The following is a 72,089-nucleotide window of genomic DNA, read 5'->3' on the forward strand; positions in this document are numbered from 1 at the left end:
TGTGTTCCACTAGGAATAAAGCATCAGTCATAGCTCAGCAGTTATCTTTTTTTTGAGCCACCTCTTGCTATCCAGTCAGCAGGTATTCTGCCAGCATGTCAGTGCAAAAGTATCTCTGAACTATTGAGAGCACGTAATGTCTTATGCACAGCTGATATCTGAAGACAGGAAAGACAGCTGAGGGGGCTGGCAAATCTAATGGAGATGGGTATAAAGCTCAGCATAAATGGACAAAACTGCTAAAATGGGCAAAAGAAGGGATTCAAGAATACCATATACAAATCCTCAGAAGATCACTATTATCTCTGCTTTTCTCAGAATAAACTGCTTTGTTATTTCTATTAAAACAAAAGAAACCAAAACACAGCCAAGGAACCATGACAATAAAATGACTCCTTATTGCAATGAATTCTGAACATGAACAGGAATGGAAAATAAGCTCTGGATCTAAAAGCAAATGCATCTCTTTTTAGACTGTATAGATTGAACACAGCCAGCTAAGTCATCAGACTATAGAATTTTTCAGAGGAGCTTGGAGGAGATACACAGCTATATGATATTGCAGTTAGTGTGATAGCATCTGAGGAGTCCATCTCAGCACCCTGCTGCGCTCAGCACAATGTACACACATGGAGAAAACAAATATTTTCCACTTCCCCTGTGATTTTGTTTTCACCCATCTTCTTTTATGTCTCCTCCACCTATACATAAGGATAATTCCAGGGGAGGAAGAAGAAACCCTCATTCACAACAAACATTTTAAAAAATCCACTACTGTTAAGTCAGTTTCTTGTAATGGCTATTCTGTTGACAAATGTGTTAGCTTTTTAGTGGCATAAGAATAAGATAACTGTGTGATGGACCCCAGAGTAGTCCCAGCAGTATTCTGTCAACTTGCTGTCAATTTTCACTCCTTCTCATGCTACCACTGTCAAGCTGTAAAACCGGATTCTATGTTACTGATGCAGTGAGATCAAGTTGCATTGATATTGCAGAGGTTTGTAAGTAATTAGAGAACACTTGGCTACTGGGCTCCTGACTGGTACTGTCTGGGGCAGTAAATTTATCTCAGAACAGAACTAAAAACAAAATCAGTTTGTCTAGTTGTTTGGTTGCCTGGCTTGAAAGAAAAAGGAAAAGGTAAAAAGAGAAAAGAGAAAAAGAGGGGGGAAAGGAAAAGGTAAGGAAAACGTAAACAGAAAAGGGAAAAAGAAAAGGGAAACGGAAAAGGAAAGGGAAAGAGAAAGGAAAAGGGAAAGAGAGAAAGGGAAAGTAGGAAAGAGATAGAGAAAGGGAAAGAGGGGAAAAGAAAAGGAAAGGGAAAGAGGGGAAAAGAAAGGGAAAAGGAAAGAGGAAAAAAGAAAGGGAAAGGGAAAGGGGGGAAAGGAAAGGGAAGGAGAAAAGGGTAAAGGAAACAAGTTTGGTTTAGTCCAGAAAATAAAAAAGGAAATGTTAAAAGTTTTATAAATAATAGCCATTAAAACCACCCCAGGAGTTCATACTACACATTTTTGGCTTTTTTTAATATAGTAAGATATAATGCAATCTCTCAGTCAAGAAAATATTTTGAGACATCTTTTTCAAAACTTTTTTTTTGCAAGTATGGGAGAATTTATCCAAACACCAAAAAGATTATAAATCAAACGTCACCCCTCCCCCCCATATGTCATGAGATCTCTTAGAAACAAATGATTTTCAGAAAATAGTATAATTTCAATCCTTGTTTATGTTTTCTGGGAGTTTGGGAAACCTTTTTACTAGTAAACTAGAAGATTCCTTGTTTTTTACCATTAGAGTCCCACTTTGTACAGCACAGGGAGTCAGTCTTCGTAAGACCAGGGACCAGAATTACAGCCAGCACCAAGTATCTCTCAGGCTTGTAGTGTGGTTGTGAGAAATACGTTCTTGGGAAACTTTCACTGCTGTATTGGTTCACAAATATCTATTAGCTTCCCTTTGTCCTCTCTGTTTTGAGGGTACCAGTAATTTGGCAGGAACCTATACCAGCAAGAGATTTCTAATCCAAAAGGTTATGAAAATCAACTGTAGGGGACCAGCCTCCTCCTAGTCTCCTCCAACTGCTGCTGCAATGTACATTGTGAGTGACAAACAGCGCCTTTTCCCCAAAACTGGAGCTCTAGGCAGAACCTCCACCCCCTCAGCCGTGGGATAAATGCATGTGCAGCATAGATTTGGGCTGGGACACAGCCTTACCGTTACCTGATAGACAGGAAACATTTTATCCAGTTTGTGTCACTTCACCCTTAGACGGAAAGAGAAAAAATGGCAGACTAGTTTCAGGTAGTGAAAAAATCAGAGCCACAAAACCTTATTCAAAGTACTTCCCTGAAAAACTTCGTAGAAATAAGAATGCTCCACACTCAATAGCAAATAGCTACAGCTTGTTCATAGCTGAGGAAATGCAGCAGAGAACTGTTTGTGATAAAGCAAAATATCCCTTTTTTTCACCTTGTGCGACACCTTCCTTTTGTGCTCTGGATGTTCTTAATGAAAAATGGGCACTCAAAAGATACATATAAGGTTTTTACAGTCGAGCATGAGCAAAGAAGCTATTCATAGAGGCAAATGCACCGCAGCTCATTTGAAATACTGCTCCTGCTGATAGCAGAGCAGCATTCAGAACAGGGAGTTTGTGTTTTGGACAAAACATTTTTTACAGTTACTATGTGATATGCCAAGAAGAGAATACAAAGAAAAACAATGAGTGGAAGACAAGGACAGAGCTGATGTGGTTTCATCAGAATTACTGTAATTACAAAAGTTTTCAGCAGTACCATGCGCACGGGTGCACAGTTCTTTATTGAGTTCCTGAAATATACCATCTGCACCCCCGAGAATGCTGACAGCAAGTTCAGTACTGACAGGAAAGTGTGGAGACCTGATGCCATTGCTAGCCAGGCTGTGATGCTCCCCAGCCGCCATGGTTTCTTCCCCTGCACTTAAGCACTGTGTTCCAACTCCATAAGTGGAGTCAAACCACCCAAAGTCACTTGCAGAAATTGGTCCATAGCAAAGTAATTAGATCCCAGCAACAGTTTTGCTGGATCCAGAAGACTTAAAGCTGAGTAGGTGTTTTTCAGCTCTCTGGATCTGGACCCAGTTCTCATAGTCAGGCTTAAATATGCTGCAAAACATTTCCAGAGAACACTTCTCTATTTTTTAAAACTGTGTTTAGCCAAAGAAACATAATTAAGAAAGCATGTTTGGACTTCACTTAGTTCTTTACTGGATTTCAAGGAAAAGCAAGCAAAAAAATTTTCCCAAGTCATCCAGAGCAATAGAGCCAAGGGAGACCATGTTATGACATTCTTGTATTCTGATACCGTCCATAAACCTCCCAAATGGGACAACTCTGTTTACTAAAATGTTGTTCTTTCTTGCTTAAAGAAGCATTTGTTTAAGAGTAATGGAAAGTATTTCACTGGCATGACTTGATTTGTTGGCTGGTTCTATTTAAATAAGGAACAGCTTTTGTGTCATAAGTGTGTTGAATTGTCACAGCAGCTAACAGAGGAGTCATCCTTGTCATCAACACACTTGATTCTGACTTTGGTAAGTCATAAAATAAGCTAATAACATGTCAACTGACTAATGTATCATGGGATAAAGTTGGGGGTTTTTAAATAGTTTTGTTGGGTTTTTTTTCTCTGTCCAAGCACTAAAGATTGTATTTGCGGTTTCCGTTAATGTAGCCACTTATATCACAAAATACCACTGAAATCAATAGGACTATTTATGGAGTCATTTGCTATTCAAAGGGCTTGGTTCTCTGATTATTTATTTTGTTTTTTTCACCAGTGTTACTCTGCTTAGTTGAACAGGGTTACTTCTATTTTAGCTGATGCAAAAGAAACTGCAGTCAAAGGTGACAGATTCTGGCACAAAATCACTTTGCATATAGTTGCTTCAAAATAAAGGAAAATAATACCTTTGGATAAGTGCAAATCACAGTTTAATAAAAAGCCCAATCTAGGTTTTGTATGTTCAGTTGGATATTCCAAACAAAAATGAATGCTCAAAGGTAGCATTATTTTTGAAGCTCAAACACTCCCTATGTGCTTGACAAGCAGCATCTGTCTAGAATTAAATCTTGCCTCACTGATGTCATTAGGAGACCTTAAACAGAGATCAGATTTCATCCTGTGGAAGCAGGTTTACAAAGGCTTTTGTTAACAAAGTTCTTTGTTTCCTAATGCAGAGGTGCCCAACTCATGGGTCATCCCAGCACATTTCAGTCATTTAATTGAGTTCACAGTCCACTTCCAGCTACTTCCTGTCCCAAGTGCCTCAAAGATGTGGATGGAGACCAAGCTACAGATGAGATGGATAATCCTAATAGTTGCAACCTTGTATTTCACAGCCATCTTGACAATTTGGTCCTCTGCCCAAAACACGGGTGTCCTGGTTGTCTGATAGGTACAAAGCTCCTCTCCTGGCAGGGTGGAGTTCAAAAGGTTCCTTTTTTGACAAAGGCAGGGAAGCCTGTATATGAGCTATTGCAGGAAACAAAAAGGCTTATAAGGAGCACCAGACTTATTGTGCCTGCTTTGTACAGGCTCTGTGTAAATGTGTGCATACTTTCAGATTTTATGCACATGTGAAGATCAGCTGTCCTGGCTATGCATGGTGGGTGGCATGCTGTGGCAGGAAGAATGGGCTCCACAGTCGTAATTGGTAAGCTTCTGATGAGCTGACTGAGCACAGTACACACCATGTAGCACTTTTCACATTGCCAAGTTAACAGCTATCACCAGAGGTAGAATTTAAACTGCTGGAATAAACAAAGTCAAGGGGAAGTATCTTGCTGAAATGTCACCTCCCACAGAGCTTGTAGAAAGCCATTACTATTGTAAAGATGCATATATGGGATTTCAAAATGTATATTATGCCTTAAAAGATATACTTCAAGAATGCAAAACATACAGCAAGGGCAAACAATTATCTTTCCCAGAGTTTAAACAAGATTGCCATTTTTTATACATTGGAAGCTTCCCAGTAGCTTTCAGATGGTTTATTATTATACAAAATAATCCGTCTAACTCAACTAAAATAGTTCACCAGAGGGAAAAAAGGAAAAAAAAAGAAGTAATTTGTGGTTAAAACTTTATGAAGGTTTAACTTGTCTGCCTTACTTTGTCTGAAAGATAGGGCTATAATCTCAGACAGCTACCAGGAGAATTAACTGCCTCACAAATTGGAAGCACTTTACCTATGTGCTATGTACTATTGTCAGAGGTAGGGCTGCTCAAGCATTAACCCTGTGCCAAAGCAAACCCAGGACTGCGGGTCTCAAGAACAAGTATCTTCCTCCTTTATTCTGTCCCTTCTTTCAGGACCTTAAACATAAAGATACATCCAGCTACCATGTTTCTCTTAGGGACTGTGTTTCCTGAGAGAGCACAGGACCCCTCAAGCTAAACCAGCTGGTTCTGCCAGGCTTTGGAAAGGCAGAGTGAAGGGCAGGAACAGAAACCAGGCAGCCCATGCAAAGTCAGTCCTGTTTGTTCCCAGTCCTGAGCAGGCTGTGCTGTGAAAGGGAGAGCTGTGCTGCATCAAGGGATCTGCAGGGCTTGAATGGATCATGGACCATGAGTGTTGGAGTTTCATCTCTGGCCCTTTTCCCTGTCATTCAGGGCCAGGGCAGAAGGCTATGGCCCTGAAGCTCACTGACAGCAGGTATCTCTTGGTGCTAATGGGACCTTATCTGGGGGGCAGCCCCAACCACAGAACAGGGATGAAGATGTTGAAGGCTCTGAACCCAGCTAATACTGTCTGATTTACTGTTTTGGGGCACTGAACAAAGACTAAGTAGCTAGGGAAAAGGTACATTGCTACCCCCAAAGAGAAAACAGACTGGAGACCACATGTTTCACAGAGGGTTTACAGGCTGATACAAAAAATGCATTTCCAAAAATAACAGCTGTAGGAATTAATGGGCTGCCCTGTCCTCTCCAGGATTTTTGCTCTTGCTCTGGCAGATCCAGCAGCAAGGTGCCTTGGTCCATAAGAAGAGTTAGCTTTACCTGAGGAAAAACTAGAAAGGTGGTAGGAATGAGTGAAGAAAGGTATGGTTGCAAAAGCACAGGTTTCTGGTCAGAGAGCTCCCAGCCCTGCTCTCAGCCCAAAGCAGACCCACAGACACGGTCTAAGCCTGGGGCAGCTCTGGCACGGCAGCCCCATGGCACAGAGGGGCTGGCTGCTGTATGGGAGCAGGACAAACTAAGCCATCATGCAACTCACTGCAGAGCATTTGCAGACAACCATGGGCATGCCAGGAGTCATTTTTCTCTTGCCTGTTGCTAGCATGGGTAATCCAAACTGGGGTACTGTTGCATGCAATCACTAGCAACAAAATAAATAGCTGGAATATGGGAAATGAAGCAATTTGAAGAAGACTAGGAGCCTGCAATAGGGAAGTGTTACCTTGGTATCAAGCACTATTCTGTTTGAAATCCTTGACACACACAGAAGAATTGTATCCTTTTTTTAATTCTCCTCTCCCCCACCCTTCCTTCTCCCTCTTGTTGAGATGACCCTGATGTATGCTGTGTATGTGATATGTGCATGTGAAAATGCTGTTACCACGACTGTGAAATCCCAAAGTAGGGTGTATTGCCCTGGCATCATTCTCCTCCTTGCACTGGGGGCTAGGGGGAGGCAGCCGAAGTGCCGCTAACAAATTAGAGAAGCTAATAAGTCCCAAAAGGGACAAAAGCGGAGCAGAAAGGGTTAAAGCAGCCCGCAGCCCTGCACCGAGTAGGGGAGATGATGCCTAATACCCAGGCAGGGAGGAAGGAAAGGGAAGCCGGCAGGACCCGGGGGTGATAACAGGGGTACCAGGGCTGTACCCTGAGAGACCCACCTAGGTTTCTGCCCTCCTGCTTGTTTGCCTTTTGATTGTTCGTTATCCCCAGCCCAAAGGAAAGAGAAGAGAAAAAAAAAAAAAAGGAAAGGAAAGGAAAGGAAAGGAAAGGAAAGGAAAGGAAAGGAAAGGAAAGGAAAGGAAAGGAAAGGAAAGGAAAGGAAAGGAAAGGAAAGGAAAGGAAAGGAAAGGAAAGGAAAGGAAAAAAATAAAAATAAAGGGGCAGACAAGTAAATGATTATTTTCCTTCGTGCTTGACTTGAGGGCTAGAGACTAACCTATTTAGCCCTTCCGTTGGCTTGAATTAATGTCAGGAGGAAGAAACGCACCCGGGAAAATTAGACAGGAGAAGGATTGCCTTTTGCTAAAAATGTATTTTTGTTATTCTAATTTATTTGTGCTTATTTTTCCCACGTCGGACTCCGATTGTAAGGAAATATACCAAGTGTGAAATAAACATTTCGACTAAGTAAATAACTGTTATTACTTCTACCCGTCCACAAATATGGTATAAAAATAATAATCGATCACATTACTTTTCATTTCCCTGCTTGCACTTACTGGAGCACATGGTGCACAGAAAGTGGCCGCTGGCGCTGCCGAGGCGAAGCACGCTCGGAGGGGAGGATGGCTCTGTCCGGGGGGGCGGTCCGGCTCGATGAAGGAGATACAAGGCCACTTCCCCGCTGAAGAGTTCGGGTGGCTCTCTGAGAAGTGGACCAACGAAGGGGCCGATTGAAAAAGAGCAGGGTCGGTGAGATGATCCCCAGACTGATGGCGAGGTCTAAATTACTCCCAGGGGCGCGAGAGCGGTCTCCGGCCTTCAGGACCCCGCTTACCCCCAAGGGCAGGGTTCAGGCGGCATTCGGCAGGGCAGAGGCACAAGTGGGGTCGGGGGAGGAGATGGGGACCCCAGGGCCAGCTGAGGCGGCCCCAGAGGGAGCGGGGCTCCTCCATCCTTAGGCAGGCCGGCTCCCGCCGTTCCCGACACGTGGAGGGGTGCTGGGCGGGAGAAGTTCCCCGAAGCCCCGCGCTGCTGCCGGGGCTGGAGGCTCCCCCCGGCAGCTCCGCGGAGCTATTCGGCTCAGCACGACCTGCTGGGGCTACGAGGCCCTGGGAGGCCGCCCGTCCTCGCCAAAAGCCGGGTACCTAAGGCAGCACACAGCCGGGGGTGTGCCGAGGTACCCCCTTACAGACACCTCCTGCGGTGGCACCGGTGAGTTGTAGTCTCCTCCCCCTCGAAGGAGCTGAGGGCAAGAGTCTGCTTTATGTAACAGCCCTGGTAAAACTCAAACGTAAAACATACTGGCAGGCTCCTAACCACCCTCCAGAGAGGGAAGCTGACACTACGGCTGGGATGTGACATCCAGTGGACACCTTTCAGCTCACAAGAGACCATCACTCCTGTTTTCCTGCCCTCCGAAGATGCAGCACGAAGCTGTGGGTAATCTGTGGAATCAGGCAGCCAAACAGCCAAACCTACCCACTGCTGCGGGAAGCGGGGAGACACAGGGAAAGTCCAAAAAAAAAACAAAAACCAAAACCAGAAACACACACACACACAAAAAAAAAAAAAAAAAAAAAAAAAAAAAAACAAACCCACACACACAAACAAAGGAAGAAAAACAGGAAAATTACAGATCTCAATTTTTCCTTAGTTTTTCTGCCAAGGCTTCCAAGCAGGAGGGAAAAGAAGCCTTTGGCTTTTTGCTAAAGGAATCTCTGTGTATTCCCGACCGGAAAGAGGTTCCTATGCTGCCAAGCACCTCTCTTTCGGGTATGTTCACATTAGGTATGACGATCATAATAATAACAACAACCCTGAGACTTATGAGACAAGAGCACGTTTGACAGTGATTGAGAAATTCAAATACAGCTGCATCGGCTTTGTCTCTGGTTCAGTCACATTTATTTCCCCAAGCTAGGCAGACAGCCTGAGTGAAGCATGACAATGAGTTTTGTAAATAGCACATGGAAGGGTTTGCTGGGTTGTTGGATTTATTGTGGGGTGGGGTGGTTTTTTTTCTTCCTCCCCTCCCTCTTTGATTTTACTCTCGATCCAAATAACCTTCCTCAGTGAATGTTTCAAACAAGAGAATGTGAGCGGGGGGGGGGGGGGGGGGACGAGGGGTGCTTATAATTGCAGGTTCCCTTTGGAGCTGGAATTAAAACGCTGACGGAGTGTGTTGCAGAGGAAAGGTGCGGAGGCAGCCTCCGCTCTGACAGCAGGACGGCTGTGTTGTTACTGCCAGAGAGCTTATTTACAGCCAAGCACTTGAGAGCAAACGCCACTTCACAAGCGGGAAAGTTGTGGGCCCTAATCTCTATGCCCGAGGCGACAGGGTGCCCCTGGTAGAAGAGGGACCCCGGCGGGAAAGACACAGGACCAGGGCCCTGCTTTCTTCCCTGGGACGAAGCGTTCCGACACCGCAGCTGCGCAAGGAACGCGCCCGAGCGCGGTGCTGTCTCTGAGAAATTCCACATTCTCACCTTTCCTATTGAGATCTGCGAGTCCCAACGCGGGGTGGAGGGGGTTTGGGGGGAGGGGGAGTGGACAGTTGGAGATGGCTTAAGAAAGTCTTGGCCAGTAGAGCAAAGAGGTAAATATTAAGGAAGCGTGTTTCGGCCTGTTACTCTTTTCAGGTTCAAGTGTCCTGCCCTTGAACAGACCCGTACTGCAGTGAAGGAGCAGAGGATGGGGTAAAATGAGCCATTTCTTTTCTGTGCACCAGAATTCTCTGCCTTATTCAGGTCAGGTCGACACTCCCTCTTCCACTGTCTCAGGAAAGGGAATAAACAAATTTTTCTTTTTTTTTTTTTTTAAGAAAATAAAAATCACACACAACCACAGAGAGGGGAAAAAAAAAAAGAAAAAGAAAGAAAAAACAAAAAACAAAGCAAACAAAAAAAACCCCAACCACATGCACCAAAAAAAATAAAGAAAAAAAAAAAAAAAGCTTGCTCTGCACAGACTGCAGCTCTTCAAAACTTTCCCTGCTTATCACATCCACCTTCCCGGTGGGAGAGTCGGGAGAACTTGTTTGTTTGTTTTGGGTGGTCTGGAAACTCTCAGCTTGCCGTTAGTCCCTGCCCTGGGAGCCTGTCTCCTCCCGCGGCTTCCCCGGTCTGCGGCTATTCTAAGAGCGGGACCCGCTGCGCTGAGCTCTTCACCTGGGGCACAAATCACCCCGAGTTCCCGCAGAGACTATTGCGCCTTCCTAAGTTGGGCCTAACATAGCGGAAACTATTTTTCTTGGTCTCTTCTTAGTCTCCGCGGCTCCAGCGAAAAATAAAAGGCTTCAGCCTTTTCCTGTGACTGCCATTGCAGCCACCTCTCGTAAGGGAGGGCAGGAGCCGGACGCTGGAATCCTTAACTTTTCCTGCGAGGGCAAGGCGGGAGGAGCGGGAGGAAAGCGCTTTCGCTTCGGGAAGCCCCTCACGATGCCGGCGAAGCCCTTCCCCAGTCTCCGTGAGGCAAGGAACGAGACTGTAATAATAGAATACAAACGTGTTTTCTTTTTCATTAAGTCGATAGACCAGACAAGGTCTGCCCGGGGGAAAAGAGGACTTGAGCTGTTAATGAGAGCTGACACGAAGATTTAAATAGTAAGGTCTCTCTTCGCCAGCGGTGTCTCAACAGTACTGCTTTTTCGTTTTCCTTTCGTTATTTTTCCTCTTCCTCTTCAACGCTCCGGGCAGTGCCCATACCAGCCGTGGACAATGCTGAGGGAGGGCACCGGCCCGGGAGCCGCCTGCGAGAGGGGAGAGAGGGACCGTCACTCCTGCCTTTCTGCTTTGCTTTCATTGAGAGGTTGTTTTTTTTTTTTTGTGGGGTGTGAGTGAGACGAAAGATTTTAGATTTTTTTTCTCTCAGTGCGCAAACACGCGAAAACGGCACCTCAAAGAGGGAGCACGCGCTTTGTACCTATACCAGCACCGCAGAGAAAACTCTGGGGCGTTTGGAGGAGGGGACGGTTATACAAAGGTGCCTGATCCTTGGAAAAGCAACGGGAAACCGCCTGTCGCGGGTCGAGGGTGTAATGTGCGTTCCCGCCCCGGACAGACGGGGTAGCGCTTTTCCCACCTTGTCCGGCCCGGCCCGGCCCGGCCCTGCCGCCTCCCGCCGCTACTCGGGGCACCGGCGCTGCCGGCGCTGGCTGCTTTCGGCCGCTAGATGTCGCCGGCGCCGTTCGCATGGGGCTTTCTACCCGCTGCAAGAGCCGCCGCCGCTTCCCTCCGCTCCCCTTTGCTCCTGCAGCTCTGCTCTGAGCCCTGCCAGCCCCGGGAAGCGGCCAGGCACCGCTTGGCTTGGCACGGCACAGCCCTGCCCGTGAGAGGCCTCGAGGGCCCCTCGCACTCCCCTGAGCAGCGGACAGAGCCTTTAGGGTCCCAGGGGTGGCAAGGATTTCTGCGGCCACTGCTAGGGCTCCCTCGATTGGCGACACAGGGGGGGGAGGGGGAGGGGGTGGCGAGGGACTCCGAGCTGAGGGACTATTTGGTGTGAATTACATGGCAAAAATGGTATTTGCGGAAGACACGGGAGACGTCGAGCTGGGAACCTCAGTAGCGGGTCCCCGCCGGTTGTGCGGAGTTCGTGGTTCGGCCAGTTTGCAGAGGCCGGGGCACATCAGAGTCCTCGGGCTGCTCCGAAGTGATCAGGGTCCCACAGGCAGCGGCTGTCGGGTGCCCCGGTCTCCCCCTCCCAGGGCCCCGGAGCCGCCTGCGACAGAGGCAACGCACGAAACTGGCGGGTGGCCCTGGGAAAGGCTCCAGAGATGAGCATTTCTGTTGTGTGAAGTGTCCGTATTAGCAACCCGAACACGTAGGGGAAGGCTGACATCTGCGGTTTGATACGAGGCACCCGAAAAATGACAGACCTCCTGGTTCAGAGGGGAGCGCCCGCTGCAGCTCCCGAGGGGAGGGTCCTCTGGCGCCCGGCTGCTCCTGCAAGAGCGGCTTCCCAGGGAAGGAGCCCTCTGCCCCTGAGCCTTCCCCAAGTCTAAAGGCAGTGATACGACACGGTCCCTCTACTTGGGACGTTCACCATCAGTTCCCAGAAGTGAGAAGACAGAGGGAGAACTTATGTGTAAACTTTGAGCCTGATTCCAGTGGGAGCATAAATAATAATAGTTTCTAGGCTTTTGTCCCTGGTTTCCAAAATAACATGTAAAGTCGAGGGTGCACAACGGGTCGTTTTCCTCAGCCTTTGTGTCAACGCACCTCTGCTTTTGACTCATCACCGCACAGTTTAGTCCACCCTGGATTTTTCCAAGATCATCCAGATCTCTGGCCTGGGCTCGAAAGAAGCCAGAACTACTTTATTTGTAACGAGCCTCAGGGACTGGCGAAACCCGCCTGGTAGACCTTGGGGAGCTGGCTGTGAAGGCGCAGTCGGATCGTCAGTGTGCAGGGGCCACCCCCTCTGTGAGCACACACACACAAAACAGGGGCAGAAATATAGACAGCCGTCGAGAAAGGAAGATAAATAAGCAATAAAGACAGGGGAAAAAAAAAAACACAATGGTCTGAACTAAACAAAAACAAACAAACAAAAAAGGCAGCTGGCAAAAGAGGAGTCCTTAAACTTTCCTCTGGCTTTCCTCATATTTTCTGTAGCTTGAACTAGAGTGTTAAAGTCGCACGACGGAAGGCATATGCCATCTCCGCGGATCTGCGTTTGTATGACCAAAGTATTCAGGGGCACTCTTTCTACTGCGATGGGTTTCCCAGCAAGGATTCAGAAAGGAACAACACGCCTAAATGGGACATTGAAGTACCAATCTATGGGGCAAAGGATGTATTGTGAGAACAGATGAGGGTATGCTTGGCACCGCTGATATTTATTGACATTATCCAAAAAGAAATAAGTTAAAGAAATGTTAGGTACTCCGTGACACAATTGTTGCACAAACCGCCTTCAGTCAAGTTGCAGTTTGTTTTCAGGGCTCTTTTGCAAGCATCCTCTACCCATTTGGTTTGGAGGAAGAGATCTTATGGGCTGTTCTGCATTTTCAGGGACTATCAAGTCAAATCTGAGAGAAAAGAGTCTGTTTAGAAAAGAAAAAGTGCTGCTTCGTGGAGTCCCATGTGCTTTTTAAAACGTCGTATCTCAGAGAAAAGGCCTGTGGTACCAGCTTCCTAGATCGTGTCAAATTATAACAAACTGAATAGCAAGAAGCAATTACAAAGGAAATATTGTGATCAGTGTTGTGGGTAAAATCAGAGCCGGGCTTATAAAGGAATATTAACTCTGATATTATTATTATTATTATTATTATTATTATTAATCAACAGAGATTAGGTTTGTATTAAGCCTAAAGACCTTTTCCTGTAGATGGCGTCTTTTGGGTACTGAGTAATCAGTAATACTACAGTCGTACCCAGGAGACTTTATTAAGCCTTGGATGTTAAAATAATTGGTAATTTTTTTTTTAGTTATGCACTTATTGAAAGTGAAAAAGCCTTGATTTATAGTAAGCAAAAGTGTGTTTCTCCTACACTTGGATGCAAATAAAAACTGTTTGAATAAATAAGTTGTTTCTGAACATTTTGTTGTCAGTGTTAAAAGTCCCCGTCATTTTTATTCAAACACTAACATGATTACAGCCAATTATATATTCACCAATGTTCTTTATTTTAGAGTAATTGTACTTTTCACTAATAAAACAGACATAATGGATCGCTACTGTTCTGAATTTTAAAGCCATTTTCTGTTATTCGATTGAAATATACATCGTCTATGATACTTTTTTTATTTCTATATTTTGAAATCCTATTTTCTTGAAAATTGCAGCTCTATTCCCGTTTTGTTGTTCGTGAAGTAACGAAACCTTCTGTAACATTTATAAATAGATCCTCGTCCTTTTTGAAATGTGGAAAATCAGAATTTCAGCCCCAACACACCGATAACTTTAGACTCAAAATCTGAAAGTCCAGAGGAGCCCCTGAATGAGAACACTTGGCTCGACACGGTGTCCTCCTTCGAGATGAGAAACAGAACATAAGCAATGACAACAAAACCTCGACCTGCATAGAAGGTTTGACTGCTTTATTGTGATGATTTGGTGAGCTTCTTGGGGCTCAAACACAAAATCACAAGCAGTTCAGTGGCTAATATTTACCACACGAGAATAGGTAAAGACGGGGGCAAATACAATGTCAATTACATCCCTCCAAAAGGTTAGAGTGATTATCACTATTTCTTTTGGGTGGCAGCTGATGGGACGAAGCCCAGAAGTGATTTGGCTATCTTTGGCACAGACAACTGAGTCGCAGAGTGGCACGTAAGTGCATGGAAACACAGCACACGCACGGAAAACATCGCGCCGCGTTATTACACCTCTCCTTGGGTGGTTGAGCTCTTAGAGGGTTGGGGTTTTGTTGTTTTTCAAAGCCGAAAACATGACTTTAATTTAGCAATTGTATCAACTATCAACGTGATGAGGTATGATCCGCGTTGTCGCCAAACACAAATCAAAAAATGATACAAAGCCTTTACAAGTTAATTTCATGTGACAAAACACGTGCCCACCACAACAGATAAACTTAAACTACCGTTTACAAACCCTGCGACTGCGTGAAAAGGTACCTCTTAGGTACATTTAGCACAGTCGAACGCGGATGTTATTTTCCGCTATTCTGTAAGGTAAAAACGAGAGGAGTCGCGGGACTCCCGGGGGCTCACCGGGAGAGCCCTTCTGTCAAGCCTTGGCGGGACCCCATCCTGACTCTCGGTGAGAACACGCTTCTTGCCTATTACCCCAAGAAATCAATCTTGGAAGGAAAGAAAGAAAAAAAAAAAAAAGAGAAGGAAAAAGAAAACAAAGAAAAAAAAGAAAAAGAAAAAAAAAAGGAAAAAGTGATCTACTACTATGGTTTTATTTATAACTTACAATGACTTGTGAGCCTTTTCTTTACCCTTTCATTGACGTTTTGAAATGAGTGTGAAAATAAAGTGTAATGCCATCCTGTGCTAGCATTCTGCTAGTAGGCAAATAGAAATTATTTACTTGATGTAGTTTCCAGAGCTCCGGCAAGATTTGATTATTTAGGTGGAGTTTATAATCTCCATTATAATAAATACTGTTTTCTAAAAACTCCCTAGGAAACGTAACCTCTGAGTGTGTGTGTTTGTGTGCAAGCCTATGCGAGCGCCCCATCTAAAAGACGCAGAGAAAACACACAAAGGAGAAGCATCCAGGGAGAACTCTTTCTTTCACCGTTTTTCCTCTCCACATTGTCAGTGCGCGGAAAGTGTGCAGCCGCTTCTCTTTCTTGGTCAAATTATTGTCGAGGCAAAACTACAAACCCCAGGCTTTAGCAAGGCACCGTCCGTGCTCCGTGGGAGGGACACAAATGGGGTTTAACTTGTTGCCAGTCATTTTTTTTATGTTTGTTTGTTTGTGCTGGTGCTTTAAAAGAGAAACAAATTCCCGAAACAAAGGGGGGGGGGGGGGGAGGAAAAGGAGGGGGGAGCTGGAGAGAGGGAGGGAGGGAGGGAGGGAGGGAGGAAGGGAGGAGGAAAACAAGCTCTGTATAAAAGACGTATCATATTAAAATAATGCAAGAGCACACCCACTGATATCAAGGGTACGATATCCGCTCTTCCCCAAGAAACTTATTTAGAAGAGGTAGCGGTTATAATAATCCAACAAGCCCTTTACTATCACTCCCTCCTCCCTACGGTAAAGAAAGAAAGAAAGAAAACATGGAGACCACCCTGCCCTGTATAAAAAGTGCTCAGAACAACCTACATAAAGAGGCAACGCCCGCCAACCCTGCTTATGCGAGGGGACCAAGGAGCGCCCAAGGTCTGATCTGCTTCCCGGGCAGCGTCCTGGGAGCTAGAGTAAATCCCTTACCCCGGCACCACAAGTGCGGGTCCCACCGCTGCCTTGTGCTGACGGGCCGTGCCCCGGCACCGAGTCCCTGAACCTCCTCCTCCCTCCTGAGCCCCAAGCACCCAGAAAGCCCAAACGGGCTTTGCCCAGCGTCTGGCCGAGAGCCTGCTGCAGAAGGGTGTAGAGCTGTTCATGGCTTTTGTGCTATACCGGGCATTTTGCTATGGTTACAAGGGGGCCCCTGGGCGGGATGGTTGGGGGGGGGGGGGGGGAACCGTAAGAGAGTGATGTTCCGATTTTGCAGGCCCTAAAAATTGGATCCTCAGTTAATCTTGGAGAGCCCGAGATCCCGGGAAGTCAAGGGGTGCGGTGCAGTGCGGTACAGTGAGGAAGAGGAGCGGCAGGGTGGAGCAGAGCGAGCAGCGCCCGGCGGGCAGGTATGTAGGATGTGGGGGCAGCCCCGGCGCCCCCTTCTGCGGAGCGCTGGGGTGAAACAGCACCGGCAAGGAGAGTACACCGGTCCCTGTGCCGAAGAAGGCAAAATAGAAGGGATGGGAGGTGGGAGCTTTTTCTCTCGAGTTACCGAAAAACTGCAAACCAGATACATGTGTCATTTGCCAAAGATTACGTTTGTAAGAGGCTAAAGAGCTACAACACCATGAAAATATTCCAGCCACAGTTTTTAGGAGTCAAAGAGCAGCTACAAGTCTTCTTCAAGCACTATTTGGGTTTGTGGGGTTTGTTTTGGTTTTTTCTTCTCCAGGTCTTTTTCTTGCCCTGTATTTTATTCCCCTAATCTTTAATTCAGTGTGATAACTCCGGAAAAAAGCACTGTGTTGCCCAAGAATATTTTAACAGTAAACACAAAGAATATAAAATTACGTATTTAAACCTCGAGAACAGTCCAAGGTTTTTAACTTGTCCATTTTCTCCCTGCATTTCATTATTTCCGTCTGCATAACTCTGTGGATAATTCTTAAGGGATATTTAATTTTCGGTTTGATTCCTGAATCAGGGAAAGCTTTTATTACACAGGGGCACCTATTACCTAGGCAGGTGTGATGGCTCTCTTATGCAGACTGACATATAAAATAATAGTGACATTTAGGATGTAAGAAACCACACGTCTTAACATTAAAGTTGGCAGCGAGTGTAAAAATATTCTGTTCTGAAAAATTCTGGCAGTGGCAGCTGAACACGCCAAGTCTGGTGCCTGCTCGATACAGGCTCTCTGTGGATGGTATTCCACAGCTACAGGAATAAATAAATAAAATCTCCAGCTTTTAACTAAGGCGATTTAATTCAGACCTCTCCACCCAGCGTAGCCGCCGTGGGAGATGTATACTCCAGTGTTTACTCGGATCCCTTTCTGCCACTATTCTATCTTGCCTTTCCCTTACGGCACCAGCGAAGCTTTCTGGTCCCCGCAGCCATGTTTCCCGGTTCCACGTTCTCTGCCCAACCTCCGCCCGTCCAAGAAACTTCTGAAAGTTCATCGGAAGGGGAACTCTCTACACCTCGATGGTTAATGCCACTGTTTTAACGCTACCTCTCCCCGAGCTGCGCAGGCTTCTCCAAGGTACACAGTGCCCCGCTGGTTGTTCTTTATGGTACAGTGCAGCTTCTCAAAAGATCATCGGACGGAGAAATTTAGCTCTTGTTGAAACATTTAAACAACTGAGCAATTAGTTCTGAATGGGGGTGGGAGGAGGGAAGACTAGAGAGCTTAAAGGCGGGGGGGGGGGGGGGGAGTGGGGAGGTGGTGGTGGTGGTGGTGGTGGTGGGATACAACACAACTAGCCCGAAAACAACAGGGGTGGGGATACATGGGAGGGGGACATAAAATGTTTGTATTTAAAGGGTGCTTTCAAGGTCTTCGGCACAATATGTGCTGATCTCCTTAAAGGGGCACAGAGTGCCAATAACCATTAGTCATCCAGCAGAGACTTTTCATTACAGATCTATCTTTAGAGGGAGTTCCCCGAAGTCTCCGGAGGGAACATAGCTGCGGATTTCAAACCCGGTCCGGTTCCAGTCGCACAATGCCTGCTGCAAGAGAAAGGGGAGATAACTCACCAGAGTTTCAGGAATGCGCAGGTAGCCCAAAGGTCTCAGCGGTGCTCCTTTCCTCTGCGGAATATTATCTTGCATCGAGGCAGTTCCCAGTCTATATTTGACGTTACCATTTATGCTATCTCGAACACGAGACTCTCCCATAGACATTTTTTCCAGGGTTTTCAAGAAAATTTCTCGATGCCACAATGTTATGATGGAAGGATGCTGAAATGACAGGCCTCGTAGACGCTTGTCTTAATCATCGGCTTCTTAATTTAGTTTTAGTGCTGTGGTTTGTATGTGTGTGCGTGTGTGTCTGCGCGTGTGTGCGCACAAGAGAAGTCTCTGACAACCTGCAGCTTCCTAATGACTGACGAGGCAGGGCTGCTGCAGCAAAGTAACACTTCCCTGGTGTGAAGACCTCTTACTGGGAAGTTTAGTTCACTACTGTTCTCGCAATCCTAATCGTATAACCTGTAACCAAAGCCCAAGGAAGAAAGATACAGCATGCTAAATAGACTAACTTCTAATCACCAAACGTTAGCACCACTACCAGCTGTTGCTGATTAATTGGAAGTTGGCTATAGATGGACATCTAAACTTAGATCCACAAATGCGACTAGAAGGGTGGACCGCTGAATGCTTCTTCCTCTCCCTCTTTGCCTCCATTCATCCACCCACCTTCAGTCCCATTCACCCCTCTTCAGAATGTTTGACTACCTCCTTCTCTTTGTTCGCGCACCGCTGAGTCCCCATTCGCCGTGCCTTGGCAGCAGGGTATCAGTGTCTGCTGGATAGCCCTTACCTTAATTCCCCAGGTAACCTGGACTGACTAAGGTAGGCTTAGAGTCAACGGGGAATAGACTTATACATGCATACATGCAGGCGTTTACTCTACGAATGTGATATTACTGACTGCTAAACCGAAGTGTCCCGACTAGTTTAATGGAAGCATGATGCCATCGAAGCGTGGTTATTAAATACCCTTTCTTCATGGCTGAAAAAAAACTCATTCATTTCTTAAGCTGTCAGTAAATTTTAACCCCTTGAAAGAACCTGAGAGTACAGAGCCGCTACACCCCTGGGAAGGGGAATTGAAGGCTGGAGCTGGAGGAAGATGGGGGGCATGCTGTGTCCATTGAGCTTACAGGAGAAAGAGTCTGATTTTCCACTGACTTTTAATTTAAAATAATAATAATTAAAAAAATACGAGGGAGAAAAATGTGCGGTTGAAATTCTATCTCTATGAGTTATACCCCAGAACTGCACGAAGATCCCTGTCTGACCACTTCATTCAAGACATTTCAGCCCAGCTACTCACCCCCACCATGACCCCGGAGCTGGACGCTCTCTGCCCATCCCCTCCGCTCAGGGCGGCGGGTCCCCAGGCAGGCGCGAGCGCAGGTGAGCAGCTGCCTGTGAGCAGCGCCGGGTCCCCTCTGCCTACCCACTAGTGTTCCGCAGGGCTAGGGCCGTGCGCTCCCTTTCCACTCACACGCTGCTCCTTCAGACATCCCACGAACCCTTCCCTGTAGGGGAGGGCTGCCGTGAGGGGCCTTCTGACAGCAACCACAGCTGGGGGCCCAACCGGGCTCCACGATGCACAAAGCCACCACCGGAAGGGACGGGAGCGGGTGTCGTGGCCAGGGCAGAGCTCAAGGAAGAGCTGGTATTAGGGCCGGACTCCTGCCTTTCCAAGTAAAAAGTAAACCTCCAGTTTTACACAAGGAAAATTCTCTGCGGGAGAGGGGAAAAAAAAAAAAGTAAAAAAAAAAGGAAGAGCGACTCTAAAGTCCATCAGAACTAATAATTGAATTGGCTTCCCTCACATATCCTTCTCTGTCCTGTAAACAGAGAATTAATCTTCATAGGCTTAGAGATATACACTACATATTGGACACAACATTTCCTTCTTTGGTAGAACTGTATATCCACGGCATTAAAAAAGAAAAAAATCCTAAGTTTGTGCACAGTATTCTGCATCCGTGACAAATGACTGCATGTTAAATCTAGATCCTCAAACATTCTAAAAACTTGCTTCTTTCAGTGCTAGCCCTTTGCTCAGAAATGCGAAAGGATAAAAGGTTCATTTTCTTCCCTGCTGCATTTTCATCCCTCATCACAGAGCAAAGTAAACTCCGCTTTGACCTAAGAAACACCTCAACGCATTAAAATTTCAACAGACAATGTCAGTGTTACATTAAACGAGAACTCCTCCATCTCACTGCAGAGCTGGGATTTGAATAAAACGCTCAATGTTAACAAACAATACACACGTTTGGCACTTTGTGTATTAAATGGATCAAAGAGATTTGATAAGGCACAATACACCATTTGTACAGACCTGATTGAGTTAATATAATATCAGCAAATTTTACAGCGAAATGAATCTGTTTCTTTTCTTTGTGTTTAAAACCAGCACAGATTACAAATTTTAATGATCTGAAAATGTTTGGTATACAAAATCATGCTTATTTCAGTATTAGCAAAAACACAAGAAATTTTTCAACACAAACACCCAGCTGTGTCTATTTTAAAAGCAGTTCAATGACAGCTTGCACTTATGAGCATGCAATCAGCTAATTTTGCTTTTTTTTTTCTTCTGTGTTAATCAACACTTTCCTTCCTGCATATCAGAGTACAAATAGTATAGTTACTCCACATCAGTAAATGTTTACGTAACCTGTCCTTTCTCAAGAATCCGGTTACACCGAATCATTACATGCTAGACCGAGTAGGAAAATGCATTGGGCCCAGCCACCCTAATGGGGATCCTAGTGCACCATAATGACACATATTAGTTAATGATCATCATAATCATAATAATATGCAGGAATCTTACCTTTCCTCTTACCCTTTGCCATGATCGACTCAAATCCTCCACACTGCACTCTTTTTTGAGAATTCTCATGCATTGACTTCAGTGTTAAGCAATAAAATAATTACAAATTGACGTGATTTTTTTTTTTAACTGCATTTCTAAAAAAAAAAAAGGAGATAAAAAAAGTAAAAAATCAGCGCGGTTGATCATTGACTTTTATCTCTTTTTTTTTTTTTTTTTTCAGTAGCAACCTGTCATGAAATTAGATAAATAAATACAATTGTGGTAAGGTCATTCGAGGTTAATCCAATGTACAGAGTTCATGCCATTCCCAATTGCAATTGTTTATTACCGGCCCATTGTAATTGTTCTCCTTATTTACTCTTTCTTACACACTCTCTCTCTCCCTCACACACATGCATCCACACACACAAAACGCACATCCACACACAACTGCTTTTGCTGCAGAGAGCTCTAACCTGAATTTTCCCGGGACAGATTGTTTCAGCTGGGGTTGAGGTGCACCTATTATTTCTACGGATTATCTTTTCCTACAGCACGAAAGTTAACTTTCGGGCACTGAGCGCGGCTCTGTACGTTCTGCTTCGGTTCCAGCGCGATCAGCACGCTCTCCATCCAGTACGTTTCCCCTTCTACCTCCCGAGAGAGAAAGCTCCGCGGTTTATTTCGCTTTGTTTCAGGGCTGATTTTTTTTTCCTTCTCACGCTCACAGTGAGGCCCGAAGGGGTGAGGCCGGCGAACCTCAGCCCCTGGGCCCAAGGACTCCGCAGCCCCGAGCCCGACTCTCTGTGAGGGAAGCAGGCAGAAAGCAGCGGTGCCAGCCCGGTTCTTTTGCCCTTCCAGCAGCCGAGTAGCGGACACCAGACACCCCCCGTCCCCCAGCGACACGACACCAGACACCCCCCATCCCCCAGCGATACTACACCAAACCCCCATGTCCGGACACCGCTGGCCGGGCCTGGGGGAGCGGAAAAAAAACCGTAATATATATATCCTGGGTTATTAGTAGTAGTATTTATTTTTTACACCTGACACACGGCCTGCGGTTTCCTGGCTGGAGTGAACCGGCAGCGCCAAGGCGGACACGGGATGACCCGCCGCCGCGCCGGCTGTGGACGGGGAGTCGGGGGCTAAGCGCGAAGCCCCAAGTCCAGCTCCGCCACTGGCCTGGTGCTGCGCCCGCCAGCCGGGGATACGGGGAGAGCGCGGAGAGGAGGAGAGCGGAGAGGGCTCTCCCGCTGCCCTGCCTTCCCACCTCACATGACGTGCTGCGGGACGCCGTCTTCCCCGGCAGGCCGCGGCCTCCGTCCCGGCCGGGCCACAGCCGGATCCCCGGCCAATGTCGGCTGCAGGGCGGCCGCACCGCCCGCGGACCCTCCAGCTGATTATTATTTTTTTCTTTTCTTTTTTTTTTTTTCTCTTGGTAAAACAACAAATAACAGGGGTCTAGAAAAAAATAAATTTGCTGAGTGACTTCGGGGGGATCCGCAAAGTAGTACCTCCGCCCCCGGTGCGCCGCAGCCTCCTCTCCCACTCGGCCTCCCAGTCCTCCTCCTCCGCCGCCAGAGGAGGGGACAGAGAGCGACGGGGCAGCTTTAGTCCACCGGAGAAACTAGGAAGTACGAAAACCCGGTTGGGGCCGCAGTCTTGGGACAGGCGCTGTTTGTTTGGCGTGAGGGGATTTGTGTTGGGCGGCGGGAGGTTGGAGGGGGCAGAAGGTGGGGTGGGTGCCCACAAATCGCCTTGGTGATGCGCCCCTGCGCCGGTATCCCTGCGCCGCGGGAGCCGCGGCGGCGGCGGCGGCGGCGGCTGCGGCGGGGGCCGGGCCTGCGGCAGGCGGAGGGCGGGGCGGCGATCCGCCATTGGCCGGCGGGCGGGCCGACGCGCGGGCACGCCGCCGGCCCTGATTGGGCGGCCGGTGGGAAAGGTTAAACCAAAAAATGTTTTACAGCGGCGGTGCGTGTCGGCAGCTCTGAAATTAATTGCGGCCCCGGCGGTCCGTACCGCCCGGCTCCGCTCGCTCCTCGCCGACCCGCGGCTGCGGCTGCTCCGTCCTCCCCCCTGCTCCGCCGTGCCGGGGGAACCGGCACCATGAAGTAGCTTTTTTTTTTTTCTTGTGTATGTTTGTGCGGTTTTTTTTTTGTTGGTTTTTTTTTTGTTTGTTTTTTTTTTTGTTGGGTTTCCAGAGGGTTGTGTTTTTTTTTTTCCTTTTTCTCCTTTTTTTTTTTTTTTTTTGTTTTCCTCCGCTCTGACTCGGTTTAATTTTATCTGATTGGTGACTATTATTGTTACTATTATTTTTTTCCCTCTCCGGCGGTTCCTGTCCTTGCTACATGACTTGCCAGCGCTTGAGACTGCGGTCCAACTGCGCTACCGCCGCCGCCGGTGGTACCGCTGCCACCGCTGCTGCTGCCGCCGCCACCTCGGCCACCGCCGCTCCGCGGGCTGCTCCCTCGGCCGCTGCAACTTTCCCCCTCAGACTAGTGTGTGATGTTGGACATGGGAGATAGGAAGGAAGTGAAAATGCTGCCGAAATCCTCCTTTAGCATAAACAGCCTGGTGCCCGAAGCCGTCCAGAGCGACAACAACCACAGCAGCCACAGCCACCACAACAGCCACCATCCCCATCACCACCACCACCACCATCACCACCACCACCACCCGCCGCCGCCGCAACAGCCTCAGCGAGCAGCCGCGGCCGAGGAAGAGGACGAGGAGAAGGGCCAGCTCCTCCTGCCGCCCCCCGCTGCCGCCGCCGCCGGCGCCCTGGAGGTGGCTAAGGCGGACATGCTGGCGGGCAAAGGCGACGCGGGCGCGGCGGCGGCAGCCGAGCTGGAGGAGAAGGAGAAGGCAGCGGAGGAGAAGAAGGGGGCAGCGGAGGGGGCCAAGGACGGGGAGAGCGGGAAGGAGGGGGAGAAGAAGAACGGCAAGTACGAGAAGCCGCCGTTCAGCTACAACGCTCTCATCATGATGGCCATCCGGCAGAGCCCCGAGAAGCGCCTCACGCTCAACGGCATCTATGAGTTCATCATGAAGAACTTCCCCTACTACCGGGAGAACAAGCAGGGCTGGCAGAACTCCATCCGCCACAACCTCTCCCTTAATAAGTGCTTTGTCAAGGTGCCCCGGCACTACGACGACCCGGGCAAAGGGAACTACTGGATGCTGGACCCCTCCAGTGACGACGTCTTCATTGGGGGCACCACCGGAAAGCTCCGCCGACGCTCCACCACCTCGCGGGCCAAGCTGGCCTTCAAGCGGGGTGCCAGACTCACCTCCACCGGACTGACATTCATGGACAGGGCAGGATCCTTGTACTGGCCTATGTCCCCTTTCCTCTCCCTTCATCATCCCCGGGCCAGCAGCACTTTGAGTTACAACGGGACCACCTCCGCCTACCCCAGCCACCCTATGCCCTACAGCTCAGTGTTGACTCAAAACTCCTTGGGGAACAACCACTCCTTTTCCACGTCCAATGGGTTAAGTGTTGATAGACTAGTCAATGGAGAGATACCTTATGCCACTCATCACCTCACAGCAGCAGCTCTGGCCGCCTCAGTGCCATGTGGTTTGTCAGTTCCCTGCTCCGGCACCTATTCCCTAAACCCCTGCTCTGTAAACCTCCTAGCAGGACAGACGAGTTACTTTTTCCCCCATGTTCCTCACCCTTCAATGACTTCTCAAAGCAGCACTTCAATGACGGCCAGGGCAGCCTCCTCCTCCACGTCGCCACAGGCGCCCTCCACTCTCCCCTGTGAGTCCTTAAGACCTTCTTTGCCAAGTTTTACAACAGGACTTTCCGGAGGACTTTCTGATTATTTCACACATCAAAATCAGGGGTCTTCTTCAAACCCTTTAATACATTAACATCCATGGGATCAGACTGTAAGTGAACATTTTACACACATTTGCATTGTAAATGATAATTAAAAAGAAGAAAAGAAAAAAAAAAGCAAAACAAAAAAGTCCAGGTATTTTTTATTAAGTCCCCCATTTTCTGTACGTTTGTTCAGTCTTTAGGGTTGTTTATTATTCCACCAAGGTGAGGAGTGTCAGCAAGGTGCAATGTGGGGAGATTACATTGTAGACTATGAAGTTTGGAAGACAAAATTATAGTAGAATGTGTATCTAAATAGTGACTGCTTTTGCAATTTTTTTATTCAAATACGATAAGTCTATCAGTAAAAGCCGCCAGATTCTCCATGTTTGCAGTATTATAAGTTATCATGGATATGTCGGTGGGTGCAGACCTTGAGAGGAAAAAAAAGAAAAAAAAAAAAACCCAACCAAAACCACAAACCACCATTTAATTAAAGAAAACTATAGAAAACTTAAAACGCAATTTGTATTTAAGCAGAATTAATCCTGAAAGATGCCTGAGAACTACATTTTGGCCATTTCTTATTTTAGCCTTTTCTTTACTGAACTGCTTTTTTGGGGTTTCTTTTTTTTTTTTTGTTTGTTCGTTTGTTTGTTTACTTTTAGACCAAAGATTGGGTTTTACAAAATGCACTCAGTGTACGAAGTAATTTAAAAAACAGCAACATTATTTCAGTTTGCAGCACTGCCCGTTCAAATGAATCAGAAGGGGACAAAATTAATGATTGCCTTCAGTTTGTGTTGTGTATATTTTGATGTATGTGGTCACTAACAGGTCACCTTTATTTTTTTTCTAAATGTAGTGAAATGTTAATACCTATTGTACTTATAGGTAAACCTTGCAAATATGTAACCTGTGTTGCGCAAATGCCGCATAAATTTGAGTGATTGTTAACGTCGTCTTAAAATTTCTTGATTGTGATACTGTGGTCATATGCCCGTGTTTGTCACTTACAAAAATGTTTACTATGAACACACAGAAATAAAAAAATAGGCTAAATTCATATATACTTGATAGGGTTTTTGTCTCTTTTATTAACTAAAATTAAAATGCCAGAGGCTTTAAAGTTACAGGGAGATCAGAGCACTGCGTATTACAGCAGTCCACCATTTTTTACATGCTCCTTTCTCCCCCCCCCCCCGCTTTTTTCCTCCCTTTCCCCATCATACTGTCTTTAACAGCAGTATATTCAAATATAAGGGATCAGGGTATTTAGCTAAACACTACGGCCTCCGTTTTGGGGCAGAACTCTTATCAAGTCCTCTTAAAAATTGTTAGTGCGAGGTAGGATGTCTTACTAAAACCTCTGCTTTAGTTTGAAGATGCTCAAAATCGTGTACGTATATATGTAACTATATATACATACATTTAAAAATTAATTTGTGCACGCCATAGAAAAAAGGTATTTTTGCATGATTGCATGATTACATAGATACGTGTTGTTCTTGCAATCTCTGAAATGCATTCAAAGAATTATTTTGCTGAAAGATATCAATTTCGACTCTATGATAACTGGAGATCTATTAAAGAGGACCGTGTATGTGTGTATATATATACATATACATATTAGCTCTCATAGAATCAGTTGATCAAATTTAGAAAGCTATGGTACGTCTGTGTATAAAATACAGTCCTTATTTTAAAGGAACACTCTTCCGGAAGTATCTATCCTATATGTATGCATAGACTTTTAATGCTGCAAACACTTTGGCTTTGATGTTGCGAAAGCAGGGGTAGTTTTTGAGCTGGAAGCCTTCTCTCCTGTCCCACTCACCCTCCGGACGGGGAAGGAGGTAGGGGAGGTGGGGGGAGTGAAGCTGCGGTACATTGCGGGGAGGCAGCGGGGGGGGGGGGGGGGGGGGGGGATGGATATGTCACGTGACTCTGGGCTTGCATACCGATGTTTAAACGCTGTGGGAGGGGGGTGGGGGGGGGGTGGGGGGGGAGGACCCAAATCAATCCCAAACCTATGTTTAACTTAATGTAAAGTTTTGAAAAGGAGCTCTTTTTCGCTATCAGGTTGCCGGCGGCAATGCTCACCGTAGCCCACTACCCCACTCTCCGCTGCCTGGAGAACTGACCCATTAGATTTAAGGGGGCTACACTAGCACTAATTTTAAGAAGCATTTAATCCGAAAAAAAAGAATTGGTTTCTTGATGAGTTTACGGAAGCCTATAAAAGCCGCAACTCTTGAAAATAATTAGAAAAGTTTTGCAAAAGGTTTAGGAACTAATTGGATCCCGCGGTGAGTCCGCAGAGGACAAGTTGTTCATTTGTTACGTTTGTGTAGTCTGAACGGGGCTCCGCAGATGTGCAATAAACCGGGCACCGCTCACAATAGGCCCGATGAAAAATAATCTCTCAGTCGGAGATGTTATCACAAACACTTTAAAAAGCTGATCTTAGACAGACAAGAGGAAGTAAAAGAGGCGGGGGGGGGGGGGGGGGGGGCTAGAAATGCTGGGGTGTGAATTAAAAAGCAATAGCAAATTTGAATTCTTGCAAGCAGAATATTTGTCATGCTGAAAGAATGAGGGGAGGGAGGCGAAATCTTCTGAAAATAAGTAATATATAAACAGATGCAAGCAGATCTGCAGGAAGGACAGGGGAGTGAAAGGTTATGGATGAGAGATGGGACACCCAGCTCTGCTCTGTGTGGGGGAGAAGGAGAGAAATCTCTGATATTCTTGGCTTTCACTCTCACTTCTGCAATTCAAAATTAATCATCACTATGAGAAAAAAGGTTGCTTTGTTTGGGCATAAAGAGATGATACCACCACTTGGAAGCGCCTACTGTCCCCCATATTCTTCACTCCATTGTCATTAAAAGAAGTTACAGGGAAAAAAAAAAGAATCCCAAAACACCTTTACAACAAACCTATCAGAATTAATGAAATTAAATAGGTGTGATTTAAACTCTCTAAGCCTCGAGACCCCATTCTGTATATTTGTGCCTAAGCAAATTGAAAGAATGGCATCTGCTGCATCTGACAAAGGAAATGATTTATTATTTACCACTCTCAATTGGCTGCATACCGTAGGAAATCCATTAGCGCATACTGAAAGTATTAGTTGGCAATGCAAAAAAATCCACTGTCAGTGTACTAAAAGGAGGAAAAAGAGAAGTCAGTTTGGAGGAAAGCACAATCTCACCATGTCAGAGATTGGGGTTGGCTAACAAGCATTAATTAGATAAGAGTGATGCATTATAATTCCTAAAAATTATATAAAAAATTCCTGATGTACGTCTCTCCAGACTTCGTTTAAGCAATGCTCGGCACGCTCTCAATGCTCTCCTCCTTTAGGTTCACTGTAGTAAAGTGCTGCCTAAGCAGTTCAGGTGCTACAGACTTTTCCCTCTTTCTCTTTCACTGGGGGAAGGGCTGGGTGTTGGGCTGAGAATTTATTCACGTTTCCATATACATACTACCAGCAATGAGACTGGCTTTGTAAAGGAAAAAAAAAACACTAAAAAAAAAAAAAAACCACCAAAAAAAAAAAAAAAAAGAAAACAAAATCCAAACCCAACAAAAAAAAAACAAACATGTAAACTCCCATGGATTGTAGCAGGACTGCCAAGGCCCCAAATATGCCTTTACCTTTGCCTGCTTCCCAGACAGAGAAGCCCTTCTGTTCGCTGAGGACGTCTTTTAGGCTAATCTTTGTGCAGGCTCTTTCTGTACTGAATGTGAGGTGTTGGAGTTTGGTGGGGTTTGTGTGTATGTGTCATTCTTTATCTTCTTTTTCTTTCTTTCTTTTTTTTTTTTTAATCAGACAATAATTCTGATATCTAATACTTTTTTTCTTTGTGGTTTGCATGGCAAATCCTCAGGCTAAGCTTTTAGGATTTATTTATTTATTTATTTATTTAAGCATGCACATTCCTAGAATGTTGAGGTGTCTTATCCTCATTTCTTTAGCATTTCCTAATTTAGAGTGTTTATGGGGGACAGGTGGTCTTTATGGAATTAAGGAGCTATTGTTATATTCCTAGTTGATGTTTGAGGTGATTAAATTTGCTCGCATAGATCGCAGGAGAAGAAATCTGCTCATCAAGAAACCTCCAATTACGATTTTAAGATTGCTTCTGCAAACGTGTTTGAGGGATAAAAAACTGTAACTCGAATCCACAGTGCGATATTGGACCAATCAGCTTTTGACATATTTAAAATATTTTTCTTTTGTTTCTATAAAATAGTATCGGTTACGTAGAATGTATTCTTACAAAAAAGTGTAAGAGAAAGTGAATAATAATATATTTTGCCTTAAATGGCACAAAACTACAGTTTGGGGGAATGATAATTTTTAAACAGGCACTTACAAAAAAAAAAAATTAACTGGGACGTCATTTTGCTCTTTATAACTTCTGATGGTGACTGTTAAGATTTATGTCAGAAATTATGATTCAAGTGCACACCCCCACTTGTATTAATGTGAGGTCTCAATCCCTACGAATTCACTGTTCACTCAAGCAAAGCTCCCACTACACTTCGGTTACGTTTTGACTGAACCACATCAGAGTTTTGCTTAAGAAAGGACATTAAGCTTGACTAACTGTTTTATTAGTGACTATATTCTTTAATTGTTCGCATTTTTGCTTAGGATGGGGGAAAAGGGCAATTAAAAAAAAGAAAAAAAGAAGTCTGCCTGTAGATAGTCACTGCTCTGTACTTCGTGGTGTAAGCGTGAATAATACACCCGCACAAGCACGAAAGTATATGCGCATACGTATTACGTGACTACAAATTCAACTAATGGCAATAAGTATGTATACAGACAGATAGACGCGCACACAACCCTGCAGAGGTGTCTGTCCATGCGCTAGTGTCTATAGCAGGTTCTCTGCAGTTTTGTGCACTGAGTTCCTGTTTTGAAATCTCTCCCCAACCCCCCACCCCACCCCCCCGGCCCCGTGGTGAAGATGCCTGGGGAAACGGATGGAAAAGTGGTGGAAATCTGGGTTAGAAAGAGGTGAAGGTGAAGATCATTAGAGGTTTTAGGGCTGGCTGTGGCTGTTTTGCTGGGTTTGTGTGACTGTGCCCAGAGGGCGGAGTTCCTGCACATTCCTACCTCACCGGAGAACCTGCCCTCAACTCCACTGCAGCTACTCCAGAGAGATGGGACCCTCCAGAAGAAACCTGCCCAGCAATCCCATCAAGCCTTCCCGCCAGAAGGGTAGGTGCACTTCAAGGAAACCTTCTCTATCTCTTCTCCTAGCAGGCAGATCCATGTGATATGAGCAGAGACGACAGACTTCTGTCTGAACGCACTGTTTCCCCCCGTGCCCCCCGATAAGCAGATCGCCCATGCAATCGAAGCACAGTTTCAAAGCACCAGTTACACAAAAACTGCGTGTGCCTAATGTTAGGATTCTTTTTTTTGTTTGTTTTTTTTTTTTAAACTCCTTGTATTTATGTTTTTGGGGGGTCTCTTCCTCAAAGTGTTTCCTCCCCCGGCCTCCCCCTCCCCCTCGGGCTCTTTCGTTTCAGTCGGTAAGTTGGAAGTTTCTTTGCCGGTTTAAGCGGTTCTCATGGTTCATCTGTAGATTTTTTAGTCTGTTTTGTTAACGTGCTCTTTGCTTGCTTGCCACAAACGCCAGAGAAAGTCACACGGGTGCAATGTTGTGTTTGCCTTTTTTTTTAAGATGCCAGGAGAAACTGCCTGTACCTGCAAGAAAGGCGCACGATGACACCTGGGGATGGGAGTCCTCCGCCGGAGCAGGGTGAGTGCGGATTTTACTCCTCTTTTACACCCAGGAGTCAAATAGCTATACTCGTGATCCGTGTCCTCTGGTAACAGGGCGGAAGAAAGCGCTGTACCCGCAGGTCCCTGAGGGTGCCCTGCCTTTTAGGTCACTGTTTGGCGTAGAAATATTATGTGGCTTAGTGCTAAATTCCACGCCATCCCGCTTTCCTGGATAAAATTTGCTCCTTGTTCCATCTCTGTATGAAAGACGGTTTTAGTATGGCGAGTATTGGCGGATTCCTTAATGAGTTATTTCTCAAAAATCTGAGCCTGTCGCTTGAGAAAAAGCTGCGGGCTTCTCTAATCTTTTGGGGGTTGTGTAAAGAGTGCTTATATTCCTAAAGTCTCAGGAAAGCGGCTAAAAGCCAAAAATTCTGCAAGACTAAGTAGAGAGAGCTTGTAAAGAGCCGTACGTCTAAAACTGATCTGGGTTTTGTTCTGAGTGCTTCAGCAGAGCAAATGCGCCTTTATAACAGACCACGGGCAAAGCTCCCTTCCACCGGCAAGCTCCAGGCACTCTCTTTTTCTCCCCACTCCCCAGATTCCGTGACTACGTCCTGTGCGTGTTGAGATTTACGTGCTTAAACCGAAATCTCGGGATAGGGGCGGAGGTTTATAGCACTGGTTTGTTCAGAGTGACTATGCTGCAGGGGGGAGGGAGCAGGGGGGCGGGGGATTGGGCAGGACCCCGGGACGGGGCCTGCCGTGGACCGGCCCGCTCATGTCCTGTTGTCCCGACGTGGAGAAGGGAATGCGTGAAGGATCGTGTCCCACAGGCCGATGTCCTGAACTCCCTCGCTCCTGCCATGTGTAACCTCAGGAAAACACTTCAATTTTTAATACACCGAGCATTAAGTTTTCCGTGGTGCTGGGAGCTTAGGCACCTCAGCACAGGGTGCCGCGGTACCGAGCGGCTGTCCCCATTGCGCCGCAGGGAACGGCGCGGGTGCGAGGGAAGCGCGAGTTCACACGCGCACAGCACACGCCGGCATCAATCCCTGACAGCCCCGCCGCCGTGCTGCTGCCCGCCCGGCCCACACAGGGCCGGGGATGCCCCGTGGGTGGGTCCCGCTGGGGGTGGTCCACCCGCCCTGCGCTGCCGGGACCGGTGCCCACACCTGCGTGAAAGGACCGGGGCTGCAGGACCCGCGCGAAGCCGCCGTGCCCGGCCACGCGTGTCCGCGGGGCGAGGCGAGGGCCGGGCGGGCGGAGGGAGCGGCGGTGGTTCTCGCGCCGCGGGCTGGGGGCGCTCTTGCCTAGCGGGAGAGCGGGGCCATGACCGATCCGCGGGGTCCTGCAGCCGGACGAAAGTCGGCGCTTCCCGGGGCCTCGTCAGCGCCCCGGCAAGCCCTGCCGGCCTAACACCGAGGCCTGTATTTGGAGGGCTCGGGGCAGTGCCTCTGCCCTTTCCTTCAGAAAGGAGTGTTCCTCTCCGTGCCGTCTTCGCATCCTGGTAGCCGCCAAGAGACGCGCGCTGCCTCAGGGGAGAGCGTTGGAAGTCCTCTTCCTGGGAATTAGTGCAGGGTGCTCCTGTCCAGGAGTGGTATAGAAAACCCATCCTCCTTTACTCCCTACTCCGCTGGGGCAAATCAACCCAGCGAAAATCTGAAAAAACAAAACCAAAGGATATAAATCAAACCGCCAAAATAAGCAGGTAACCAAAGCAACTACCAGCAGCTTTCCACCCCCACCCATCCCCCCTCCCATCCTCCCCCCAGCTTCTTAATACCGTGTAACAGAATACAGTATCAGGCCAGCGAATTAGACTTACACAGAGAGGATTTACTATTCTCAATCGGGGAAATGAATGCAAAGTCCGTTTCAAATAATTATCTCTAGGGAGTCCTCCGAGTGTATTTGGGGTTATCCGTGATTTGAGAGGAAAGAATAAAAGAGAGGCAGTCTGAGAAAAGCCTGCCATTGTCACCTTATCCTAAGGTGAGTAAAGCATCCTTGTAAAGTTAGCTGTAAAGAACTGCTTAACCTGAGACGAGAGGTGAAAGCTCTCCTCGCCCGGAGCAGCCTGGCCGGGGAGCCTGAATTCCGAGCTACAAAGGCGGCACGAAGCCCGGGCTCTCCTGGGTTTATATATATTTTTCCCGCCCGTGGGGAATTCAGACCTCTTCACAATTGATTTCACAGAGACATCTTTTTCAAGGTGGTAGACCCACGTGAAAGGAGCCCTTCCCCTTCGGGGCGCTTCGGAGGCCAAGGGACTGGGTCTGAAGCGCCCGGGTGCAGGGGAGACCTCGCCCAGCTCCGAGCTACCTTGAAGGCCCTCTCGGTTAGGTCTTCGTCCTGCTCCGTTCGTTAGCGGAAGGAAAAGATCTTGTAGCCCCCTCTCTGCCCTCCCCGCCCCCTTCCCTTATTTCTACCCAGAAATGATGTGATCGCAAGTATTTAATATTAGATAGTCTGTTAAATTGATCATATCCAAGAGGAGATAGGTATCTGCCAAAAAATCTGGCTAAAATCTGGCTACAGAGTAAAAAAAAACCCAGTAGTTCTTTCTCAGCCTTGAAAAAGGTTTTAAAAAAAAAGGAGAAAGAAAAAATATTTGCATTCTCATAAAAATAACTAAAACCTCATTGTGAAGCACTGCATGTCCCCAAAGGCTGTAACTTTTGCGAATTAAATACGGGTAATATTCACCGGTTACCAGACTGTTCTTTTGAAGCAAAATCTGGGTGATGCTACGCTAGAACTTGCGTTTCCCCCCCTTTTATGCTCCTTGCACACCCAAACACACTCGCAACCCTACACCAGCGTATTTCCAAATGAGGATGACAGCTCGGACGAGACTTTTCACAAGACCCTGAACGAAACAAAGCTGGGACAGATTACTATGAAGTCTATGAAGGGATGTGTTTAAGCGCATGATATAACTACTTACATATTTATCATGCCCAGGCTCATAGGTAACTTAAAAACATGCTAGTGATAAGTAAATTTCCTTTAGGGTTTCTGAACTACACTTCCGATAGCGGGTGCATCTTGAGGCGAGAATCACAGTGGAACAAAACGGCAAGGGTATTTTTATTAGCATGTAGTGCACACACACACTCATATGGGTCTTTGAGAAAACGGATGAGAATTATGCAAATAAAAATCGCATTGTTGTTTTATCAATGAACTTTTCCCGCTATATCTCTACAGCTATACACACACAAGTGTCTACACACGTGTGTATGTATGCACGTATATATCTGCCTTATCTTTTCTGAATGTGAAAGTGTCCTCTAGCATTCATCAGCAAAGGCAGCACTACAACTCCTTTCCTTGCTTGCTTGTTTATTCTGTTCTAGCAAAGTTGTTTGTTTTTCTGGGAAGCGTGAGTTGCTTTTAGTTATGTCATCACTATGATTTGCATTTAGGTGGAAGGGTAGGACTTATTAGCTCTATTTTTATTATTAAATCAGTAAAGGTAAAAGTGCTAATAATTAAATACGGATCTCTGATTGCAGGTTGGAACAGCAAAATCGATTGTCTCTTCATCAATAAGACAAGTGTTGAGTAGCTTGCTATTGATTAGTATGTTTATTTATGCAGAGTTTCAGGTATTTGCTTACATATTTCGGGTTCTTTGTCTGCTAATTATTAAACCAGATTGATTTGAACGAAAGAACTTAGGCTGGGAAACACACTTGACAGATCCATTCTTAGCTAACCTGATAGTGGATTATTGCAATCCAATAAGTTTAACAAATTACTTATACGTGCTTGCCTTTGCAGCAATTAAGAAACCGTTTCAGATTAAAACCCTTGATGCATTTGGGGTCGCTTCTTTTAAATAAAGGGGCATTCTGTTTAGATCTCTTCCAAATGAAAAATGATTTTCTGGATCTGCAAAGGCTGAACTGGAGTCGATGTGTGCTTCGTCTTCTGGGCCCTTGGCTTCCTCTGTAAGTGTAAAACACCTTCCCAGCAGTAGCAAGGCCCCTGGGGGTTCCTCATAGATGGAATTTAAGAATCAGGGGTAATCTAAGTACAGAAAGCAGGAATCGATATATTAAAAAAAACAAACAACAACAACAGAAAAGAAGGATCGGCATTCAAATACCAAAGTACTCCAAGGCACAAGTTGCTTTTTTGGTTAGTGACTTAATCGGTTCAAAACAAATCACCCCAGCCCTTCTGCTAAGCGGTTTGGTTAGAAGATTTCCCCTCCCAGGACCGCTGAACATTTTGATGCATTTTTTAACACGCTTTTTTTTTTATATGTACATATATTTTCTCTCTCCCTCTTCGACCCGGCATTTTCTTCTGTGGACGTTTCCGGGAGGGCTCGGCTTCATCAATATTTTGTCTCCCCCGCCTCGCCTCTGCTGGCGTAGGCACCTCGGCGGCGGAGGGCGAGCTCAGGACGGGATAGCTGGCGTAGGGCGGTGTGATACCCGTGTGCAGGGGAGAAGGCCGCCGGTCCCGCAGTCCCCCGGCCCCCCCAGTCCCCGCCGGGGCGCAGGTCCCGCCACCCCCTGCCCGGAGAGTGGCGCCGCGGGAGCCCGAACTACAGGCTGGGAAGCGAGACTGGGACCCGGCGGGAGGTGCTGAGCAAGTGTCAAGCCCTTCTTCGTTCTTAATTTCTTCCCGCCTTTTGTTTTGTCGGGGAGGGTGAGGTGGGATTCCCCCTCTTTTACCTCCAGCAACTGCTGCTTTACAACCTGTAGAGATAAGGTGGCCTCACATCAGATGATCACCGAGATAAGTAATCTCTTCCCTCGGCCCTTGGTATAGTTGCCCCTATGCGCTTGAATCTCAGAGCGCTAAGTCTTTCCCGTGAACGAACGAGAAAACACTCGACAGGTCGTGAATAATCGTTTTAATGAGTGTGTAAAAGCGTGCGACGGGGTGCACGGAGCTGTCGGGTTAAACAAACAACTTGTACCCTGACGAAATCCGATTGTTAAAGTGCAAAGTGGTGTCAGTCCAATTTCCATCCTAGTTCTAAAAACCATAGATCTAAGTCGCGGGAGTCCAATTTTCCCCATTAAGAAAAATAACAATATTTTCTAAACGTAAGTGCGATCGTCCCTAACGTTAGTCTTTGATGAAAGACAGACCAGTTGCATATCCCAGAGGTACCGAAGTTCTGTCTATTATTTTTTTATCATTTTTAAATACATGAGTTTAAAAGTGTGTGGTTGACATTTTCCTAGATATTATCAGATCAGTGCTGTAAATATTTTTCTTTTATGTGTCTCCCCCCCCCTTATGTTTTTTCTTTTTTTTTTCTTTTCTTTTTTTTTTTCTTCACAGATCACTGGAGGCAAACGTCGAATTAATTGCATCTCAGGACTGAGGTTGGTAACTTTGCATTGAACTAAGGTTATCTCTGTCATAGTGCCCAGGTGTTTACAAGACATTTCAGGCGTTTCTAGAAAAGGTAGATCCAGAAAACACATATGATGGTATTAAAAGGGGGTTACAGTATCATATTGTCCAAATCCAACTTTTCTTACTCCTGTGCAGGAAGGCAACTCTCTGTAGGTCTGTATCAATTTATTTAAAGACTACAGATTCAGGAGGATCATTCTGGAGTTTGTGTTTGTTTGGTTAGTTTTTTTTTTGCCCCCCCCCCCTTTTTTAATTTTCATTTCAGAAAGCCTGCCATCCAACTAGCCAGGACTGTTTCCTTTACAACCAGAGCACCATTTTCAAAATGCAAATTCAACCTCCACTCTCTTAAGTCCACTAATTATTTTTTAAAGTTAGTAATGGCGCATATTACTAATGTTTATTGTTGCTAAAGACTTACTGACTGACCACAGGTCTGGTTCTCTCTCGTGAAAAGTCATTTTCAGATGCGTCCTCCCTTTCTTTGAGAACACCGGTTTGAGCAAAGCTAAGCAACCCCAGCTGGAAACTAAAGCTTTTAAAAATTTTTCACTCTTGAAAAATAGTGTGGCAATGGAAAGTAAACGGCATACCAAAATGTATTGCTTGGCTGTAGACATAAAGGGATCCCAATGCAGTCTCCAATGATGCAAGTGGGAAATTTGCTTTTGGTACTGGTGGAAGTCGAATCTGACCATTCGTGAGCTGGGTAAGTGTAGCCGGATGGTTTTGGTATCAAGCCAATCCCCAGCGTTTTAGCATTTTAGTATTTGGATTTAAGACAAAGTTCGGTTTTTGTTTTTTTTTTTCCACGAAAACAATTTTGTGTTGTGCTGTAGAAACGATGTAGACATTGAGAATTAATAACTGTGTTTCTCGTCCCTGAGCGCAGCAGGACTGCCTTTGAGTACTTTCCTGTGAAATCGGTGGTAGAAGGAAAAGAGGGAGACAAAGAAAAGAGAGGAAGAAAGCAGGGAAAAAGGGAAAAAAGGTAACTCAGCCCTGCTGGAGTTGGTAGTGTATCTATAACTAATGAGCCACCCGATCATATAACAGTATTTAACAAGCATCTGACAAACGTTCCGGGCATTTTCAAACATGGCTTTGTTCAGACTATATGCCTTGAAACACATCTTTGCTCGGATCAGTCTGAACGCTGAAGACTGTCAAAACCTAAATGTTGTTCCCACTGTTTTCCTGAACTCCCTGAGGGGGAAAAAAAAGGGTCTAGGCTCAGGCCCACGGAGGGAAGATAGAGGAGAATGAAAGACAAAGCGCAAGAACATGTGCCTCCCAAGCACAACAGGACAGGAGGCTGCATCCTGGGAGCTAGGAAACAGTTCTCATCCCAATAAAAGGCTAATGTCCTCCTCCTGAAACCGCAATTTCCTCTGCAACAAAAACCTGCGGAAAATGGGCACAGTGGAGGGTAAAGCCCTGTCAGTTTCTTGATGTAGTTCTGCTAATAAATAAACTTCTAAATGTTTAGAACACTCTATCTGTCACATTCACGAGATAGGTACTGTAAATTCCTGCTGCAAATATACAAACAGAGACGCAAGAGGTTGCCTCTGTTTTTGTATCTCTCTCTCACAAGAAATGAACTATCAAAACATTAATTATATTTGAAAGGGAGCAGATTATTTGTTTGAGAAAGAATTACATTCTTGATTTTAAATTCCACGCAGATCTCTCCTCCTGTCTGCTGAGAGGGTTGAACTGTAAATATGTCTCAAATGATGTACCCCTAAAATGTAGGTAGGTGTGTCACATTAGAGAGATGGGAGATAATCTGTAGGTGCTTTTAGACGCCTCTGTGGGATGGGTCGTTAGGGAATGTCGAAATCAACACGAAATTGCAAACCTAACATATGAAGAACATACACCCTTATTCCCTGACAATGGGAATACAAACACACGTAGACATGCAGAGTTGAACCTAGTTAGTTATTAAACATTGTGACTCACGGGAGTCACGGGAGTTTGGGCCTGCATTTCTTTTTGTGTGTGTGTGTTTTGGGTGTTGGTTTTTTTTTTGTTTGTTTGTGTTTGTTTTTTTTTGTTTGTTTGTTTGTGTGTGTGTATGGGGCTTTTTTTTTCTTTGTTTTTGTTTTATTTTTTTTTGGGCCACATGCACACCTTGTAGTAGCCGGTACTGCAAAAACTACCAACAGTGAAAGTCACAAGTCAGCACCTAAAGATTATATCTCATTTCCTGCTTTCAAAAAGATTAATAAGAGGGTTAAACAGATGCCCTCATACCTCTACCTTTTTTCTCAGAAAAATGGGGATCTACTGGGGCTTGGTTAGGAGCTCCTGCAAAGCTGTCTGCATTTCCCACCCTCCACCAAGCAGTCGTTTAATATTTCCTAACTTACCTTCAGACACAGTTCCCTATCTCAGTAGCACCGCTCTCCAGCATTGCAAGTATTTTGGCAGGGACTGATATGAACACCCCGGTCAGAAAGGGTGCCTGTGTCAGTCGTGTCATACTTGGGGAAATTCGCTGCTAAATAGGTACCCTTGGCTCGGGCACCGGGGAAGCTGCGTTAGCGGCCGGTCCTGCAGAGGCTTTCCTATATTTCTGCATTTCTAGAGCCCTGGAAAAAGCAAGCCTTGGGGCCTGAAGGGCGGTCGCAGGGAGCAAGGGGCGGGGGGGGGGGGGGGTGGGGGTGGGGGGGGGGGAGAGAGGGAGGCGGGCTTTGCTGCCTGCGGCTGTGCCTGGGATGTGTCCTCTCCCTGATGAGGTATCTGTGGAGGAAGAAGGTGACGTGACGAGAAACGCCTGACATCCAAAGTGGGGAACTGTCCAGGAGAAGGATCCGTAATGAATGAGGTCTGAGCGGTCATGATGCAAAAGCAGAACAGGACAGAGTGCTGGCATCAAATGCCAGGTTTTGTTAGTAGAACCAAAAAAGAAAAAAAGGCGGGGGGTAGGGAGTGGGGTAGGGGGTGCGGTGGGGAGCAGTGGGGGTCTAGAGGAAGAGATCGGAGAAGTTAGTGGCTGTCTGGAGTGTAAACACGAGTCCATCATTCTCTTCTGGAGAAGGGGAGGCTGCGTTTGCTAGACGCGTTAGAGCCCAGGCGAGGGGCAGAGGCGTCACCGGACAGCTCCGAACCGCCGGCGAGAAATCCTCATCCTAAGCGACTCGAGAGACAGTACTTTACAGAGTAATCGGTCCCGAAATGTCCCAGGCAGTCATCCGAGGTTAAACCAGGCACCTCGGTAACTGCCGCACAATCACAGGGAACAAGATTTGCCCCGGGGTAGGGGATCGGATGGGGGGAGGGAGGTCAAAGTGAGAGAAGGGGGATGACGTAAACCAAACCCCACTAAAATTGCAAACACTATTTAATCCCTTGGGTACCTTAGTGCAGATCTCAGGCTTCTTCCCTTGGTTTGTCGGGGAAGGCTGCGGTGGCCGAGCCTGTAACTTCTTGCATTGTTTCTGACCGTGCACTGTATTGCCATAATGCCAATAAACGCTTTAAACGCTTCTCAGGAGCGAAAGGCAGAAGCTCCGGGCTCTCGGGCCCGGACGAAACGCGGCCTGGCTCTGCCCGGAGCTACGGGTGGCTCCTCACCTCCGGGAGCTCTTGGCGCTCTTGGAAAACGCGGATGGCTGGGTGGAGGACACTTGCATGGGGCTCTGTGTTTGCTTTCATGGGGGAAATGGGCAGTTTGGCTTACAAAGGGTCCCAGAGGCAAAAGATCTCTTTGTTTCAAAGGGATCAGGATTTCGGGACCCTAAGTTTAGCGGCTGGATACATCCCTGGCTGAAGTTCGATCGACTTAGTGGCTGCCTAAGAGGAGAAGCAGCTCTTCCTGTCGTGTAGCCTGCCCCTATCGCTCTTTCTTCCAATAAATGCCAGCAGATGGATGCGATTAAACCTCGACGGTCCTCACGACCGGACACCGATACAGGGTGTGAGAGGACCGGCCTGTGGTCTAGTGCTCACCCCCAGCAGCTGCAGCAGGGAGAAGGAACCAAAAGTGGGTGCTCCCAGCTTCCATGTCCTACGGCAAGGGGAGCACGGCAGGAGCCCAAAAGTGCAGAAGAGTTGGAAGCATTCAATTTTCTATGTAATATTATTAATAATAATAAAATCCCAGCAAAACAACAGCTCCCTTATAAAGGAAATCTGAGGAGCGCAGTGAGCTAAGTGGAAGCTCTGTTTCCAAGGCAAGGCAGGATTAGTTCACTGCACATAATAGCCAGTGTGTAGGAATTGCAAATGAACATCACCAGCAATGCTGGAGCTATCCTTCTTAAATTAATATCAAGCTGGACTCTCTGTACAACATGCAAATAACAGGAGCTTCTTAGCTTTCGAGGGGAACAGATTTAAAGAGGGGAAAGATTTAAATTTATATATATGTATATATATTTTCCCCTAGTTTCATCCAAGAAACTCCCCCCTGGTGTCAGCAGTGCAGGAATTTGGGGTAACGCCCGGAAGACCTGTTTTGCGGGTTAAAACCCCATCGATAACCAAGAGCAGCAAAACCCCAAACCAGAGCCGATGCGGGCACAGGCACGGGGTAAGCATGGCTCCAGGCCCCAGGCGACGCGCAGCCGTGCCGTGAGCCGCTCTGCGCCAGCCGCGGGCACCGGCGGGGACCTCCGGTCTCGCCCTCGCCGGGGCCTGGGCTCCTCCGGCTTCACGGAGAGGGGGGCTGTAGCCACACGCTCCCTCTGTGCCCCCGCAGGCGCCGCAGGCCCGTAAAGCTTCTACCACGTTGTCAGGCATGCAAGGGGGGGAAGCAATGCATCTCTCCCCCGCTGCAAAGAGGGGAGAGAATACTGTGAGCTCCAGGGCTCTTTCAAACACTTTAGGAATTAATGGGGGAGAATGGGGGGGGGAGACAGGGAGAGAAGGGGCTAGGAGGATAGATGCATTAAAAATGGTAAAATAAAAACATGATATGAAGATATATTTACTGTCAGCTCAGAGCCAAAACATTTATGCTCCCACGCCTTCTTTTTTTTTTTTTTTTTGGCAAATCGGAACTTAAGTGATGCATTTTAATTATTTTAGGAAAATAAGCAAGAAGGATCTTTTTTCAGAGTCTAAATAAATAGCAGAGTGTTCTGTGCTGATGATGTCTCTGGCTTGTGATGGCCTCATCTATGCAGCCACTACTGTGAGCTCTGAAATCCTGGGAAGAATGGGGTGTTACTGGCAGTTTCTGAAAGGAACTATCCATTATTTGGGGGGTTTTCTGAAACGGAACATGCAAAGAATTTTCTGACAGTTTGAGAGGTGAAAAGGGGGCCAATATTTTCCTAAAGCTGCAGTTCAGAATGATGGGTACCTAAATCTCATTATTGTTTTAAGCATGAGGTGAGGAGCAATTTTCCTTATTTTTCAAATAGTTATTTCAACTCCTTGAAAGTAGTGGGGAAAAGATACATGTTCTCCTGACAAAGAAGGAGCTGGATGCCTTGCAGTTTCTCAGATCAGCTTGGTGATTTTTTTCCTTTCTTTTTTTTCTTTCCCTTTTTCTTTCTTTCTTTTTTTTTTTTCTTCACTGCTCCATCTAATCCCTGGCAACTTTATTCCTGCATACAATGTGTCCCTAATCTTCAACAGATTGCAGAGACCTTACTGAAGTAGGGTGATATTTAGAAGAGCAACTTTTTATTTTGGGTGAGGGGGGAGGGAAATGCTCCCTTCATCTAGAAGCAGAACCTATCCCAGTGTAGTCAAAAAAAAAAAAAAAAGAAAGAAAAACACAAAAGCAAGTAAGAATGCTGCAGAAAACAGTCCCCTTAAGTTCACATTTAAATAAAATTATGAACCAGTGTATAGCAATTATAGCGAACACTAAACTGCACACACTGACAATTCTATAGCAGAAAATATTAGTCATAATCTCCCTGTGTAAAATAATCAAAGCTATGTTGGGTTTCAGTTCTCTACGGAAGCACCTAAAGCATTGAAGGCCAACAGGTCTTAGTCCACAGTTTTCCTTTCTGACAGGACTTACCTCTACATCTTTACTAAAACTCTTCATTATGTTTCAGATACTCCTCACCTCCACACCAGCTTCCAGTTCGGATAGCATACATTCTGTCACTCAAACACTGCAGCCAGTTTCTGTCAGCTTAAAATGAGCTCAGTGAAAAATGCGGAGTACCTGTAGGCAAACTCTGCTCTTTTTCTTTGTGGTGTACTGTATGTTCAAGACTCACCAATGAAAGTTGCTGCTTTGGAGGCTGTGCCACAATCTGGCACGTGAAGAAAAGTTACATGGTTTTGGTTCATTATTAAAGCAGAACAGCAGCATCGGTGACAGCTACATAAGACCATACCAAGAAAAGAGAAGGAAAAGGGAAGAAAACCTAATAACAGTGAAGGCAAGTAAGTAGATGTGTTTTACAGAGCAGGATAGTACTACTGATTTCCAGCCTACATAATTGCTGCCCCAAAGATGGAGCAGGCCACAGCTTGTAGTACCCAGACAAGTGATGGCAGAAAATAGTGCTAGTCTATGGGTGTCTGAGTATTGTCTTGGTTTTGCAGCACATGAAGCCACCTTTATCAATGCCTCTAAGAGTTTTCTGACACCTCCATGCCTCTAGAAGCAAAGCAGAAAAGTGCTTGCTGCCTTGTTTTCATGTAGGTCATAAACATGTCCCGACTTTCCCTGTACAGCTCCACCATGACCTCCTCGAAACTCTGATAGAGTGTCATTGGTTTACAAGAAGAAACTTGGACATCAGGACTTCCATAAGGTGGTGTGTGAGCAGAGGCGTACAAGAAGTGTCTGGGAAGGAAGTAGCCCATCTGCCTTATCCTTCCCAAAGAACTTTCCTGCCTTCTCCTGCAACCCAATAGAGCTCATGGCACCTCTGTTTTCTTTTCTGCTGCTGCAGAGTCCATTGAACCTTTTTTGATGGTCATGGGTTATCAGTGGGAGAAATAAACTAACATTAAAAAATGTAAAAATTAGGTTTGAATGTTCTCAAAATATTCCTGATTGATGGATTGACGGAATCTGGTGAAAAAGATTCTTCAACTAAATGCTGGATGCCCCATGAATCTAGCCATTTGATACCAAGTTTGCAAAAAATCTAGAGAATAATGCAATGTGAGGAACATCCTTTCATTGTCAGGAAATAGATGGTCTATCATCATCTTTCATCTGTATGTTTTAAAGTTTCTAGTTTCAAAAAAGCATAAGCCAAATTAGCATATCAGCTTGGGATCCTCATTTAAAAAATCAGTTATTTCAGAGTTTTTTTGGGCACCATATTTAGCTGAACCTGAAAAAGAAGCAGCACTGTACAGTGTTGACAATACTGAACAATGCTGACTTGCAGAGTATTATAATTACATTTCATAAGTAACATATTACTCCCTGATACCAGAGTTTTTCAATCTGCTTTTAGGGTCATTGATTAGGCATTCTCCTGGCAACTAGAACAGGACCCTGTGTTCACTTTTACTGAAAAATCTGCTTGATGTTTGGAGTATCTCTTAATTAGTTACTAATGGACTTTCAGGATCTGTATAAACTGCTGAAATCATGATACAAATGATCTGTTCCCTTTCTTTTTATGACCTTGATCTACTATTGAAATAGCTAAAAAGCACTGCTCCCTTTGCCCATATCTAGCTTTATGAAAATAATCCTCAAATCTGAATGTATGTACTTGGGTTGTACTTATGAGGAACAAGAGGTCTTTGCCAATTGCTTAATTTGTTTTGTTTATCGTTTCATTGATAACAATAAGTCTTTTGGGGTAGTTTCTGCAAGACAGCTGAACTCAGCACCTTGTAGGGATTTCAGATGTTCTGTGGAACTGGTGGGAACTGGTTTTATGTACTTAATAAGATGTACACTTGAATAACTTGGACAATGGCTTATAGATTGCTTTATGTAATTGTGTATTTTTCCATAAATAGGATCACTCTCCATGCCATGCAGGGACTTGAATATCACACATGCATGCCGCAGAAAGCCTTTCTTAAGAGACGGTGAACATTCCTGTACACGGACAGAGGAAGAAAAGTTGCTTCTGATGTGTGGCTGTCCTTAAAGGTGATAAGTTTTCAAGGATTAGAAAGATGATCATGGTTTATGGCTTAGCTCTGAAACAAGGCTAGTGCTATCAGCATATGAGTTCCATGCAATGGCTGATCTCAGCTTGCTGTTTTGCTTTGCTGCTTGCTTCATGCTTAGGAAGTCATAAGTATGAAAGGACTATTAAAATACTGCAAATCCTGAACAATATTCTGTTGCAATGAGCTACTGTAGAAAAGACAAGGCAAGGGCAAAGAAACAAGAGAGAAATCCGTCTTTGTTGGTCTTGAACATAGAGACTGGATTTCATGAGGTGGTAGCTCTCCTTCAATGAGAAGTACCCCAGATGCATGGCAGGCAGCTGTTGCTGTTATTTAATTTCTTCATGTTTCTCATGGTAACTTCCTTACACAGATGCATGACCATATGCATGCTTGGAAAAACTCTTAATGGTGAAAGCCCTTCTGGATCCCTAGATATCTAATGTATTAGCCTGCCATTCATCTATGAGTGCTCTATCTGGAGTAATATTTCGCGTATTTCAAACTCCAGCTGTGGACTGAAGGTTAACACTTACAAGTGGAACACCGAAGACCTGATATCGTTCTAATAGGAATTTTAAAGTGTACAAAATATTGCTGGCCAAATAGACAAAAAAGTATCTCTGTCCAGGACTTATATAAATGTGGCTGGGATGGTCTGTTTTAGGCTGCTCCATATTTTAAAGCCTAAACTAGAAGAAATAGCTTCCAATTTAATAAAAGTGCTTTGAAAGTTGCTAAGCAACTTCTAGAAACCTTGATTTTTAAGAAGTTCAGTTGTTGTTTTATTTCAGGAAAAGGTTGGATATTACAACTGAAGTTCCATAAATCAACACAGAAATGTGTAATGGAAATGCAATAGGACATTTCAACATTTTATTTGCAATTAAAACCCTTTAATTGTCTTGTGAAGTTTCATCCAGTATTCAACAAATGTTATTTATGTAAAAAAACTTCAACAGATTATTGACTATACAAAGAACCAAAGGAAAAAAAAATAAACAGGTTTGTCATATGGTATGTGTTTATCTTAACCTTTCTTGTTCAAAAATCTCATCTACTAAGTACTTTTATCAGACACTAATTATACTCCTCCTGAAAAGAATTTCTCCAACACCCTTCAGTGCCTACACCCTTTAATCATATCTCATTACATCTACCTAATCCATCTTTTTTTTGCATTGCCAGGGCTCGTTAATAGTTTTAAAAGCCAGTCCTGGATATTATCTTTCCTTTCGATAGAAATATAAATAATACTATTACTGTTGGTATATATTCTTAGATTTTGTAGGCATCTATAATTAGATCAAAGTTATTTGGCATTATTGAAATTTCCTCTAAAAATAACTTTAAAATGTGCAACAGAATAGCAGTAAAAAGTTGTAAGTCTTTTCCCAAATGGTTGTTTTTATAAGCTGTTTTAGCAGTGGATCAATAATCACTTTGAAAGGAAGCGATCCTTGACTAACGTTTAGCACATATTGTGCTTCACAGATGTTTTATAGGTGATACATGTACCACCTTGTAAACAGTGTGGGTAGTCCAAAGAATCTCTACATGATCATGAATGGAAAAAAAAAAAGAAAAATGGCCTTCCATCATATCTATGCTGTATGTGTGCCTTACATCACTGCAGTATGAAAAACATATAAAAAATGTTTCTACTGCAGTTATCAGCTAAAGTGAACTGATCAAAGTAGAACAAATAGTTGATGTGTCAAATTTTAATTTATTCTTTTTTTGCCTGTCTGCAAACAGGCTATAAAGTTCTCTACTACTTGTACCACTAAAAGTTATTTGTAAATCACTTGTGGTAATCCTCAGTCCATAGACCCTTCCCTTTTGGCATGAATTTTTGCAATTTGCGATTTACATTGTATTAGCCAATTAAGTAAGCTATGTGAACTTTTTGTGGTCTTATTTTCAGTATGGATAGATCTACATTTGGCTAGCTTACCTCAGCTGAAAGTCTGAATAGTGACACAAAAGAATGCCAGATGATTGCTTTATTTTCAAAAGTCATGACGTAACAATCACTGTTCTGAGGAAAAAACAGATTCCAAATTTTGACTAGGAATATTGCTTTTCCCCAGATCTGACCAGAGGGACCTCTGAATAGTTTGTTTTTAAATTTTTTTTATTTCCTTTTGTAATGAGGAGTATGGTTGTATTCTGTGGGTTATCTAGGAGTTCTTTTTAACATATTAAAATTATTGCTATAGGAACCTGTGACATTTGTTCTCAACCTTTGACACATCTTAATTCTAGGTTTTGACGTCCTAATATAAATTCTAAATTAAGATTTCCTAAAATCTTCCTTCCCTAAGATTTGAGGAAAGTGTTTTCTGACATACTTTGGCAGAGAGAATACGTGTTCCTTCGACCTTTTGTGTCCTTGACCATTGTGAAGTGCCATGGACACAGTTTGCAGCAAACACTTGTTCACAGTGTAGTTCCTTATAGGCAAGGGAAATCAGCCACAGCTTCCTGAGTTTTAGGGATCTTGGGCTGGCCAATGCAAATTTGTATCACCCTTGCACCTATTCAGTGGCTAATTGCAAGTACAGGGGCGGCCTTATGGATCAATTCAGTTCCATCTTCTTATTCAGCAACGGAAAATTCAAAATCAAATCTTTTTATGCCTTAAATCAAAAACATTTGTAGACGCAGTAAAAATGTAAAATTAAAATATATTTGCATGCAATATAACAGATATGTCATACACGTACAGTCAATATAACTGACATACTAGCTGAAATTTAATTGAACACAATCTTCAGAATCATCTGTGTGTACGGTACTGGTTTGTTATGTTTGTAAGTACTGCTTCTTTTCTCTAAAGAGCTCATTTCTATAGGCCAACACAACATATGTAAAAACTGTAGATATAAAATTACAGTCAAGTAGAACTTCCCTTGGTGACTACTAATGAATGCAGGCTGAAAAATATTTTCGTAAGTATTCCTTATTACAGACCTATTATATGGTTTGCAGGAAGCAAACATAAAATGTCATACCTAGCACTAACCTGAAGGCAACATTTAATGTCCCAGTTTGTGAAAATATGTATGGTTTGAGATGTCTTTTTGTTCCCCACTGGAAATAAAACAAAACTATTTGGAACATTTTTATGTCAAAAAATTGCATATATCTGTTTTGTGGCCAAAAAAAGACAGATTTTTTTTTTTTTTGTGTGTGTATTTCTCTTTCCAACCCTTTCTTTGTTTCACTCTCTCATTAGGAAATGACTAAATAGACAAGCCAGGATATTTAGAACATTCCCATTGAAAACTTCATTAAAACTGACACGTTTTTATGAAACATTCTGGCTTCAATGGAAAGACATATTTAGATGAGGAAAAAAAAAAGTCAAATAAAGTATAACTAGTTACAAATGCAGTTAAACTGACATTCGTATTCAAATTTGAACTAATATTTACATGACAATTTTTCTAGAGATTCTTCAGACCAAATCATTTGAATAGGTCTGAGTAATGCCAACATCTCTCCACCCAACAACCAAAGCTGTTGAAAGACAGGTAAATCCACTACACTAAGAAAGGTTTGAGCTCCATAGGAAATGGGAAGCCATGGAAAGGTAAATAAGAATGGCTGATACCAAGCTGATCTTCCAAACTACACACATGTTCACAACAGGAGTTTTCTCAGAGTTTTAGGACACCACCAGCCAATTTTGGTATTTTTCTAACCTATTTTCTCAGTTTAAAAAATAATAGGTTTCAGCAAAGTCACCATATCTTGTCATGAAGAAAATGCAGGATTAACAAACTATTGGGAAATCCCGTCTTTCTAATAAGCCTTCCTTTTTTTTTTTTTTTTTTTGCATTAGAAATTTGTGGAAAGTAAAGGAAAATACTGACCTATAATAAGAAACACTTATAATTCCGGTAAAAAACATCATACCCTCTTTGCAATTAGAAAATGAACTCAATTGCTGCCTTTAGGAGAGCATGATCTACTAGTATGAATGGAAGCTTAAATTAATGAAACTTCCTTATATTTATTCTTTTTTAATTCCAGAATGATCAGATTTTCTTTTAGAAACCAAGATTTCTAAGCAATAGCATAAAATATCAGAACCCTAGTAGAAAGCTTACCACTAAGACAAAGATACAAGCTAAAGTTTTAATGTTACTACACAGATCTAAATCTACAGTTATCCTGTATTTAGGAGAGTTAAGAAGTTATTCTACATTCATAAGTCCATTTACCTGCTTGCTGTTCAGAGATAGGATGAAACAGCACAAGGCTTTTAAGAATGGATATTTTAGAGTTGTGAGTGTTGCAGACTATCAAAAGTGAAGTCTGTGAATGTTAAGAATCTACACTATCTATGTGCAATTTAATAGAACAAAGTTAATGGATTTTAAAGTGCAGGTTACAGCAGACAGAATTTATCATGTTTCTTGGAAAGTATGTTTGTTCAGATGTAAGCTAACATTTCACCTCTCTTTTGGAACCATATATTTTGGGTTATATTCCCAAGGTTGCTTCAGTGCAAGTTGATGGGCAAGACAAAAGCCATAAAAGTGGAAAAAAAAAAAGAAAAGGCCATAGTGGAGTGTTTTTCAAACATATTTGCAAGGGGTGATTAATGAGAGTAAATACTTGTGAAGCTGGCCAGGTACTCTTTGAAAAATGGGTCCATAATGGAGGCTGGCACCATGGGACAGATACAAGGTCGTATGCAAAAGCAGCAGTGTCAGAAAACTGCAGCATAACTGATGCAGCAAGGAGTGTGACAGGAGAGACATGGTATGTGATTGTAAAGTAGGGTGGTGTTTGGAAAAGCCTCAAAGAAGCTTTACTTTTAAATGGAAAGTCAGACTGAAAATATGCAAAGAAAGGAAATTTTCCCCAAAAATGGTGAAATAAGTGGAATAGAAATATGGATGAAGTAGATAATAATCAATGCAATGAAAGGCAATGGAAATATTAATATATTTCTAACTGTAGTGATGCAGAGTAAAAGGCAAGGCAAGAGGATTACTAGGATTAAATAATGGTAGTGATTTGCTGGGAGAAAAAGGGACAAGAATAAAACCCCAAAGTAGTGTTGGTTGAATGCAGGGTGAGAGTAATCTTTCCAGGTGCAACAGAGAAATGGAAAATGTGCTGCTTTCTCTGTGTTGTACTGGTACTTCTTATAAAATGCCTAGATTACCACTGACGAGCATGGTTAGGCACTATAAAATGGCAACATATAGTGACTTTCCTGAAATCCTTATTATTTAAACTGAGAAAGTAGGTTAGAAAAAGACCCAGAATGGCTGGTGATGTCCTAAGACTCTGAGAAAAACCTGTTGTGAACATGAGTGTAGTATGGGAGATCAGCTTGGTATCAGCCATTCTTATTTACCTTTCCAAATTATGGAGCTCAAAGGATTGGAGGCTATCCAATTATCCAAGATGCATGGTGTGTGAAAGGGAGTGGATGCTACTAAGAGCTCACTTGAGTACAGGGACTCCTCAGGGTTAGTTATTTTGATTATCAGAGAGAGGCACACAGTTTGCAGAAAAAAGCAGATAAAATTGCTGTTAAACTTCTCTGAAGGTAGAAAGAGCAGCCACAATTTGTTGAATCATGCAGATGACCAAAGCAAATTCATATTTCCTCATGAAGATAGATGATTTTTGGTACAATAGTTTAAACAGAAATGCAGAGGTGGCCTTTGGGGTGATACACACAAAAGCCAGTGGCTGACTTTTCTTGTCAACACCACATGTAGACTGGGGATCAAAGGTGTTAATAGAAGTAGTTTTCTTTCTCAAAAGAGAAGGAAGTAGAGCTTGATTCAGGAACAACTGCAAAATTCAGCTGAGGATGAACAGAGAGAGAGTGAGGGAAGGGCTGAAAAAGAAGGGAAGAAGTCAAGGTCTGAAATGATAGCAGTAGAAGCAGAGTCATTGGTTAAATGTGTAGCTTGGATCAGCAAAGCATTTCACAGATTGAGTAAAAGGACATTCTATATAGAAAGATACATTGCAGAAAAATATTAGAAGGTTACAATTAAGAGTTTGGCTGATAGTTTTGTTGTCTCTTCCATCTTCTGCAAACCAGTTATTTTCATTTATCTATTTAGTGCTGACTGCTCGGCCTTGTACAAAGCGCAATAGAGGCTGCTCTTCTTTCTCTTCCACAAGCTTCAAAGGATATATTAGCAAATGTGAATGCTTGCTTTTGATTTCTTCATATCCTTTGCAGAATGATGTATCTTGATGGGATATGTCATAGAAGACTCTAAGGAAATCTTCTATTATCAGGAAAATGAAAAATTCATCTTTGTTAACCCATATACATTACCCCCCCCTCCAGTAAATTAACAATTCAAAATCTTGCACTAAACTTCATTAACTTTCATGAATAATTCCACTGACATCTAAGCAATTTCTGTGTGAGAGGATGGGAAGACTTGTCCTCTCATACTCCACTTGCTTGTATAAAGGTAAATAAATTACAGGGAACTAGGCTGTTGTCCACATTTGACAAAGGAACATTGCTATACAAAATTGTTACATAATACTTTTGACACATTGGTGTTTTTATGTTACTTAAACAATGTTCATGTTCAACCTAATTGTGATGGGAAATATTCTTAATGAGCATTCTACAAACTGCTAGATATGTTGAGATAATGATACAATAAACTAGTATACTATACTCAAATCCCCGAGGAGTTTCATTAGCTACAGCAGGAATAATATATGAAGATTTTTTGTAAAAAGAGAAGCATATAGTCTCAGACAGTGACATTTTTGCCCTTCAGGATAAGCTTAATTTTAAGTCAGTTGTTAACAAAAACCATCACATCTTTAATGACCACAACTTGCCTGTGGACATCACTTAGCTTTTTGCTTAACCTCTAGCCAGCCTTGGAGTAATCATTCCAAATACCAATACAACATTACCTATGGTTATTTATCAAAGCTGTTAATTACCTGTTAATTTTTGTTCTTTGATTATACAGTGGCTAAATCAGTGAGTGTTTTCTTTAGCACTTGAAGTCATGTCATGTTGGAACTTTAAAGATAATTAACATTCATTGGGAAATCATTTCAGATTGTATGTAAGTTGGTTTAAAGACATTTCTTCCAAAATAGTTGTTACATTTTTTTAATGTTGCCGCATTGTGGATTTTTTGCTTAGCATCTGACATGTTTTCTCAACTACTGCTTCTTAATGAAAACATGAAAGTACTCGGGGGAATGTGATAAAAGCAAAAATTCTATGATCTCTGCAAGGTAAATGACAGCATGGAAATTGTCACATCTGGATCAAAAATATTTCATCTGTTTACCTAAATAGACATATCTAAATATGGGTAATTAGGTTTGTAGTTCAATGTATGTTTCCTTTAACAGCTTCTGCTTTCTCAATGCTAATTTCACTTGGTCATAAGCACTTAAATTATTCATATCTTGCTTTTTTAATTTCAAAAATGCAAGAAAAGATTTAAAAAAATTTTTTTTTTTTTTTGTATCTCATCCCTTTTCCTATTAACACCTTGTAACTTTTTTTCTCTTAGTAGAAAACCATGATAGGGTGCACGGAAATGAGAGAAACTGTTTTCAAGACATCAGAATAAACCCCAGCAACAATGTCATTATTAGTGATCTTTTAAAAAGAGTATTTGTTATTCAATGTAGTCAATGTATTAAATGAAACTTTGCTCGTTTACTCATGCTGGTGAAATAATTTATGCTAAATGGACTTATATGAACAAATCATGCGAGCTTAAGCATTGATTCTCTGTCTAGCTACAAAAGCCAGCTTCTAAAATGTAGAGAAGACTTGATATCACACTTTTGTAGAAACATAGTATTTTAATTCAAAAGTAGCAGTAAATGGTGATTCAGTTAAAACACTTCATCATAGAAATAAACAGCTCTTTGACTTCTGTTTAATTGATTTAAATTTCCTAGCCAGCCTGTGATTTGAAGCAAGAGTTATTATGGGAAGATATACTTTGTAAATTGCATTTATTCATTTTTTTACAATTTTTTTTTTATTATTAATTGTAAATACAGATACTTAAATATTTTATTTCAATTCTAGTCACATGTCTTGCTGTGAAATTAAGATAATCATACCTCCTTGTTGAGCTGAAAATGTTTTCTTTGAATTTGGTCACAGGTCCTACTATTAATATAATCATACCTTCTTCTGCTGCTGAAAATAAAGCAGTTGTTTAATTAAACATGCCAGTTGTTTATAATATAATGTTTCAGAAATACTTGTTTGAAAGAAAGGCTAAAGATTTATATCAAACATTTCAATCTGACAAGTAAATTACATTTCCCCTACTATAAAGGTAAGGCAGGAAAATGGTTGCAGTATCAGAATAACTGAGGTTGTTGCACTGAGGAAAAGCACACTTGTTCTCATTACTTGGAGATACGATATGCATCAGTCTACAAAGGTGACCTTTTACACTCTGGAGATTAAAGCTGAACATTTTACCTCTTAAAATAAGGAAATAGACATTATTTTGAAATTCTATATCTATTTTAATAGCTAATCAGTTCAGAGATGAGGAAAAAAGTGTGAGATTTTCAATTAAAAAGTGAACAGAACGTAGTATCTGTACATCACCTTTAATAAAAGCAAAACCAATGCTTTCTCTAAGGGTTTAAAAAGGCCTTATTCTCACTTCCTTCCCCACCCTCAAATTGAGATACTGTGTATCTAAGACCCAAAAGATACAGGCTGCACGAAAGATCCCTTCTGTATTGAAGCTGGCATGATCTACAGCTTATCCCATTCTGTAGGCAGGTTTTCCCATAGGAAGTTCTGGTGCTTGAAATTAAGTACTCCATGGTTTCATACAAAATCCTGCTTCTGGTAGCTGTGATCTTGATTATCTGGCTGGTGATCTTCAAGATTTTATTGAAGGACCTCAGTGGCTCTTTAAAATGATGATACATTAATCTAACCAGGTTGAAATTAAAACATATTTTTGAAGGGGAAAGGGCTTTAACTGGTCTATGTCATCAGGATGTGCAGTCAGAGCTTTTTAATACCTCGCTGTCTCAAACTGCAATAAACAGATAATAAAACAATAAAACAGATCATTTGAAGAGAAAGGAGGGAACAGTATCAACCCGTCATACGAATCTTTTTCAAACCCTGAAAGACTACTGCAGTTTGCTTTGATAAGCCAGCCTAGGCAAAATGCACGGACTTGTCATTGGTAACTGAAGGAATAGAAAACTTAACTTCTTTCATCTTGTAATTAGCATAATAATAATAAAAATGTTAGCTGCGATGTTGTTTTATGTCTACACTTCAGCATGACTTTGCGCAGGTGTAGGGGCTTTTATTTTTCCCTCATGAGCTACAAGAATGAAGATGAGTATGATTTTTGCAAGGGTGAAATAGGTTGTCTGTCAGTTGGGTTTTGGCGACAGTCTGTCTGCAAGCCGTAAGATGATCTGCACAATGCCAGAGGAAAGCAGGCAGAATTCCTGGGTTGCAAGCATAGATATTGATCTATCTTAGCCACCTAAACAATGCCTCACCTGTTTGCCTTGTCCATACCTTATTTTACGCAGTCTAATGCTTGTTTTGTTTGACTTTTCTTTTATTTCTGTGGATCTGAGCTTTGATACACTTTGGGGAGTACATAAACACAGTGTTGTACTTGAACATCACCATCCTGCGGAGTACTCTAGTGGCTCTGGACCACCCTTCCCTGTATGAGAACAGCGCTGTTATTGAAAATTATGAGTAAGCAACTACGTAGACCACATATGCAAACGTTTGATCTATCAGACTAGTGTCCAATGACATTGAATGTGAGATGCTACTAATTACTGCCCTACATGCTCCCAGTTAAAATTTCCTAAATTGGAGTCAGTAAAAGGCTCTATTTTTATAAATTCTTTTTTTTTTTTTTTTTAGCTGATGATTACAAGATAAGTCACCACAGCATTTAGAATCCTATCCACTTATTTTGAAAACAACTCTGTTATTGTGTACTGTCTCAAGCAGGAATGAAATAGAAAACCGCATTCATTTTCCCAGTAAACTATAACATAAATATTTTACCACCATTTATTATTAGTTTGCCATTTCCTGCTGACAGCAATTCCAACTTTGCCAGCAGGCACTGTGTCTCACAATCATATTGTGTTTGGAACAAAATAAGACAAACATAATTTCTTATAAAATAAATGAACAAAATTTGCAACAAAACCCCTCTACTGAAGCTAAATGAGCATTTCTTTTAAGTGCTGACACTTGGTATTATTTAATTTGCATACAGCACATTTCACTTTTACTGGAAAACAATTAAGTTAACGAAGAACTAAGTCATCTGTACTTTCTACGATAATTGAACATTGCTCGATTTAGAACCGTTTTACGTTAATGCCATGAAGGAGCAGCCTACATCACGGGAAGTTTATCAGTGATTTCAAATGCAAGCATGCGTTTGGCCCAGCGACATGTGAAGTGGATGGATCAAAATGGAATCTAAATGGATTGTAATGACACTTATGTTGAGCTGATACAGAAATACTTTAAATACAGGGCCTGACACTGAGTCTTTTTCCTTCTATGAAACATAGTCCTTTTTCATAAGATTATTTGAGAATTTAAGACTAATAAAGAGGAAAAGTCTTTATTTCTTATTAATTTTCTCTTATCTGGGTACTTTATCTCAGGCTCTAGAGTATTTTCCTGGTTGCAGTGAGACAAATAAAGAGAGACCTTTGTGCTGGGATTGCATCCCAGCCTTTCACAGGTGTGTGAAACAGCAATGAATCTATGACTTTGGGCTTATATCCCAAATGCTTTGAAGACATGCTTTACTAACCTTGACAGTGTGAGGTGTTTGTTTGGTTTGTGTTGTTTTTTTTTTTTTCATTTAGATTTATAGAGTAGAAATAGATAATACTTTTGGATTTCTGATGTAGAAAATTACAAATAAAACCCAAACCCACTGCAAAGAAACAGAAATCTTAGATTTAGAACTAGTATTCCCTTAGAGGAAGGACTTGGTCCAACCCATTTATGCCTTACTTGAGCTGAGTTTGATTTAGATACAAAAACCTTGAGTGCATTTCATTTCTGATTGTCCCCCCTCTTTGCTGAGTTCACTCTTACTGAAGGTGTCCACCTGATAACATAGATAACAAAAGTCTGCAGCTTTCTATGGAGTACATGCACCATTTAAAAAAAAAAAATTCCTGCAAAATTCTGCAGATATCCTCCAACCTTTAAATCAAAGAGCCCATACTTATAGATGAAAGGCTGGTTTAACTTCTCCCTGCTGATTCATTCTTTGGCCGCTCAGCTGGGAATATCAATTGTGATAGTAATTCTTCTTCTTTAAATAAATTGAAAGGGTGACAAGTTATAGTTGCCGTTGAGAAATTTTGTAGTCAGAAAAAACATACAATTTTAAAATACATTCCTTTAAAAATTTAAATAAGCAATACAATTAGCCAAGCACTTACATTTTATTAGCAATAGCAAGTAAAATTAATAAGTAAATTCAATGAAAAATGATTATGTGTCACAGTATATAGTTTTTACATTGACATTTCACATAATCTGACTTTGCTGAGAGGAGAAATCATTCGTCTGTTAAAATTACTTTTTAAAAGCTGTCAAAATTGGAAAACCTGCTGTCAAAAATATGATGAGAAAAGTTTAAAAATGGTAAAGTATGTTGACTTAGACAAAAAATATTGCCTTTAGAGTAGAAAACTTGAATATTGTATCATTATCTTCTCCAAAGATGAAAAATGTTATCTTTTTCCAAGCTGGCCATTTTTATTTTGGTTTTACCTTTCGGATTTATGTTTTGCATTTACATTTCAATATGAAAGGGACTTCATCCAATTTATACTGTAACAGAAGCTGAAAGTAGAAGGTATTTGGACATTTATAGTTTAATTGTATGTTTGAGTTTTACTACTCTCAAAAATGTCCAGATTAATAGCTCTCAAAGGGTGAAGTTTGCTGTTCATCTAACACTCTGGTCCTGCATACTGCTGTGTATGAGGACCCTTGCAGTGCAGTTGGGCTGATGCAAGGCTGGTGGACTTCTAGCAGAAAGAGGTCCATGCACAGCACCATCCTCAGACTGCTACAGGGGTGCAGGTTCAGCATCACCAGCAATCACAAACCCAGCTTCTCCAGCATGTCTCTGCCCTGTTTAAGGACAGTTTTGAAGAAGGTGACAATTCATTCTCCACACACACAGAGTCTTTGGCCTCTTTGTTGAGACTGCCAGCAAGGATGCCAATTAGTGCCATTCAAAAAAGCCCAGATATGCTGTGGTAATAATGACATACAGATTTAGAGGGATACAATCCAAAATCATAATTAAATGGAAATGAGACAAAACAGAATCTGAAATAAGATTTCACTAAGAACTACAGAAGTACATCTCTCGAAGTATATGCAATTTTTGATGGTTCCTTTTTCAGCCATTGCTGCCTTTAATTGTATACAGACTTTAATCCTGCACTGCCTTTTATAGTACATTTTCTCCAAATCACAGTCCCTGCATACATATAGGCAATACTGACTATGAGAGGAAGTCATGGTGTTTGTTGTGATGCCTTGACCCCAGTTCTAAAGGCTCCAACTCAGAAACCATTGGACTGGATGTGGGGGAGGGAAGGTAAGCAAATTTATTTTTTTCCCCTTACGAGTGTTTTATGCAGTCTGGCATTATGTTTGTGACGTTTCACTTTCTCAGCAGTGTGAGTTGAAGGGAATTAAGTACTTGCGCTCTCAGACATCATTCCTTAAAGTGCAGCCTGATTCAATCTTGCTGTTCAGCCTGAATTTAGTAATATGTTGAAATTTAGTAATATCTTGAAATATGTTTTTTTTCCAGTTTTAAGAATGGCTACTGAAAAGTGATAATGGCAACCTGACAAAACATATAGGGAAGCCATTTGTATAAATGATATTTTCACTCAGTTCATGAACCAAAGAGGCCAATGTTTATTTTTTATGTTCCCTCCTGATCTGAGTAGCTCTTTGCCCAGAAAACATTCTTCCTCCCAGATTTTCTATGCAAACAATCCTTTGCAGTCTTCCTCATAGTCTTTCTGGCTCTGTAGTCTGCTTCTGCTGCTTAGACACATTGATTCATGTCCTTCTTTCAAAATTAATTCCCACTGTGATGGCTCAAAAAAATCTTTTCCTACCTGATCCAGTAAGCAGTATTGTCTAAAGGCTCGAATGTGCTTTGCTATGGCTCACAGGGATCACAGAATTGCTTAACAATCTTTAAACTAGGTTGAGCAAATGAAGGTTTTGGTTTTTCTTTTTTTTTTTTCTTTTTAGCAGAACAAATGAGAATTTAGAGTCAGATGTGGGAGGCTGCATCCCTTGCATTTTATAATCAGCCTGACTCACTTTAGGCTGTGTGGGGGCTACTCTTTTAGTTCATGAATACCACCACATCAACATGAGATTCTTTGAGGTCCATCTATCTTTCTGTGTATCTGAACTCCCATGTTATTGCTTGAGTATCTGAGTTCCTCTAGTGCATGTTGTCCAAGCCTCTTGGTGCTTCATAGTGCTCCACAGGGGCAGGGGGAATAATTTAACAGTAGCCTAACACCTCTAACAAGGAAGCAAGTCTGTGTTATCTGAACCTGTCTTTAAAATAAGTCTGGTTAACACAAGTATTGTTGCCATTGAATGGTGATTAAAACAAGTATCTGGTCTTCATTAGTTACCTGTCAGATGCTGTCTGACTTATGACAATATTATTTTGCTATTTGCAGAGAAATAAATTTATCACGATAATCCATGTTGGATCAAAAGAGGTTATACACTCATACGAATTTAAGGCCTGAAATTCTGGCAATGGGAGTGCTGCTAATAGAGAAACCCCCTGTAAATTCTGAAGACAACAACATACACAAAGACCCTCGATTAGTATTCAGTGAAAAACTGAAATAGCATAAATGAAGGTTAGTTCTCCCAGCAACAGCACCAGTTTGCCACACAGAGAACACCTTGTAACATTTTCTGGCTATTTTTGTGTATTCTGTAGCACAGAAGAATGTAAGCCTGATGTACTGTGGTGCAGTACGGAATGATATATCATTGCTCCTGAGAAGATAAGGAGATATTTTTTTTTGATAAAAATTATCTGAGTCTATTCTCAAGAGGGAAGAATTTAAGGTAGAATCTATATGGACGTGGGTCATTCTGGGCTGATAATAAACTATTACAGTCTGTCCATACATGACAAGGCAACACATTAGAACCTGAAGCTGAGACAAGATAATGAGGAAGGGAATCAAAATGAAGAGAGAAGTGAGAAAGTACTGTTTGCAAACTGAGGATAATTTTTTTGTTCTTTGCTGGGGGGAGGTGACCAGTATTTAAAAAGTATGGGTATAGAATTCATGTACTAAAAGCCTAGTAGACCCTTCCTTTATATAGGAGCTGATGAGATATCAGAACAATCTCAAGTACTCTCTTGTAAATTATCAGTCTTGCTGGTGATCCTTTGGAAAGGTTGGGCCATGCTGAATGTAATTGCTGTAAGCCAGAAAAGAAAGTATATGTAGCTATATGAAGAAGCTGAAAAATATGACTGGGAGGCTCTCATGCCACTGGAATATTTTGTTGAGGAGGTAAACAGATGCAAATAGGGGATAAGAGGAAAATTTTGCTTGGGCTGTTGAAACTCATAAGCTTTCTGGAGAATGTGTCATTTTTAGCTGACCTTTATGTGATAATGATCCAGATTTTATTACAAATTTATCATAAATATATTTTGGCAGAAATATTTTATGATTAATTTATATAAACTTTTTTATTAATTTAAACAGCTGATTGCAGCCATCTTGTATTCCTTACAGGTAAGATTTTAATTAAAATTACATTAGTTAGGGATCTATTAGAGAAAAAAATACCATGAGTGTCCCTTAATCTAAAAATTAGGAGAAAAAGTCTTTCTCTAAAATATCTGGTCTATAACTTTTATTCTTATTATTTCCAACCTCCAGGACCTTGTATGAGCAGATTTCACTTGGATGAGTGCTGTATGTCATTTTATCAGCAGACTACAGGTTCTGTTTTTTGATCATCCTAATCATCTCAGTCACTATATATGGGAAGAAAGAGGACTCCATGCTCATAAAACTAGTCTGTACTGTCAGTAGACCATCAGATTAGCCAGAATGCACTTTTAAAGAGCAGAGAAGCTAATTAAGACACAAGTGCGATCTATAGTACCTCCATGGAAACTCAGGCTCATTTATGAACTGCTGCTGTTTTTATCCTTGTTATACATTTTAGGTTAAACAGCGTTTTTAATGGCAGGTTTGTTCATCACTAAGGAAATTGCACAGGCTCATCAGCATTAGTGCGCCAAGGAAGGAAATACAGGCAGAAATTTTATATGGCTGTATTGCAATACAACAAAAAGCATTCTCACAGACAGAAATAAACCACATTTGCTGGGTTAAAAGAGGCATTTATGCCATTTTCCTGTTGCTTAGAGAGAGGCTGGTCTATGGCCTGGTCAGTCTGTGTCATACTGGGGGCTTTACAGACTAAGAAATCCTTGTCCTCCCTGGATTATGTGGCTCCAAGGATGTTGCTGAAGGGCATTCAGCAAATCAGTTTCCTTTGTAACCCAAATGGTGCTAAGCAGTAGTACTTGCAATGTACACATAACTTTAACTTAAAAAGCTTGAGCAGAAATAATTTTGCAATAAAATTAGCATAATTTTTGATTTACCATGCATCAGATGCTCCAGGTAAGTTTTTGAGCCTTAATGCTTACTGTGAAGCTAATTCAAAGTAGCTCACCATCATTATCATGTGTGCTATGGGATTTCTCAGACATGCTTACTGCAGATCAGAACACATCTGATAACTGATTACTCTGTAATAATTTCTTTGTGTTTCAAAGCCTTCTAAATTCCAGAATCTTATGCACATTACATACTTGAAATGTTCAAGAGCTACATAGTGGGTGCATAAGTCATGAGATTGTTCTTAAAAATATAATGCAGCTGAAGAGAGACAGAAAGAGAACACGAGAGAAACATAGGGAGCAGAGACAGACATAGGAATAGAGGCAGAGATATTTATGGGTGTTTTTTGATCACAGTGATTCAAAGCTTTTGACCAACTAGTTTTATAGTACATGGAAGGGAACTTTAAAAAAATCAGGAAGATTTAAGACTCATAACTTCCATTACCTCTGTCCTTGTTTTTAATAAATCAACAAATTATCACGACAGTTTGCAACAAAATCACAACATTCAGCAATGCTGGGTTATTTATTTTAGGGAACTGACCCTCAGATTACTCTTGGAAATAAAACTAACTTAATTTTCACCATGTTTTTAAAATGAAGCTTGTTTTGCACAGATTCACAGAGAATGGAATCTTCCTTTAAACAGCATTACAACAAACTTACTTTTGATGGAAAGAATTATTCTCATGTCACCTTCCCATATGGTGCTTTAAAAGAAATTCAGTTAGCCATTCCTAAAGGACAGTTCTCTATATTTACTGAAACTAATGAGATGGTTAAGGAAAGAGAATGGAGTTTGTAGTGGGACTGGTTCGAATGTGTGCAAAAATTGTTTTTCTCATAAGAGATGTTAAAAAAGGAGGCTGTGTTGATCTGAAAGATTTTGATTAGTAACCCACTGAAGAAAACTATCAGTACTTTAAAATAAAACTATATGCAAGCTGCAACCACTAAAGAATGTATTTCTTCTTCAGTTCTTAAAAATATCATCCCCAGCTCCTAATCTGTGTTGCATCCCAGTTGTTAGAGAGACCCTGTCTGCTGGGTAAGCATATGACTGGAATTCACTGAATACAATACATTTGTGTGTTCGTATATTTACTTGGATATTTTCCTTTTGCTTTGTATTTAATTGTAATCAGTGACGAGAGCAGACTATGAAGATGAAATCAAGGAGGAAAAGATCTTGGACTTTATTGCTTTATGCAACCAAGAAATAAATGGTAAACTACAAAAAATGGAATTATACTCTTGCCAGTTTCTCCTGACCAGTTTATGGCGATAACTCCTGTAAAATTCCACAATAAATTGAAATGCCGAGTTTAAAAAGCTCCAAATTTTCCAGACCTATGGGTTCCATAAATCTCTCAGGAATGGGTTTGTACTTAAATTTAGATAAAATTCTTACAGTATAATTTTCCTTAGCTTTATAGTGACAGTAGCAGTGACATACCAAAGTTATAATCAGTTCATAGCACGATGTATTACCCACTCTTTCAACTTTGCTATCATGAACTTTTGTGTAGGAGGATCAAATGTTGGCTATTAATGGTTTCTGAAAGAGTCAAATGAAAAGAAGAAATAGGACAATCCTCTCTGGTATCTCTCTTAAGAGGAAATCAGCAAAAGGAAAGCCTTTTGGTCAAAATGAATACTCTGGCATTTTAAAAAGTCATGTGCAATAAAGCATTTCTGAAATGTCCTCATAGCAAAAGGATTTTAACAAATGAAACAAGAAATTATAATTCCCTATCAAAAATCTGAAGAGGGAGGGAATATTTTTGCTGTGTGCAAGCTGAATCAAGTTAATGAGGCATCTAACACTGCGAAAAGAGCGTTCTCTATAAATAAATTCCGTCTGATTGGGATATATTAGTCTTCTGATAACATTCTATAGCCTACAGATGCTTTGAATAGAATGTGTATGTGTGCAAATACTCAGATCCATTGGAGTTACTGTTCTCCAAGTCCTTGTCCATCACACATATTACAGTCATTTTCATATTTAAGCACTGAATGAAACCTCAGTCTTACTCCACTGCCCAGTTTGAATAGGTGAGGCTCAGCAGCTAGGCTCTGTGAAAGCTCTGGAGATTGTATTTCACAGACAACGATCTGGCTAAAGAGCAGCTGTGTAGCCTGTCAGTGGAGGACTCTTCATCTGCTTGCCAGAAGTAACACTTGCGCTCCCAAGAGCTTCAGAGTATCAAGGAGTAAGGCTTCATGCCACCGACTACTTTTCCACATCACTATCTTTGCTATATGCTGTGTCATTGAGACTGTGGTGATTGTGAAGGCAGCATGGGCAAACAATCAGGAGAAAAATTACCTTATGTGAAGTTCAGGGTCTGGTAGCTTTCTCAGAAGCAAAAGTTTGTTTAACTGTAAAATCTCTTAATTAGAGTGACATTTAATTTTTGTGGAGAGGAAAAAAACCAAAGCTTTTTATTGTTTTGCTTTGTTTTATCCTCCAGAGAATTTAAAGGTCTTTCTTTAAGAGGTATGATACACTTGTATTTCCTTGAAATTGTGTTCTAGTTACCTATGCATGATGTTTCCACATTTTCCTACAGGATTTGCTCCTTTGGAAATCTTGTCTATCCTCTCCCCAGTTTTGAGAACAAAGTGATGCTTGTCTTTGGAAAAGGTGCTCATGTCGCTTTGTTGTGGTCACCCAGTCTTTTCTAACAAAAAAGAAAAAAAAGAGTAAGCCTCAGGAAAGGTAACCCAGAGTTTCAGGAACACTATGTAGCAATTCAGAAGCCTTAGAAGTTACTCTGTGTAACAGTTCAGAGCAGTAGAAATTAATACCCAACATTTTAATGCCACTTGAAATCAATAAATCATAATCAGTAATGCAATCTTGAGAACAAATTTATAGCTTTTCTATTTTCATATACAAATTCTTGAAATAGAATAATGCTGCTGTGGTTAGTGCCTTTTTTTTTGTCCCCAAGGCTGGACCGCAGAGGGTTTAATTATCTTTTCAACTATGTAAGAGTATACTTGGTGGTCAAATTAACTCTTGGATAAAAATGCAGAAGTTCACACCAGCTTTTAGTTAGTTATTAAGACACTGCTAATTTGAGATCACAAGAATTTTGGGCAAAGTAATTTTTGGAATTAAATGCTACCATGCCTTTTGGGATCTAGACCACTGGATTTGGAGTGATAAGACTTAGAGTGAACAGTGACCTACCTAAAACTGTACCAACTTGTCTAGTTAGCAAAACACAGTTGTCCTGTAGTTCAAGATAATTTGGGGTTATTTTGTAACAATGTTGCATAAAATTAATGCTTTGAGATACAGTTTGCTTTTGCTAGTTTCATTTGCACTCCTTTTTATAGTACACAAACTCAAATCAATATGCTGTTTAATAAATCAAATCTTAAAACTCTATGATCACTGCCATTATGCTTTTTGAAAAGACCTCCCTGAAAAGCTAATATCAATCATTCTTGTCTAAGGTCTGAAGCAAATGTAACCTGCAAAGGCTGGTAGCTGGGCTGTCTGCCATCATTGCTGGCAGCATAAAGGCTCCGAATACAGCCTTCTAATAGGAGGAATATGGAGAAAAATCTGTCCGATTTTAATGTGTGTTAAGTTTCTGAGATTAATTCATGTTGCTATGTATGAAAACAGCGATCTAAACTTCAGGGCCTATGGATGCCTTTCCGCTACCATGTCCTCTGGACAGTTTCTTGCTTTATGAACTCTGGTTTTCCACTTCATGTAAGAGCAACCCTGTTTCCAAAGGATGGCCCAGAGGGGAGATATTGGTCCATTATTAAGAGGGGCAGCGGTCTAGGACAGAGATGTTTGTTTTGTCACATGAACGTACAGTGCTAGGACAATAGAGCATCAATGAAGACAGGGGTCAAATTACGTGAGGACTGGGTTAAAATAACTTTATTATAGCATAAAAGGACACTTAATGATCATGCAGAATATAAAGAGTGATGAACACTTCATACTCAGTTACATGAATGCAAGAATCTCCTAGGATTTTTTTATATTTCATTTTTGTAGATGAAAAGATTGTACAAATTGTTAATAGCTGGATAACAGATATTTAAAGGGAATACCAGTGTCTGTTATGAAGCAAACATGAACCATTTTTTTGAAGTTATCACTGGAAGAATGAAGTAAGAGCATGTGAACAAGAATAGTTATTTTAATTCAACATATATAATTTGCATTAAAATGGTGGCATTATAGAACTGTTCAGAATACCTTATAACAGAACAAATATAAATATGCTTCTTTTCTTTTTATGCTAAAAGGTACTGTTGTCCAATAAAACCCCAACAACCCAACCTGTCAGGGAAAGTATACAAAACTGCTTTTCTTTTGAATTCATATTTAAAATGAAGGCATGTTGACAGCTTTCATTTGAGCACTGGACAATTTATTTTTTTTCAGAGTTTGCTGCTCATGCAAAATAAGTTGCTGTGATTGCAACATATGTATTATATGGCACATATGCTACCTCTTAGATAAAAGTGTAACTCTTGTGGTTCCTAGCATTTTTCTAAGGACATACAGTGTTTAACAGTAACAGATCTTTTTATAATATTTTTGCCATGTTTTTGGCAACTAAATATTTTTTCTTTAACCTTTCTCATTCGTAAGTTAAATTTGTTGTTAGAGAAAAATGGAGTGTGGAGGTAGAAAGCAACAGTGTGAATAAGAGAGCAAGAGTGTTTTGACTGGCAGTTTTCTCTTTGGCTACCATTTTGGGTTTCTTTGTTGTAATGCAGGAGGGCAATAAATTGCCAGCTCCAAACAAGGGTCTGTTTAGCCATGTACTATGCAGACAATCATATAAATCAATTATGGGTTAAAATGCTGGTGTGGCACTTAAGGAATTAGGAATAAAAACTACTGTTAAGAATAATGTGGGTTTATTGTTTAATTTCTGACATATGCAGTAGAATGTATATCTTTTATATCTGTTCAATTATGTTTGGTCCTTAAATCCTTCTCTGTGTAAAGGTGTGAGCTTTGAATTATGGTATACTGAAACATATTTTCACACACATGATCACAGCAAAAAGACAAATAACCAAAACTCCTTTCTCAGCGCCAATGATTAAATGTTTTTTCCTGTTAATACTCCCATAAAACCAGTGGAACTAAACATATGAATGCCTTTTACTACATGTGAGTGATGAAAAAAGTGAGTCCTGCTTTAGGCTTGAACACAAAGCAAGCTTCCTTTAAAGGACAGCGTTATTTGTTCCCTTCATAAATCCTAAGCGCATGGAAGTGGACCTTCAGTCTTCTCCCTCCTACTCCCAGCAATGATCCCATTATACTGGTAGTTCATAAATATGCAGTGAAGCCCATCTGTTCCAGCTTGTGATTTAAAACAGTATCTTGTAATTCTTTGTAATGTCTCTGGGTCTGATCACAAAGGTATCAGTGGCAATGATAAAGCTACCATTATCCTCAGATGTGTTGGCTCAAGATTCCTGAGAAGGTTTGACATGAGTATTAATCTCTATTGGAAGGGATCCGGTGTCCCTTTTTGTTGCCCATCATTCAGGAGAGTTCACCATCCACAGGGCAATTCCTAGAAAGAGGGCTACCTGTGCTCCTGGAGAAGGGGGCCCTTGTAAATCTTTTGAGCACTTGCATAGGGATGGTTTCCCCAGATCAGGCCAAAGCACACAATTACACTGTCAGGTTCTATATTCAGATGGAGGTGACTTTTTAGGCAATCTGTAGATCTGAGTTTACTGTCAGAATTATGAAAAGCCTTGGAAGGAATTCCATAAATGTTCAAAAATAACTATTCATAAGCAACAACAAAATAGAAGTAACAGTTTGAGAAATTTTTAAACTCCATTACTTGTGCATATTTATACAATATAGTGCCTGTCACGGATAACGTACAGCAGATTAATTTCATCACGTTAAAGAAGAGTCGTTTCTCTGAGTGACGTATGAAATAATTTGCAAATAAACAAGATGCTGCTTAATAAAACAATTAGTTCTCTGAGGGCTCTGGCAGTGCTTTCTGAATTCTTATCAGCCCTGGTTTACAGCTGTAACTTCAGGATATAATAGGAGAATGAATCTTACACAAGCAACGAAACAGATGATCAAATTCACAAGGGATAGTATCAGGCTTTTTCCAGTACCAAAGAAGCATATTAATCCTTATCACTGTTTTTTGAAGCGCTGTGACAGGAATAAACCTGTACTGTAACTTGGCCCTTTTAATGAGCTTCTGGAGTGTGGGCTTTCCACTCAGCACCTGAAAAACACAACAAAACACCTTTTACATTAAAGATGTGAGGTTTGCTGCTGGCTAAATTTGTACACAGAAGTCTATAAACCAGTGCTCAGCCAGCTGGGAAGCAAGAAAGCAAATTCAGATTCTGCCATGAACTTCACAGACCAATTATCTACTTGGAATCATGGGAGTTTAACAAACAAATACCAGCCCCTGCTGAGCCTTTTCAGTCCAGCAGCTTATGGGTGATTCAGTTGCATCAGAGGCTTTTAGACTGATCAATTCTTAATCACAAAGCGCAAAAATTATTCTCAGACTCACGTCAGTTTCTTTGGACACCTTTGTTAACAATCTGCTTCAAATAATTTTTTTAAAGAACTGCAGACACTGTTTTTATTGACTCACCACTTGTAAAATGTTTATAGCTTGTTAATTTATATTTACCCCTTTACTTTTGCCTGCAAATCAACATCACTTAGCACAGTTTGGTTACACTTTGTCCAAAGGAAATTACAGAAGCCTGCTATGGGGCTAAAATGAAGGAAAGCTGAGGAAAATCAATACGCTGATGATTAAACAGATCGTAGCAAATTCACGGCTGTAAGGTACAGCATGGAGACATCAGTGTGATGCCTATCTAGCAGTTAATGTGCTTTCAGTCAGTTGAAGAAAATTTTACAATAAGGCAAAATGTAACAGAAAAATACAAGCTACTACAGAGCACTTCTTTTTTTTTATCTGGTAGGAATGGTTCTGTTATTTCAGTTCTGTTCTGCTGTTTGACTTTACAGAAACTGTAGAAGATGCTTAGATTTAAGAAAAAGAAAATCTATTTTATGAGGGAATTTGCAGTGGGGGTTTTAAAGAACTATCTGTCTTGCGGTATCATTCACACCTATTGTAAAAGCTCTGTATTTACCGTTATTTCAAACCACTCTTTTCTGTCAGTGAAGTTCAAGTGTGATAATTTCTATTTTAATCTTCCTTTCACTTTAATTAGAAGACAAAAAAGTATAAGCATGTTTCTAAATAAGTATACTAACAACAAGGATAATATTTAGTGTGAATTGTATATTGTCTAACAAAGCGATAATCTGTTGCTACTGATTTTAAGTAATAGAGAAAATTTAGAATAAAAATAGGCAAATGGAGTTTTTTTGCATGTTAAATTCTTGTGTACATTTAATAGCACTGAGTATTCAGGAAATAAATGTGGAAGGAGGAAAGCAGTCTTGGAAGTAATAGGCAAAGGCCAGCATCAGAATATAGCAAGGATTCTGAATGGGTCCAGGGACTTCACATTTGCAGACACTTCTCATTTATGGACAGGAAAGGCTTTGTGTCTACCACCCATGGCAGGGCCTCCAAAGCATAATGTGAGCCCCTACAATGCATGTTTACTCTACTAAGTGATAGCCACATAAAAAAAGAATACATAAAATGAACCTGCAATGTTAGAGGCAGTTTGTCACTATTGATAGAAATAGGGATGCCAAAGAAGAATTAATTACAATCAGAGGGAACAGAACAACTCTGATTTGAGCTTTTGCAAATCAGCATATGCCCATTTCAGTGGATTTCAAAGGCTCAGATGAGGAGATGGCCCACAGAGCCTGGCTCATTCCCTTCTCAGAAAGGATGTTCGGGGAGCAAAGGAGATTATTTCTCTTTTTCACACAGCTTGAGTATCTGCAGAAAATGTTCACACTGGTGAAGGAACATTGCTGGGCTACTCCTTGATTTTTCTGACTGGCAGCCTGGAGCCTTTCAGTCATATTCACCTCAATGTAACAGTGCGCTGTCATCGTGCAACATCATGGGCAGAGACTCCCAAAGTTGTGTGGGGCATCAGTGTTAGCATGCTACCAACTGCACCTACCTTTTTCTCACACAATCTACCTCCCACTAGCCACTCCTCATAGGGTCCACAGTGAGAGTCACTATCAGAGCAAAGCAAAGCTCTGGTGCATTCAGGGGCTTTTTCTAAATGTGCTCACCTCCTTATATGCAGAATGATGCATGTTTGTGTACTCACTCAAAAATCAGTAGAAGAAAATACTTGGGCCATTCTTCTGAACTCTAATGTGAAAACGTTCCTCACAGACGCATACTACTTTCATCTGAGGATTTCCCAAAGAACAATGTTTTTATAGTTGCAACATAATCTGCGATTCTTTATTTTAATTCAGAGAAGCGTAATCAAAACAGGGGAAAGTGAAGTGCCAGAAAAGTTTACCTGTGCACTAAGCTACATTCTGTGGTTGATTTATTTATATGATGGACTACATCCTTCATTTAGCTGATAATTTTATTGCTTAGCCAGTCTTAAAAAAAAAAAGTCTGTTTTTCTAAGAGGCTCTGCACCAAAAAACATAAGTTTTGTTTTGATTTGCGGCAGGTAAATGCATAATGGCTTTAATAGTAAAAAAATTTAATTAGTCATAAAGCTAATAAGGTGCAGCTAGTTTTTCTGACTGATAGCATCTTGTGGTCTTTGGTATCAGCTGGGGAGCTGTAGATTCAGCACTCCATTAAGAAACTTAAAAATTCCAAATAAAACATATATAGAAATAGTCTCGATATTAAAAAAAACCCCAAAATATAAATAAACACAAATACAGATTTAAATGAAAAAATAGTGTTCTCTTAACTCTGTCTGTGTCAAAAATTCTGTCAAATTTCATATTTATAACTACAGTTAAGTTGCAAACTTAGTAAAAGGATGAAGAAAATTCGAAGAAATTTCAAAGAAAATACAAATATGATAGACATAACTACGCAGCACAATAAAAATGATGTTAAAATGTATTCTTATTTGAAGATGTTTTGTTTTCCCAATTCATATGGCAGCTCAGAGTAAAAATTTCAACAAAATTTTTAAAAAAAGTTTTAGTGTTTTTTTCTGTCACTGGGATCATAACCATGCACTAGAAAATCACATTTGAAAAGATTTACAGCTCATGAACACTCTAATAGATTGCTAATTTTACCAAGATTTAACTTCTCACATGTTTTCTCTAACTCTGTGTCTAGACCTGTAATTAATAGGGTAAAATAACTGACAGTGAGAGCTGTAGTAAAACATGTCTAGATGGTATTGATAGATTAAAATGTGAAACAATACTATTGGAAAATGTGGGAAAAGATCCATGCCAGAATCCTCTTGGGTTTGCCAGTTTAATTGTGCTCCTGGGTATGTAGTTTTCAAGATTTTCTTCAGTTGTGGCATTGAAGGAAAAGTAAAATGAAGTGACAGAACAAATTAGAAGGCGATAATGGAAGGGAAAGTGAATAAACCAAGTGTAAACTTTTGATAGGAAACACTTGTGTAAAGCCCAATACTTACACGCTATTTCCCTTTTCTTTTTTTTTTTGTAACTCTAAAACTTTGATGAAGATGACTAATGAACTTTTTAATTGTGTAGTTTTCCATATTTAAGATGAAACATGAATGTGCTCCCAAACTACGCATTTTAAAGGAACAGGTTCCTCAAAGTTACCAATAATGCTAACTTTTTCTATTAAAATTGCACAATATGTTTAGCCTGAAAAAAAATTTTGCTGTTTGGTTACTTACACTAATTCGTATTTGACTATAATAAGTTAATTATGAATGGAATTCTCTTTAATTAGTAGCACACAAGTTGTTTAATTATACAAAGAATACTATTAAAAAGAAAGTATAGCCATAATAAATGTTAAGATTTTTCTGATGGCAAAAAATCCAAATGCAACACAGTGTATTACAATGTTTGATAAAGCTAGCTTTCAGCAACAAAACTATTTGAAAACCTCTGAACAATGCATTCATTTTTTTTTAATGTTGTGGAAGACATTAGCATGCTAAAGGTCTGATCATTAAAAGTTTGGATTGTTTTTCTCTATTAAATCAGATATGCCTCCTACAATTTTAGAATACTTACTTCTTTCATAAATTAATTGTTCTGTGCCTATTTGATAAAGAATCTCCCCCACGTGAAAAAGCAAAATCTCAGTAGATGCGGATTTTACACTGCACTAGATCAATCCCAATACCAGTAAATGGATATTATTAAACAGCATGGGGTAGTGCAAACTGGGAAAGAAAACTTGTAGTGTGCTGCCTTTGAGCAGACCTGGCTTGCATGCTGTGACAGGGCAATTGTCGACATGCTTTTTCATGCCAATCTGCAGCTTTTTCAACTCTAGATGCTATGGCAACCAGGGTTTAACAGACTAAGCAGCTAACAAGCTTCCCTGATGGAATTGTCTGGTTGTATGATTGCCTTGTCTTAGTGAAAATATAAAATAGACTGAAGACGCTTGTGGACATTTGTCAAACTGATTATAATCTGGACGCTCAACTCATAATTATCTGCTATATATTGCATAGTATTGACCGGCAGTGTTTTCTGTGCTGTCTGTAGAGAACATGAGTGCCTTTCTGTACAGCCTGTTTCCTGTAGAAAGAATGGGTTTTGGGTAAACTGAGTTGGTCAACATGGAAGGTGAGATTATGTGGATATAGAAAATAAATACTACTAGAAGAGGGTTTCTTTCCTCCTCCTTTGCATTTTTTTGGTAATTTATTTTTAAAATGAAAAAAACCCAAAAGTCAGTTATAAACATATAAATATAAAACATGATCCTTTACAAACATATAAAACCAACAAAAACCCCAACCATTTTCAGGACACATTTTAAAAAGTCTTTATGTTTCTTGATGTTCATTATCAGGCAGTTGAGTCTTTTTTGTTGGCCCCAATGAATGGCTTGTGTTTCTTGCTTGCTTGTTTGTTGTTTTTTAATTTATTAAAAAAAAATTAATTAATTTCCTCAAAAGAAAAGGGCATTCACCATAAAACATGGGCCTAAGATTACATGTTTCCTAGCACTTTTTACAAGCTGAAATCTGTGCAATTCATTACTTTTTAGACTGCTTGTCTACTGGTATAACATTGCTTTATTGTTTTGAATCTGGTTTAGAGGTTTAGATATAATAAAAGCTAAGCAGAATGTTTCTTGTTTGTTTGTTTTTGATTGCTTGTGTGGGTTTTTTTTTGGGGGGGGGGTACTTTTTTTTTTTTCTTTTTGTCCTGGGCAAAGAAACCTTGAAGCATACTTTTCTATAAGAATTTTTATAGCAGTATTACCACTCATACTGCACTTCCGAGTGAATTGGGTTGGTTCTTTTGCAGTAGACTTGAAGACAACCCATAGAATGCAAATGAGGTTTGAGTTCACAAGTGGACTTTTTGTCTTTGACAGTTTGATTCTTGGAACTATATCACTGCAGATGCTCCTGACTAAAGGTATCCTCTCAGTGATCCTAATTTAGGGGTTCTGTCTACCATTGTATGTCTACAAGGCCAGCAAATATACAGATAACTTCGTTCTTTTCTGTAGGCAGACAAGTTCCTTACCCAGTTTTACAGATCCAAGTGGATTGCCATCCTCAAGACTTTGTGAGTAAATGGTACAACCATGCACCATTTCTTTCATAAAGGAGAATGTGAATGTCATGGACAGGATATTGCAATCAAGCATTCTTGCAAATATGGGAAGGAAGTTTGTTCAGTTCCAAAGTGAAAGAACAATAGATTTTCTTTAAGTGTGCAAGAGAAAAAACCCCAAACCAAAAAAGCCCAACAAAACAAAAATGACAAAAAAAAAACCGCAAACAAAAAACATCAAGAAACCCCTCCCCCCAAAAAACAAACCAAGCAAAAAAAGAAAAAAGCCCAAAACAACCAAAAAAATCCCCAAATCCAACACCAAAAAAAAAAAAATAAAAAGATTTTATTTATTGAATGTGCAAATTGTTGTGAGCTCCAAAATTTGAGATGCTGAATTCACACATGGTTCAAAATTCTCAGTTTCTCCAGTTTGTACTGATGAAGGGTCATAAGTTCATCTTTGATGGTAAGACATCCATAAAAGGAGTAGTCTTTGTCCAATTTAGGAAATCTTCAAGAAATGGATTTCTAGATAGCTTTAGAGTTATCCAGCAGAAGCCTATACTTTTTTTTAAGTCAGTCATCTAGATTTACACTCTGTTGGCAAACAAGATAAGACCATAGTCTTTATTGTATAAAACTCAGATCCATCTTTGTATTCTCTTTCTCCAAAGAGTGAATATGTTCATCATAAGGAGGATCTTTTTTTTTTTAAAAAACAAATAACTATTTTAGCTTGAAACAACATTTTTTTGTGTGTTTGTATTCTTCATCTCTTTTTCTGTTTTTGTTTATGCAAATGCGTAAAAGAAATAATACTGCATTTGGAAAACCAAGTTTTAAAATGTTGGGTTGTAAGTTTTTTGTTGGTTTGTTTGTTTGGGTTTTTTGTTTGTTGTTGTTGACTGAATGGGAAAAATCCCACGGTACTAATATTCCAGTGTCCAAATAATTAGCTTTGGCCATGGAAAACAGAAGTTATGATC

At 41.8% G+C, this 72,089-nt stretch overlaps 1 protein-coding gene and 3 long non-coding RNA genes across 4 annotated transcripts in view; all 4 read left to right on the top strand.

Moving 5' to 3' along the window:
• The first annotated feature begins 15,989 nt into the window (after positions 1–15,989).
• LOC133274349 (uncharacterized) lies at positions 15,990–19,557 on the top strand. Its single transcript, XR_009745125.1, has 2 exons — positions 15,990–17,302; positions 17,683–19,557. It is a non-coding gene; the product is annotated as an uncharacterized LOC133274349 (long non-coding RNA).
• Positions 19,558–22,586: 3,029 nt separating this feature from the next.
• On the top strand, positions 22,587–25,509 carry FOXG1 (forkhead box G1). Its single transcript, XM_061463442.1, has 2 exons — positions 22,587–22,716; positions 22,966–25,509. The coding sequence occupies exon 2, from the start codon at positions 23,111–23,113 to the stop codon at positions 24,485–24,487; it is 1,377 nt and encodes a 458-aa protein (XP_061319426.1). The 5' UTR covers positions 22,587–22,716; positions 22,966–23,110; the 3' UTR covers positions 24,488–25,509.
• Positions 25,510–29,430: 3,921 nt separating this feature from the next.
• LOC133274351 (uncharacterized) lies at positions 29,431–35,806 on the top strand. Its single transcript, XR_009745126.1, has 3 exons — positions 29,431–29,676; positions 30,146–30,223; positions 35,503–35,806. It is a non-coding gene; the product is annotated as an uncharacterized LOC133274351 (long non-coding RNA).
• A 35,312-nt stretch (positions 35,807–71,118) lies between these two features.
• The window catches only part of LOC133274768 (uncharacterized), a 9,332-nt gene continuing 8,361 nt past the window's right edge, over positions 71,119–72,089 (top strand). The window contains exon 1 of the long non-coding RNA XR_009745248.1: positions 71,119–71,258. This is a non-coding gene — a long non-coding RNA (uncharacterized LOC133274768). The remainder of the gene's footprint in view (positions 71,259–72,089) is intronic.

Source organism: Pezoporus flaviventris, unplaced genomic scaffold (genome assembly GCF_033815535.1).
Source record: "Pezoporus flaviventris isolate CSIRO_AGI_PZ_B2104156 unplaced genomic scaffold, CSIRO_AGI_Pfla_v1 ptg000036l, whole genome shotgun sequence".
Lineage (NCBI taxonomy): Eukaryota > Metazoa > Chordata > Aves > Psittaciformes > Psittacidae > Pezoporus > Pezoporus flaviventris.

Coding starts and splice junctions, on each gene's coding strand:
- FOXG1 (XM_061463442.1), top strand. CDS start 23,111: ATGTTGGACATGGGAGATAGGAAGGAAGTGAAAATGCTGCCGAAATCC.